This window comes from Pistacia vera, unplaced genomic scaffold (assembly GCF_008641045.1).
Source record: "Pistacia vera cultivar Batoury unplaced genomic scaffold, PisVer_v2 Contig929, whole genome shotgun sequence".
In the NCBI taxonomy this organism is placed as follows: Eukaryota; Viridiplantae; Streptophyta; class Magnoliopsida; order Sapindales; family Anacardiaceae; genus Pistacia; species Pistacia vera.
The window spans coordinates 321780-393868 of NW_022196811.1; the positions used below are offsets into that span (position 1 = coordinate 321780).

At 35.0% G+C, this 72089-nt stretch overlaps 2 protein-coding genes and 2 pseudogenes across 2 annotated transcripts; all 4 read right to left on the reverse strand.

The window, feature by feature from the left end:
• Positions 1-4327: 4327 nt before the first annotated feature.
• On the reverse strand, positions 4328-7558 carry LOC116120212. The gene is made up of 3 exons (XM_031406160.1): positions 6910-7558; positions 6567-6822; positions 4328-4532 (listed from the first exon to the last, which is right to left on the reverse strand). The coding sequence occupies exons 1-3, from the start codon at positions 7556-7558 to the stop codon at positions 4328-4330; spliced, it is 1110 nt and encodes a 369-aa protein (XP_031262020.1).
• Positions 7559-10266: 2708 nt separating this feature from the next.
• LOC116120213 (immune-associated nucleotide-binding protein 9-like) lies at positions 10267-12402 on the reverse strand. Its single transcript, XM_031406161.1, has 5 exons — positions 12150-12402; positions 11778-12055; positions 11415-11579; positions 11192-11323; positions 10267-10491 (listed from the first exon to the last, which is right to left on the reverse strand). Exons 1-5 carry the CDS (start codon positions 12400-12402, stop codon positions 10285-10287), a joined length of 1035 nt encoding a protein of 344 aa, XP_031262021.1. The 3' UTR covers positions 10267-10284.
• Positions 12403-47092: 34690 nt separating this feature from the next.
• On the reverse strand, positions 47093-51969 carry LOC116120214 (annotated as a pseudogene).
• A 17295-nt stretch (positions 51970-69264) lies between these two features.
• The window catches only part of LOC116120215, a 6553-nt pseudogene continuing 3728 nt past the window's right edge, over positions 69265-72089 (reverse strand).

The window sequence follows — 72089 nt, forward strand, 5'->3', positions numbered from 1 at the left end:
TTTTTGTGTCCCTTCACATGACAATGTTCACAAGTTATATTCCAATTCTTTTTAGGCTTAGCTGATTGTTGGTTTGATGATGAATAAAGTACTGTCGGTGCAGATGAGGATTCAACAATAGCAGCAGTGGTTAAATTTCTCTGGCTTTCTTTAGTAACGAGCATAGAATAGGCTAGGTGATGGTAATGGTTGCATCATGAGAATTTGGCTTCTAGCATGCAAGTAAGATTCATTTAATCCAATCAAGAATTGGAGTAACTTTTGATTCTGCATGTGATCTACATAAACCTTTGACATAGAACACTCACATGAAGGAAATTGGACAATAGACGAATATTCATCCCATAACATTTTCAATTTAGAGAAATAAGTGGAAATAGATGAAGTTCCTTGCACTAAGGTGACAATTTCTCTATACAACTGGAAAACTCTAGATCCATTCACTTTATCAAATCTTTCTTTTAAATCTTTCCATACCGAATGTGCACTTGAAGCATAAACGATGCCACTTAAAAGTTCTTTAGTAACTGAATTCATGATCCAGGAAAGAACTATAGCATTACACCTATCCCACTGATTGTGCAAGCTAACTGGAAAACTATCCTTTGTGCAAGTTCCATCAATAAATCCAATCTTATTTTTGGCTAATAGTGATATTCTCATAGATCTACTCCATAACGAGTAATTATCTACACCAATCAATTGAAAAGAAACAAGAACAACACCTGGAGTATCAAAAGGACGTAGGTAAAGTTGATGACTAAAATCGATTGATGAACTTGATTGATCATTTCCATTATTCATAGAAGACTGCATTTCTCCATCTGCACTAATAGCTGCCATTTTGGAAGAAGGAAGATGATAACTTCTTGATCAAAGAAAATGAGACCAGAAAACAATATTCTAGTGAACGAAATCCAGAAGAGAAAAAGCTGACGAAACAGAAAAACAATGTAGAAGAAACTGATGAACAGTTTGAAAATTATTTATGAACAGAGTGAAGTTTTCTACGAATTTTCAGAATCTTCAAGCCCTGCAATCGTTGCTCTGATACCATGTTAATTTGGGGGCAAGCAAAGTGAAAAGAAAGAATTCTCTTATTGATTGAAGAGTCTGTTACATTGTTGTACATACAAAAAATAAGTTTATAACTGTCAACTAACTACTTCAACTAATTACAGCTCAGCATAACAGATTCCTAACTAACTAAGCTACCTCCCGTATACCAACTTGAATCTTAACACATGGTAATCAAGTAATATAAGATGACATAACCTCGGTAATCTTAGATTACCTCTAACCAAATGCCCCTTTAGGGTTATCCAATTTTTCGGGAATTTCGCTTTTGAAATTTTTTATTTCTAGCTTTGGGGATTAGTACCGTGGCCCACATGGTACATGTCATAGACTTTGTACCTCTGACTTTATTGTATAACAATATATCGGGCGGATAAGATTAGTATAAGTTTCATGTAACAACTACTTTCTTTCTACTAGATTCATAAAATAGATTAATAAAAAGTATTTATCAAACAGTTGGGCCCAAAGATTTTTCTTTACTTAATAATTACAATCTTTACAAAACATAACATCATGTGTACAAAGACTTTCAAAAATGAAAACAGTGGACAGTGCAGCCAAGTCTCCCCGCTTGCCGACGTCCATCCGACCAGGTCCTCACCTATTTCCTGTACAACAAAGAAAACAACGGAGTGAGCACAAAGATGCCCAGTAAGTAAAAATCTCTTACTCTATCATCCCCGTGTATTACTCCTTAATTCTCTTGTACTCTTATCACTTTTCTAATTCAAATTCTCATTTTTCTTTCTTTTCTTTTCTTTCTATTCATTCTCAATCCGGTTTCTCATAGCGGAGACCGCTCTCTCTCATAGCGGTTCACATGCATTCCGCTCTCTCATGGCGGAGACCGCTCTTTCTCATAACGGTTTACATGTATTCCGCTCTCTCAGGCGGAGACCGCTCTCTCTCATAACGGTTTACATGAGGGTAACTCCATACTCACGTTCCCCACCACTCAATCTATTTTCTTTTCTTTTCTGTAGCACTTAATAATCATTTTATCCTCTAGTGCTAGTTCTTTCTTTCTCTTTACTCTAAGAGAGTTGGTTCTCTTCTTTATCTCTATTCATAGAGTATTTCTTTCTCATTTCTCATTTTTCTTTCTCATTCTCATATTTATTTCTCATGTGATTACTCAATTAAACATATGGGTATGGATGGCTTATGCCTAAAATCTTTCTTATATGCATTCATGACATGCAAATATGCTATGTTGCATAAAGTAAGGTTCTTTACTTCTACTCATGCTTCTTTTGAACATTTCATCAAACATAATGTGTGCATACATAAACTCTACTCCAACTTTAATTATACTTCTTTTCTAATCATCCAAATAGGAGTTCAACTCCTTTAAAACATCACACAACCTGCAAGAACATACTTCAAATATTCCTCTCAAATTCTTCTAATTCTATCTACACTTCTACCCAACTTTAACAACACAAGCCACCCTTCTCATGGTAGAAATCCTCTCATATAAAAACATTGAATTCATCAACTCATTTCAAACATAGAAATTCAAGCATCAAGCACATATCTAAATCTATACACATCATTCAATCAAGTAAATCACAACTTAGGTGAATTTACTTACCTTGGACACAAGTAGAATCCACTAAACCTCTCTACTTTTGATGGCTTGATGCTTTCTCTTTACCTTCAATACACAACTTAATAAGGATCCCACTCTTTCAAAAATAAAAATTACTTCTAGAGTAAGGATTCTCACCTTTTTGTGCTTAGGCTTAACTTGTAACAAACCTAGTCAAAGCTCTTCAAAGATCCTTGGAAATTTGAATGAAAATTTGAGAGAAATAAAGGATGAAAGAGGGGGTGGTGAAGAAGCAAAAAGAAAAGGTTTCTAAAGCTAACCCTTAATTCACATAATTTCTCCACTCTTTCCCAAAAATACCCTTACTCTTTCTTTGAAATTCCATCTAAGCATTTCATTCTTTGCAAACACAACCCCAAACAAACTATCTCTACGCAATTTCCTTCATTTCACTCCCCACTTTTCCTACTAAAAAGGGGTAGAAAGGTCATTGAGTCTCAAAAGGAAGAATTCTCAAAAACTCAAGGGGGACATTCAGTTGGGTCTTCGCCGCGGCGAAGCTATTTTGTTCGCCCCGGCGAAGTCTCACAGAAACTACCAGGTTTGTAGCACCTTCTTATCGTCGTGGCGACGATTCTTCTTCGCCCCGCGAAGACTGTAACCCTAAAATTTCGCCAAGTCTTACAAATTTTCAGGAAAATCACCCAAACAAACCAGAACACCTTTTCATCCAAGGCTAACCAAACAATAACACGACCTACAGACTCGAATGAGGGTAAATCAATAAACATTCACCATTCATCAAATCTTAACTACGTACCTCAAGTGGGGTGTTAACATTCTCCCCTCCTTAAAAGAATTTCGTCCCCGAAATTCAGACAAACAACTCCGGGTACGACTTTGCATGTCTTGCTCTGTCTCCCAAGTCGCTTCTTCAACCTTATGGTTTCTCCAAAGGACTTTCACTAAAGGAATACTCTATTCCGGAGCTCTTTAATCTTCCGGTCCAAAATCTGAACTGGACGCTCCTCTTACACGAGATTCTCTCCACAATTACGTCCTCTGTATGCAACACATGGGAGGGATCACTTATATATTTCCGTAACATCGAGATATGGAAAACATCATGCACTTTGTTCATGCTAGGTGGTAGTGCGAACCTGTAGGCTACCTTCCCACTCGTTGCAACACTTCAAATGGACCAACAAATCTCGGCGCTAGCTTTCCTCTATTTCCAACCGCATCACCCGCTTAAAGGGGGAAACTTTCAAGAAGACTTTATCACCCACTTTGAATTCAACTTTTTTCTCTTCAATCGGCATAACTTTTCTGTCTATCTTGGGCTTATTGCTTTCTACTTCTAATCAGCTTCACATCTTCAATCAGTTTTTGAGTCATCTCTGGCCCAATAGCTAAATTCAACTCATCTTTCTCACCTATCTCATCCCAATGTAGTGGAGACCTACATTGTCTACCATACAAGGCCTCATACGATGCCATCTTAATTGTTGACTAATAACTATTATTGTAAGCAAACTCCACTAAGGGCAGCATCTCATGCCAAGATACTCTATAATCCATACAGCAAACTCGCAACATATCCTCAACACTTGATTTGTTCTCTCTGTTTGTCCATCAGTTTGAGGATGGTAAGCTGTGCTAAAAGCCAATCTAGTACCCAAGTTCCTCTGTAACTCATCCAGAAGGCGGAGACAAATCTAGAATCTCTGTCTGGACTATTGTCTTGGGTACCCCATGAAGTTTCACTATCTCTCTGATGTAAATCTGGGCAAGCTGATCTGAAGTAGTGCTCTCTTTCACCGAAAGGAAATGGGCTGACTTTGTCAATCTATCCATAATCACCCAAATGGCATTAAAACCTCTCTGAACTCTAGGAGACCTACAATAAAATCCATCGAAATACTCTCCCATTTCCACTCAGGAATACTAAGTGGTTGAAGCAATCCTGATGGCCGTTGGTGTTCTGCTTTGACTTGTTGACAAACCAGGCATTTAGCCACAACTCCGCAATATCATTCTTCATACCTGGCCACCATAGCCTTTCTTTAGATCTTGATACACTTGGTTGCTCCTGGATGAGCAGTGTAGGGTGTGTCATGAGCCTCCATAAGAATTCTCTCTCTCAACTCCTTATCCTGAGGAATCACAACCGATTCCTGAAACGAAGAACACCCTCTACCAGATGGAACTCTGGTCTCTCATTCTGATGCACTCTTTGCAATAACTCCCGGCACCACTTATCTACCACTTGCTTTTCTCTAATTTCGTCCAGTAAGGTGGACTGAATTTCTAACCTGGCAATCCCTCCTTGAATCACTTCAATCTGTTCTTTACACAACTCATCTATTGCTCTCTCTAACTAGTGAGTCGGGATAAATGAGCTTTTCTACTCAACGCATCAACTACGACATTAGCTTTCCCACTGATATTTAATCTCACATTCATAGTCTTTAACTACTCTAACCACCTTCTCTGTCTCATATTCAGCTCCTTCTGAGTAAAGAAATATTTCAAGCTCTTATGGGTCGGTGTAGATATGACTCTTTGCACCATAAAGATAAGCCTCCAAATTTTCAAAGCAAAGACTACTACTCGCCAAATCTAAATCTCGTAGGGTATCTTGTCTCGTACTCTTTCAATTGACGAGAAGCATATGCTATCACCCTACCTAACTGCATCAATACAGCACCCAGTCCTTGTTGAGGCATCTGCAAAAATATCATAATCTACCCCCTCCTGAGGCAATACTAAAACGGAGCTGATGTCAACTTTTTCTTTAACTCGTGAAAACTCCTTTCACAGCAGTTGACCATATAAAAGGAATTCTCTGCTTGTAAGAGCTGTAAATGGCTTAGCTAACTGGCAAACCCTGCTACGAATCCGGTAGTAGCCTGCTAGTCCCAAGAAACTTCTCACTTCTTTTATCGATTTCAGCCTGTGCCAATCAAGGATTGCCTCTACCTTACTAGGGTCCACTAAAATCCCTTCACTAGAACAGTAATGGCCTAGAAACAATACTTGATTCAACCAGAATTCACACTTGGAAAACTTAGCATACAACTTCTTTTCTCTCAATCGTTGTAGTACAAGTCTTAAATGCTCCTCATGCTCTTCTCTCGACTTAGAGTAAACCAGGATATCATCAATGAAAACCACAATGAATTGATCCAAGCAATCATGAAAGACCCGGTTCATCAAGTCCATAAAAACTGATGGGGCATTCGTCAACCCAAAGGGCATAACTACAAACTCATAATGCCCATACCTTGTACGAAAAGCAGTCTTAGCTATATCTTGCTCCACCACTTTCACTTGATGGTACCCTGACCTCAAATCAATTTTTGAGAACACTGCCGCTCCCTTTAATTGATCAAATAAATCATCTATCCGAGGTAGTGGGTACTTATTCTTCACTGTCACCTTATTCAGCTCTCTGTAGTCTATACACATCCGTAATGATCCATCTTTCTTCTTCACAAAAAGAATTGGAGCTCCCCAGGGGGAATGACTTGGTCGGATAAAACCTTTATCTAAAAGCTCTTGGAGTTGCTTCTTCAATTCTTGAAGCTCGGCTGGGGCCATTCGATAAGGGGCTCTCGATATTGGTGCTGTCCCTGGTGCTAATTCAATACTAAACTCAACCTCTCTCTCTGGAAGTAAACCCGGTAACTCTTCGTGAAACACATCCAGAAATTCTCGAACTATAGGCACCCTCTGAATTTCTGACTGAGGAACATCACCACTCTGCACTACATGTGCAATATACCCTGAACAGCCCTTTCTCAGCATCTTTCTAGCTTTCAAGCTACTAATCAACATACTTAAATAATGGCCCTCACTGAAGCTAAACTTATCTCCACTATCAAGATTAAACCTTGCTTTCTTCTTCCGACAGTCGATTTCTACTCCATACTTCCCTAGGAAATCCATCCCCAAAATCACGTCGAAATCAGGCATATCAAACACTATTAGATCAACTAACAGCTCTCTTCCATGAATCATTACAGACTCTCCTAGAAGCATCTCACGGGTCAGAACACTAATTCCATCAGGTAACTCTATCCTAATGGGTTGATCTACTACAACAGGCTTCAGATCTAATCTTTCTATCATCCCATGAGACATAAAGGAATGCGTGGCTCCAGAATCTATTAAAGCATAAAGAGAAACTGCATGAAAGAATAACTGACCAGTTACAGCTGATGGACTGGCCTTTACCTCACCCTGTGCCACGGTAAACACTCTGGCATTCGTGCCTCTAGGGGCCTGTGCTGTTGGTGGAGGAGGAGCTTTACAATCTTTCATTAGGTGCCCTGGCTGGCGACACCTATAGCAGATATTCAGACCAAACTCTTTTAAACACTCCCCCAAATGATTCTTCCCACACTTAGGGCATGGAGTGACTCCAGCCATTCTAGGCCGTTTACTCTGCCAATCGCCCCTGTTCTTCTTTGGCTGGAACCTCTTCTTGTTCCTCATGTCTCTACTTCTTCCAATCTCAACTCTTTCTTTCTGCGGAGTAGGGGGCGATTCATTCTGTACTATCATGGATGGCCCTTCTGAACTCATCTTGTTCACATAAATTTCTGCTCTCAAAGCCCAATCTAATGCTTCCATATAGGTATGCGGGGGCTCTGCTCCTATCATAACGTCACGGGCTATTTCTGACCTCAACCCGAGAACAAATTTCTCTCTTCTCAACTCGGGAGTACTCACTATCCCTGGTGCAAACCTTGCAAGAGAGTTGAATCGAACCGAATACTCTTTCACTGTACTCATCCCTTGCTTCAGGTTAATAAACTCTTGTATTTTCTCATGAACCTGGTCAACCGTTCGATACTCGGTCTCAAACACTCTTCTAAAATCTCCCCAAGTCATGGTTGCCGTGTCATGAGTCTCTTCCATTAATTCCCACCAAATTCGGGCATCAGCCCGAAATAAGAAACTAGCATAGCTGATCCTCTCTCTATCATTCATGGGAAACAGGGCCACCGTCCGCTCAACAGACTTAAACCACTCTTCAGCTTCTAACGGGTCTCTGGTACCCCTAAACTTTGGTGGCTGATGCTGACTTGCAAGCCCCTGAATCGGATCAACTCGATTCTGTACTATCTGAGGTACCGGCCCTTCTTGCTCTTGCCTTACGGGCGGTACTCTAGTAGGGGTCTCATTTCTCTCTGGTACAACTCTCCCCTGACTCTCTGTTAACACCTGCTGTACAATAGTTCGAATCATTGTCGCATCAAGGGTAAGGGGAGTTTGTTCCGGCGAGTTAGAGGGTTCTCCCTCATTCATCACACCCTTACCCTTCTTTCTATTACTACGTCTCATCTACAAAATAACCATTCTCACATCAACTTCAATAACCCATTAAGAAGAAAAGAATTTAACTTACAATGGTCGGATAAGACACGTCGTAGCGGCGAGAATGACACACTGTCCCATCCCAAAATCATTGCTCTGATACCAAAATGTAACAACTACTTTCTTTCTACCAGATTCATAAAATAGATTAATAAAAAGTATTTATCAAACAGTTGGGCCCAAAAATTTTTCTTTACTTAATAATTACAATCTTTACAAAACACAACATCATGTGTACAAAGACTTTCAAAAACGAAAACAGCGGACAGTGCAGCCAGTCTCCCCGCTTGCCGACGTCCATCTGACCAGGTCCTCACCTATTTCCTGTACAACAAAGAAAACAACGGAGTGAGCACAAAGATGCCCAATAAGTAAAAATCTCTTACTCTATCATCCCCGTGTATTACTCATTAATTCTCTTGTACTCTTATCACTTTTCTAATTCAAATTCTCATTTTTCTTTCTATCCATTCTCAATCCGGTTTCTCATAGCGGAGACCGCTCTCTCTCATAGCGGTTCACATGCATTCCGCTCTCTCATGGTGGAGACCGCTCTTTCTCATAACGGTTTACATGTATTCCGTTCTCTCATGGCGGAGACCGCTCTCTCTCATAACGGTTTACATGAGGGTAACTCCATACTCACGAGTTCCCCACCACTCAATCTATTTTCTTTTCTTTTCTGTAGCACTTAATAATCATTTTATCCTCTAGTGCTAGTTCTTTCTTTCTCTTTACTCTAAGAGAGTTGGTTCTCTTCTTTATCTCTATTCATAGAGTATTTCTTTCTCATTTCTCATATTTCTTTCTCATGTGATTACTCAATTAAACATATGGGTATGGATGGCTCATGCCTAAAATCTTTCTTATATGCATTCATGACATGCAAATATGCTATGTTGCATAAAGTAAGGTTCTTTACTTCTACTCATGCTTCTTTTAGACATTTCATCAAACATAATGTGTGCATACATAAACTCTACTCTAACTTTAATTATACTTCTTTCTTAATCATCCAAAATAAGAGTTCAACTCCTTTAAAACATTACACAACCTGCAAGGAAAACATACTTCAAATATTCCTCTCAAATTCTTCTAATTCTATCTACACTTCTACCCAACTTTAACAACACAAGCCACCCTTCTCATGGTAGAAATCCTCTCATATAAAAACATTGAATTCATCAACTCATTTCAAACATAGAAATTCAAGCATCAAGCACATATCTAAAATCTATACACATTATTCAATCAAGTAAATCACAACTTAGGTGAATTTACTTACCTTGGACACAAGTAGAATCCACTAAACCTCTCTACTTTTGATGGCTTGATGCTTTCTCTTTACCTTCAATACACAACTTAATAAGGATCCAACTCTTTCAAAAATAAAAATTACTTCTAGAGTAAGGATTCTCACCTTTTTGTGCTTAAGCTTAACTTGTAACAAAACCTAGTCAAAAGCTCTTCAAAGATCCTTGGAAATTTGAATGAAAATTTGAGAGAAATAAAGGATGAAAGAGGGGGTGGTGAAGAAGGAAGAAGAAAAGGTTTCTAAAGCTAACCCTTAATATCACATAATTTCTCCACTCTTTCCCAAAAATACCCTTACTCTTTCTTTGAAATTCCATCTAAGACCTTTCATTCTTTGCAAACACAACCCCAAACAAACTATTCTCTATGCAATTTCCTTACATTTCACTCCCCACTTTTCCTACTAAAAAGGGGTAGAAAGGTCATTGAGTCTCAAAAGGAAGAATTCTCAAAAACTCAAGGGGGACATTCAGTTGGGTCTTCGCCGCGGCGAAGCTATTTTGTTCGCCCCGGCGAAGTCTCACAGAAACTACACGGGTTGTAGCACCTTCTCATCGTCGTGGCGACGATTCTTCTTCGCCCCGGCGAAGACTGTAACCCTAAAATTTCGCCAAGTCTTGCAAATTTTCAGGAAAATCACCCAAACAAACCAAGACACCTCTTCATCCAAGGCTAACCAAATAATAACACGACCTACAGACTCGAATGAGGGTAAATCAATAAACATTCAAGCCATTCATCAAATCTTAACTACGTACCTCAAGTGGGGTGTTACATTTCAACTGCAATTCAACCCAACACCATGAACATTTACCTGATAGAGAATAAAAGATATAATAGATTTATATATGAATATCTTATATTTGCAGTATGAACATATTGACATCAGGGTAAGAAAAAACAATCTTAGGTGTTCTTCACGCCACTGCACATACTGTGATGATTGAGATTGTTCAAAGAATAGGACACTTTTCTAGTCTATCACGGAGACACTTATTCTCCCTATTTGCTCTCTGAAGATTCTCATTAAGCCTACGAATTTCCTCATTTGATTTCCTTTGAGCGTCTTGTGCGTTCAATTCTAACTTTAATCGGGTAACTTGCTCCTCCATCAATTGCTTTTCAAGCTTTCTAGTTGCCTCTATGAGCTTCAACTCAAGCTATTAAAAACATCAACGGGGACCATTAAGCCCTTAAATAACAATATAATACAAATACTGCTCGATATTATTGATTAATGAAAAGGATAAGACATTAGCTAAAACATTGACAAATTTATCAACTAGAGACCATTCCCAAGTAAAATGGCATCCCTAAATTTGATACAGTTGGAGGACCCCTGAAACCCTACAACCATTGTTAATCATATAAGAATATATGTTTGCATAGGATCTCATTGATTACCAAGATCATTCCAAGGCGTGCTATAATTTTAGACTAGCGGAAAGGGGAAATAATAGTAATAAAACAGGAAGTATAGTACAAAAATGCTTGACAATAAAGATAAAAAATTCAACATGACCAAAATACCGCTGGTACTCTTATTGCTTCTTAATTCATTGAAAGCCAGAATGCAAAAGAATATCTACAAAACCTTTATGAAAAATTCAACTAGTTATAGTCATTAAATTAGAATATGTGAAAATGTGGCTTTATAAAAGAGTTTTCTTCAATGAAATGGTAAGTTAAAGCCTCTTAAGAGGTGTATAAGAAATTTAATCTTTCTAGGGGTGGTATTCTCCATAAGTACAGGGAAATGCCACAATTGCACCTTTACCATCTTGTAAGTATACAACTTAGAATATCTGACTACAGATACACATGACAAATCAATAAATGAAGAGAGATCAACAAGATTACCATCTCACTAATTTTTTTGAGTTGATCTTCATATGATCTTTCTATTTCTGCCTTCAGCTCTGCAATTTCTTGTTTTGAATATCCCTCTAGGGAATCAACCTCCACTTGTTGTTCGTGATGTTTCATAGCCCCCTTTTGTATATCAAATAAAGACTTTTCACAACATATTTAATGTGAACTGTATGAGTAAAAAAATATATATATATATTGTGAACAAACTCACCTTCACTTCAGCAAATTTTTCATCTGTGTATGGTTGTCCACCATTCTGCGCTATGACCCTGTTAACAAGGGAGAGAAGCTCTCCAACTTGTTTAGCTCTTTTGGTTTCATCCTTAGTCTTGTTATCAAAAAGCACTGGCCGATTTTCACACAAAGAAAGAATATTCTGAAACAATGTTAATATAAATGTGAAAAATAGCTTATATTAAGCTTTTTTCAGGATTAATTAACATTTTAAGAATTGTAAAGCTTGAAGATGTTCAGCCTAGCATATATATGCTAACCAAATAAAATAGTTTGAAAACAATATTTTTCTTAAGTTAACAACACGGCTAATAAATCAAACTTAAGTTAAAAAGGAAACCTTTAAAGGATCTGGACATTCGCGACCCAAGTACTCTTCCAATGTTTCCTCATATTCTTCAAGTGCATCCCCACCGGTGAAGACTACAATCATGTAGTCTACAATTTTTCTTCCAAACAAAGACTGCAAGCTAAGTACTGCAGCTTGTTCTTCTTCTGAAAAACGGTTTGTCACTGAGAAAACTACAAGGATTGCATGGATACCATCCTTGGCCAATTTAATACATTTGACAATTTCTTTCCCAACAAATTCAGATTCAGCAGAAAAATCAAAGAGTCCTGCAACGACTCACCACATTAGTTTATTTGATGAATAAATTTCAAATACAAGATAAAAGTTGTAAACTGTGCAATCAAATCCAAGTTACTATACCAGGAGTATCAATAACATTAATGATCTGGCCATCTTTGAGTTCAGTTCTCTGCAATTCAGTTGTTTTAGTAACAGTACCAGATGAACCAGCCCTGGACTTAAAAGCTCTTCTTCCAAGAATGCTATTCCCGGTGGCACTTTTTCCATTGCCAGTACGCCCAACCAAAACCACAGTCCGCTCTCCACTGGCCACAGACCGTTCTCCACTGGATAGGGAAGGGAGCTTCCTCTCATCATTTATCACAACATCCATCGTACTTCCATCCATTATGTAAAGAGTAAATTACTTCACCTGCAATCCAAAAAACATTAAAAACACTTTCGATCAATCATTGCAACCCATGCTTTTTTTAATAATAATAAAAAAAATTGGTCTGTCTGTGAGATTACTTACTTGAGAGTCTGAGGCGAGGGAGAGAGACAGAGAGAAGATATAGAGTTTGCGTGAGAGAGTGAGAATTTATAAAGTCATAAGTAGATAAGAGAAGGTGGAATTTTCTTACATGAAGTTGCTTGGATACCCAAACCAAAACTAAACTTTAAAAAGCAACAATACCAAAAACAATGTTAAGAACTAAATATAAAGCATATGATATGCCTAACTATAAACTCAAGCATGCTTCCATATAAGATTCGATTCTTTATTATTTTACAAGTTCTTAACTTGAATTTCATTATATATTTTTGAGTTGAGGTGGAAAATGTATTTAATAATAATATTTAAAAGTTATATTCATAATGAATTGATAGGAAAAACAAAAAGAACGATATTTGACACTCAAATTTTAATTGATAATTTTGACAATATATCCTTTATTTAAATAAACAAATGATTGCATAAGATGAATGATATTGGTATTATAAGCCTAAAAGTGAGTTTACTTTTGTTTTGTTATTTTATTTCATTAAATTACTATTGACCTTCAAACTTTTTCTGATGTTAATGTTTTTCAATTGGTATAAAAGCTTATCAATTATCATTCCGTATTTTTATTCTTTTTCTTTTCATCTTTACTCTATCGCAATGCAAAAATTGATTACTTGTAGAACCCCACCATGTGAAAATAAAGAAAAATAAAAAATTAAAGTATAAAGATAAATTCTGTTATTTCTTTTTGGCCTCCTTAGTTTTTAACTTAACAGTTTGGTCCCCATACATATAATTCCTAATGCTTTGGCCCTTTCGTTCACATAGCATTACATTTCAATCTCCTAGAATACATTTTCTGGCTCCACCTTGTGTTAATTAGAAGCCACCCATAGTATTTTTGGTTTTAGTTCATTGGTGTAACTTGAATCTATCCTATTCTTTTGTTCTTTCTCAACTATATATTATCCTAATTTAGATTTCACACGCTCACCTCAAAATTCTTTTTCCTTTGTATCTCAAAACACTCTTAATTCACCCCAAAGCAAAAGATGGCTCAAGTTAAGGTTGCCACCCTTTTCATGATACTTCTCCTTGTAGTCATCTTGAAGAAGTCCTAGAATCGAAAGCATGAAAGTTGCAAAACTTTCCAAGAAGCCAAACAGAAAAACAAAAAAGTAGAATCTGAAAATTTTTATTCTAATCTTGGAAAAAATTTCAGTGCTTTACACGTGAAGGCAGAGTGCCTTTTTATACTAATTCTAGACATGACTAAGGCAAGTGGAAGCAAGTGGCACTCCTAAAACACTACACGTGAGTGCTATTACAAATATACAAGGGGTTAGTTTGCAAGTTGTAAATCTCAGCCACTCATCTTGATCTTGAAAAAACAATCAATTTTTATTGATGAAGATTGTAGTTCTACAGTTCTACTTCTGATCGTAACATCCTCCCTCAAGTTGAGCAATAGGTTGCAAAAGCTTGTATGATCTGAAGTAAAACAATCAACTACAATGCAACACTTCCAACACCTTTGATACCATAACATCCTCCTTCAAACTGAGCAGCAGTAGGCTGCAAATGTTTGCAAAGACTAAGGTGATTGGTTTTGTTAAACATGCTTGTTATTGATAAATCAGCTTTGACTTGAAGATGCACTGGTTGATGAAGATGTAGGTTGATCAAGTTGACTAGAAGAAGAGTGAGAGGACAGAATGTCCTCCCTGAAACTCATAGGAGAGGTAGCAGTGGACTGTATGTCTTCCCTGAAACTGACAAGAGAGATCAGATGAAGTTTATCACGCAGAATTTGAAATTGTGTGATAGGTAAAGGTTTGGTAAGTATGTCTGCAATCTGAAATTTAGAGGCAATATACTGAACAATTAGCTCTTTTGAAAGAACCAAGTCTCGAACATAATGCACATCAATTTCGATGTCTTTAGGGCGAGCATGAAATACAGGGCTTGCAGCAAGTGCGTTTGCATTTTTGTTATTACACCATAAGACTGATTGAGTGGGAACAGCAACTTGTAATTCTTACAACAATAGTTGAACCCAAACAAGTTCAGTGGAAGCTTGAGTAAGGGATCTATATTCAGCCTCTGTAGAACTTAATGCTACAACCTTTTGTTTGTAGGATACCTAGCTGATTAAGTTTCCAAAGAGACAAACACAAAAGCCACTAACAGACTTTCTATCATTAAGATCATTGGCCCAATCTGCATTTGGAAAACCTTCTCGCACTAAGTTTTGAGAAGGCTAAAACTTGAGACCAACATCAAGAGTACCTTTAATATAATGTATGACTCTTTTGCAGGCAACCCAATGAGACACAGATGGACTTTGAAGGAATTGATTTAGTCTATTCACAAAAAAGGACAAGTTTGGTCGAGTCATGGTTAAATACTATAGGCTACCAATAACACTTCTGTATAAGGCTAGATTTTCAAATAGAGTACCATCATCTTTAACTAACTTGGTGTTTGCAGCTTTAGGAGTTGAGCTAGCATTGGCATCAAACATTCTGACCTTTTTGAGTAAATCAGCAGCATACTTAGCTTGATTTAAGTGAATACCGGCAGTAGTTCTTACCACTTTGAAGCCAAGAAAATAATTCAATTCCCCTAAGTCTTTTAAGGCAAAAATTTTGTGTAATTCATTAACTAACTGTTGAATGTAAATGAAGTCGTTACCTATAATTAGATGTCATCCACCGATACCAGTAGATAAACAACTTTTGTAGAAGAATAATGAATAAATAGGTTGCTATCTGAAGAAGAGTTTTGGAAATTTTTGTCTAACAAAGCTCCTTTCAGTTTTTCAAACTAGGCACGAGGAACCTGCTTAACGCTATACAAAGCCTTGTTCAACTTATATAGATGAGCATGCTTGTTTGGATCAACAAATCCAGTTGGTTGTTGATGATCCGAGAATTATATTGTTTTAATTAGGCTTTTTGGCCGGATTTCAGATACTTCTTAGTTCATTTATGACTGAATTGCTACTTAATTCTATACATTCTATGTTTTAGGCCAAAATGGACATTTTGAGCAAATGATGAGCGAATTGGAGTTTTTGGACCCAGAAGTAAGCGGATCTTAGAATTTGGGAGAGTTTTGAAGCAGAGTGGAGCACTATGAAGCTTGTTCTCATGGGAGAGCATCGAAGATCGAAGATTCAAGCAAAGAAGTAAGCAGAGGGCAATTCTATAATTTTAGAATTCTTCATGAAGGTTCGCCATCGCGAAGAAAGAAGTTATGCACAAAAGTCCATTTTACCTCGTCACTGCAGCAAAATTCCTCCTTTTCCGCAGCAAAGTCTACGAATTTCAGTTTTTTTCCAAAACGCACAGTTTTATTTTAGGCAAGTCTTAGGTTTTTGGGTGAACCATAGAAGAAAAACGTTTTCATTTTGAGAGGGGTTTGTCATCCAAGTTAGTCTAGAGTAGCCTGTTTTAGTTTTCCTTAGTATAGAGTTGACGATTTTTGGTTAAGAAGTGAAAAAATTTGGGATTGAATCTTGTGGATTCTTCAACTAGGGGAGATCTCTTTTCTTTTCTCTCATTTCAATATGTTGATTGTTGGGTTATCCGTTTTTCTTGCTTGTTGTGTTGATTTAGCTATGAACTAACCCATTTTGGGTTAGGGTTTTGATGTAATTCGAATTTCCATGGATTAATCAATTGATTGTTGTTATTTTCATATGCTATTGCACAGATTGTTTGGTTATTCTGATTTTTATTACTTTTAGTTGTTGAACATGATGAGATTGAGAAATGAATCATGTTAAGCTTCTTAAGTAATCAGCATTGTAGTATTGAATGCTAGAGATAGATTTGAGAATCAATGAAATCAATCTAGGATTCCATGTGCTTAATGAACTTGGACTTATTAATCTTCAATTTTTTGGGTGTGGAAGTTTAATAGGAAAAAGTAGGAAAACATAGCCTGAGAAGGTATGTTTTACAACTTAGAGAATTCGATTTACAATCAGTGCATATGAATGTGGAAATAGCATAATCCGTAGGCTTAATCCATAGAGTCCGAATGAAATCAAAACCCTACCCGTTTGTTTGAATTGGTATTACCCTTTCTTTTAAATCTTGCTTTCATAATTTAGTTTTTAATACTTAGCAGATTTTGTTTTAGTTTTAGTTTAATTCTCTCCTATTAATCCAAACAAATTCGGTTGCTCCAACTTGAAAACAATATAAAAATCGATGCTTAACAACCAATCCTCGTGGGAACGATACTCACTCATCACTTTATTACTTTGTACGACTAGTGCACTTGCTATATTGCATGTTGTAGTAACAACGCACCAGTTGTGTCATGTAAACTACTTCTGTCAGATCTCCATTCAAGAAGGCATTATTAATGTCTATTTTCATAATTTTCCTGTAGAGTTGGATAGCCAATGCAAGGATAATTTTGATAGTACAAGGCTTAACCATTTCAGCAAAAGTTTCAAAGTAGTTGATTCTAGGAGTTTGTTGAAACCCCTTAGCAGCTAACTGAGCCTTATACTTCTGATGTTAGAGTAGGTGCACTACAGCCAGCATTGTAGCCCTTGTAAACTCATATTTATATGAATAATAGGAAAACGCTTCTTTAAAAGCAATATACTATAGTATATATTTACTGGGCGTAAAGAAAATAGTATATGTTCTTAGAAAGGTTAAAACCAGTGACGATGATATTAAATGTCATAAATCTCAATTGTGAGAATCCTATGAGCAAAAATGGTGGCCCTTCTTAAACTGTCCATAGTCATAGTATAAATTTAATCTATGACACAGATTATATGGAGAAACAATCATCACGTTGAACAACCCTATCAAAAGATAGTGACAGGTCTCACATTTCGAGGTTGTGAGCATCAACCTAGTGCAACACATGGGTGCTTGCTTGTGCAAATCCACTGGACTGACCCATCAGAGGATTCTGTACAAGATGGTAACTCAGTGTCTATGGAACATATCCTCTTACGGATGGTGGTGCATGTGGTCCTTCGACTTGAGACCGGAGCACCGTGTGTAAGGATCGATGTGATTTGACACCAATCGAACATCGTCTCTCTTTGGGATTACTATAATGGTGATGATTGGTTACATTGGGAAGCATACTATGGCTATTGTGGATCAACAAAGGATTCATCAAGATTCATGACTCCTAGTTATAGAAGCCCTTATCTCGGCGAGATATTTGGTTATAAAACTATGACTACAAAGTCGTGGCCACGGTGGACTCAAGTTAGTGCTCGAATCTAATCTTATATGGTCGTTAGATTTAAGAACTTAATATACAACATGTCAAGGAAATAGTTTTGAGGTAGACACTACTTCTATACCTCAAACCCTGATGAGATATAAGATGATGAAATGGATCGAATTGCATGATAACCATACCATCGACAAGGAAAACTAGATCGCTGAATCTTTGCTTACCGGGGAATCATGATGCCTTGCTAGAGGCCAATCTTGATTAGTGTACGAAAACACTAATTGGCTGATGCTTAATTAGTTATCGGGACACTACCGACAAAGTAGAGAGTCTTCCGGTCACACACATAGAAGGTAGTTAAGTGAAGAATGGAAATGGAAGGACAATCTTGTCCGTGGGCCAAAAAGGGTATTTTGATAATTTGGGAGTTCGAAGGCATTTTCGTCATTATTGGCGAAGAGAGCACTTTGGTAATTTTGCTAGGGTTGACGCCATTATCCAATATTTATATTGGAGGAATTTTGGCAAAATTAGATTCATATTAATTTTAATTAATATGAAGGAATGTATTTAATTTGAATTAAATATATTAAAATCCAAAATTAAATATGATATATATATGGGTTAAATAAACATAAATATTTATTTAATTAGAATATATATATATATATATATATATATATATATAGGAATTAAATAAATGATATTTATTTAATTAAAATTCATATGTAGGAGAATATCTTAAAAGATATTCTTATCCCTAATATAAAGGAATGCAATCCAATTCAAATTAGAATTAAGGAGATTGCAATCCAAACCAAATTGGAAGTCAAGGATTCATAATCCTTGTAGAATTCTAGTTTGGGGTTGCCTATATAAAAGGACAATGGATTTTAATTAATGAGAAATTTTAGAGAGATTTTGAGAAAAATTAAATTATTTTTTCTCCCTCTCCCAAATAGCTCACGCCCAAACCCTAGCCACCAAGAGAATTTTATTCTCTTGATTTTTGCCTCCCTTCCTTAAGCTCTAAGACTGGTTTAGCAATTAATCTTAGGGTGATCTTGAGCCTACCTTCGTGTGGATACCGACGGACTCAATCCTACGTTGGGTTGATAGTGAGTTATAAGAGATATCCAAAGAAGGAGCTGCCAACGAAGATATTATATTAAACCTTGTATGGTTTTGATTTAATTTTATGTTGATTATCAAGTTGAAATCATGATCTTGGGTAAAAAGGATTATCAATTTTTTTTTTTTTTTTAATTCTGTGCTTGCCACGACACAGTTCCTTTATCTGAATGATATCATCCATGTTGTATTTGATACGAAACACCCATTGTTATCAACCAAAGTCATCTGACTCTCATAGGGAACTAATGTCTAGGTGTTGTTGACTTGCAAAGCATCATACTCATGCTTCATTGTTGAGAACCAATCTGGAGAACTCAAAGCTTCATGAATATTCGAAGGTTCACTCGAAGATGTTATTGTAGGAGATGTTACTACAGCTAGAGCATTTGTCTTGCTCTTGTTGGTAGTCTTGGATCTAGTTAGCATAGGATGATCATTAGTAACTGTGGGCTGTGGAACTGATAAATTTTGAGTCAAAGGAAGTTGAACTTCTAAGTGAATAGTAGGAATTGATGTTGATGCATTATTGTGCACAATTTGATACATCCTTGGAGATTAATTTTCTACTGATGTTTCAGCATTATTGGAGACTTCATCTTCAAGATTCTTGCTCTGAGATTGGTTTGAAGATGATGTTGCTAGATTATCATCCGAGAACTTAGTTATTGAATCTAAATTACTAAGAGCAACAGTTGAAAAATCAATAAAAGGAAATGCAAAATTAGAAGAAGGATCAATAGGTAAGGCACATGGAAATTGCTAGTTGGAAGAGTACATAAGTGGCTCTATAGGTTGCTACTGAGGAGTTGAAAAGGTAAGTTGTACATCTTTGGATGGAAAATTTGTTTCATCAAAGTCAACATGCCTAGAAATGTAAACTCTTTAGCAAATTATAGTCAAGAGCCTTGTGAAATAATTCTCAAAAGGAGATAAGTACTGATGCGTGTTTACTACAACATGCAAAAATAGCAAGTATACTAGTCGCAAAAAGTAATAAAGTGATGAGTAAGTATCGTTCCCACGAGGATAGTGTTACTAATTACCGATTCGTTCCCACGAGGATAGTGTTACTAATTACCGATTTTTCTAGTTTAAGTCCTAATTGAAGCAACAATAAATTGGATTGATGGAAGATTAACAAACTAAATATAAATGCAAAACCCAACAACTTAACTAATTAAACAATTCTAAAACAAATGCTAGGGTGTTGAATTCACCTAAATACGCTAACCCAAATCATAGAATCTATTACCTAAGTTCTAATTCCTTGATTGAAAATCGAATTCCCTAAGTTGTAAAACATACATTCTCATGCTACATTTCCCTACTTATCCCTATTAAGCTTCCGCACCCAACAAAATGAAGATTAATAGTTCAAAGGATTTTAAGCTTTGTGGAATTCTATCTAGATTTCATAGATTGCTAAACCTATCTCTAGCGTTTGCTAATCTATGGTATTTATCCCAAGAGGCACAATCACAAATCACTTCTCAGTCTCATTGTGAACAACACACATTTGAATGGTGATCAAGCATCCAAAAGACATTAAGCAAAGAGATAAACACTCAATCATGAAATTAAAACTCAAAGTAATTCAATCCATATAAATTTGAATCATTGTATCAAGATTACATCAAACCCTAGCTAAACAACTCAGTTCATACTCAAAAACGAAATAAAACAACAAAAACAAACTGAATCAAGATTCATCATTGACAAGCAAGCAAAAGATGGAGAAATCTTCTCTAATTTGAAGCCCAAATCTTCAATAATCTTCTCCTTCCATGAGCTGCCTCCCAAATCACGAACCAAGCCCCCTTTCTCTTCCTTTTCGCTCTAATTTATACCTCTCTCACTTAAGGACAAAGCCCTAGCAAGCCAAAACACGTCGTTTTATTTTTGCATCTGATGCAGGTTTCGCCGCAGCAAAGCTTTTTCCTCGCCGCGGCGAATAATTACAGGCCAAATTTGAGCATTATAGAGTTTGAATCTGGAAAAGTGTTAAACATATAAATTTTATCCCTTTAAATTATCTTTCTGGTCGTTCAAGAATAACCACAATCCGAGGTCTACAGCTCAAGTTATGGCAGAAATACTGAAGCACGTCCAAAGACATTTTTCTTCAGTTCCCAACGTCCTTTTCACGACTTCAAGCCAAGTTTTCACCTTTGTCCAGTCAGAATTAGGAAAAACCCAAAACATGAATGTTGTAGCTCTTCTTCTTAGCTTTTCAAAGCTTCTAAATTCAGGTCATTCCGAGTTTTCAATCTCAAGTTACACAATTTACGCTCAAAACTGTCATTTATGCTAAAAATCATCGTTTAGGCCTACAAAGACAAATTAATAGAATTAGGTAGCAATTATGACCCAAATTGTATGAAAAGTATCCTAAATCCTATCAAAATTCAATGCAAAATCGTAGTGTAAAATATGCTTATCAAGTACTGAAGAACTGGAGTTGGCAGTTTGTTTATCAAGTAAACAGCGGTGTGAAATGCATGCAACCAAAATTGAAAGGGCATTAAAGACTAAGCTAGCAAGGTTAAGCCAATTTATGTGATGTGTCGATGCTTCCTCTCAACTTTTCCATTTTGTTGATGGACATGAGAACATGGATGTCTGAATTTAATATCATGGGAGTTTAAGTAAGGTAAAAAGCATCGAAATTCACCTCCCCAATCTGCTTGAATGCACTTTAGTTAAGTTTCAAATTGTCTTTCTACAGACACATGGAATTGTTTAAAGATATCAAAGGTTGCTAACTTTTGTTTTAATGGATATATCCAAGATTACTGACTGAAATCATCCAAAAAAAAACTATGTAATACCTGTATCCTTCCTTTGAAACAACTGGTGAAGGACCCCATAAACCAACAAAGATTATTTCCAATGGCTTTGTACCGATTGTTGAAGATTAAGAGAAGGGTTGCTGATGCAATTTTCCAAACTTACAAGCTGAACATTTTTGCAATATTGATTCTAAAGCAGTAAGCCTTTTATCTAGTGTATTATGTACAACAGCCTAAAAGATCCTGTAATAAGGGTGGCCAAGCCTCATATGCCATACAACTGTATCAGATTACTAATGGCAGTAGCTATATTTGTTAAATTCAAGTTTTAAAGACTTGAATTATTGAATGGAAAAACAACATATATATATGCAGAGGAATTTATTCTTGGAACATAATTGACAAAATCAAATGCTGATGGTCTTGCAGAGTTGCTTCGAGAAACAAAGGAATGCAGGGCCAACTGATAAAATCCATTGCTATGTTTGCCTTCAAGCAGAACTGTTTGTGTCACCTTGTCCTTTATAACACACAAGTTAGCAAAGAACTCGACACTAATTGCATTGTCTTGAGTGAGTTTTGATATGCTGATCAATTTTTTTTTGTAATTTGAGGTAAAACTAACACTTTGTCTACTAGTAATTTATGTGAAGATGATAAGGTAGGAAGGTAAAGATCACCAATGTGAGTGATAGAGAGACACTAACCATTTCTAACTTGTAACTTTTCCGGTCCACTATAAGCTTTGCCATTATCAAGAGGTTGAATAGTTGAATTGATGTGGTTGGTGGCTCCAAAATCAAGATACCATTGAGAATCTGCCACTGAAATTGGTTGAGCAAAGTAGGGCATTGGAGCTACAGTCTGAGAGATTTGTTGTTGTTGTGGTTGTGATGAATTAGACTGAGGCATAAATGTTGTTCTGATTTCTTTTGAATGATTTGCAAAACCGGGATCTTTTTGCAAATAATAGACTTGATTTGCTTGTTCTAAGAATTTAGTTTGGTTTGATGGCAAGGACTATTGTTGAATAGCTTGCTGATGTTGAGGTTGTTGAGATTGGTTGTGGGGACCATTGTAGGACAAATCAAGCCTATGATAACACTGCATAACTATGTGACCAGGCTTTCCACACTCTTGACAAAAAATTCTAGGCTTAAAGAAGTTTATGCCTTTTCCTCGTCAAGAGTTTGGATTGATCCTTCTTACATCTTGCACCATTAAGGCATTGTGAGGATAAAAAGAAGAAGCTGATATATGATCTGATGAGTTTTGAGTGTAGTTATGAGTTGGAAAAGTGTTGGTTGAGCTATTAAAATTAGTTGCTAATGGAGTGTAGTGTACTGTTAGTACATGGTGAACAGAGGTTTGTTTTTGTGCTATCAGGGCAGAGTTATCATGATACAGACTATGTGAAATATTGTACCTTTCTAGTCTAATTTCATGTTTATGGAGGTAAAAATTGTGCTTCTTGAAGAGCAAGATCATCTCCTCTAGCTGATGAAAACACTGATATAGCATCATATTCAAGACCTAAGCCATCTAGAATGTAAGCTATTAATTCTTCAGTACTCAAAATCACTCCACTGGTTGAAAGAGAATCAGCATGGCCTTTCATCTTAAGCATAAATTCGTTAATACCTAAGGATTCTTTCTTTGTGTTTTGTAGTAAGTTTCTAAGATGCATTATTCTAGCCTTTGATTCAGTGATGAAATGATTTTCTAAGGTTTTCCAGATTTCAAAACAGCTTGAAAATTTCGCAACATAACCAAACATTGATTCAGAAATTGAAGAATATAACCAACTCATAAGGAATTGATAAATTCTTTTCCATAAGAAATAGTCAGAGTTAGGTTTTCTCACCAAATCTCTAGTTTCAACATCTTTACTCAACACAAAAGGTTTAGGACAAAGTCATTCACCAATGACAAAGCCTTCGAGGTAAAACGACGTGAGAGCTGGTAGTACTTGAGACCTTCAGTAATTGTGATTCTTTTCTCCTAACTTCACAGCAACAGTAGGTAAGAAGCTTGGAAAGCTGAAGTTCTTTAGCTGATCATTACTATGAACAGATTGTTCCAGTTCTGTCATCTTGATCTTGCTCTTAGAGTTGAATAAGATTTCAAGATCACCCATGTCAATAATAGTTGAAGAGCTCTAATGCCATGAAGAAGTCCTAGAATCAAACGCAAGAAAGTTACAAAACTTTCCAGGAAGCAAAATAGAAAAAATAACAGAAAAACAGAAAAGTAGAATCTACAAATTTTTATTATAATCTTGGAAAAATTTTCAGTTCTTTACACATAAAGGCAAAGTGCCTTTTTATACTAATTCTAAACATGACAAAGGTAAGTGGCACTCCTAAAACAATACATGTGAGTGCTATTACAAATATACAAGGGATTAGTTTGCAAGTTGTAAATCTCAGCCACTCATCTTGATCTTGAAAATAAAATCAATTTTGATTGCTGAAGATTGTAGTTCTGCAGTTCTACTTCTGATCGTAACACATCTCAACTCTAACAAATGCTACCCCTCTAGAACTGACCTTTCCCAACAATGCTCCAACAAAAGCACAATTGGTTGGTCAACTTTTAATGTTTATTGTATACTAAGTATTTATCATGTTTATTTATTTATAGTTTTGGGATTTTGATAGGACACTAATGCAGAGCATATCGATTGCGAAGGAGCTTCAGAGGAAATGTGCTTGATGATGAGAAGAACCCTTACTGCTCATACTGACTATATCTATACCCAGGATGAGAATCTACACACAGACCATAACTATACCCAGGATGAGAATCCATGAGATTATATTATTTAATTCATTGTAGTGACTATGTAGTAATCAAATCTGTTGATTAGGTTAATTTAATCCAAATTAATTAAGTAAAAATCAAGTTAATTTGAACTTATGACACGTTTCATTATAATCTCATTGTTGTCAACCAAATTACCTAAGCAATTTGGTGTAACAAATGAAATGGTTACACTCTTGGAAAATACGTTAACACTGAAGCATATACTGCATAAGATGAAACTAGATTGCATCATTCTACCTGAACTTCCATGCAACACAGATCATCAAAAATGGTATTGGATTAATGAAATGCATGAGAAACGCATACAAGAAGACATATCACGCAATTACAATATAATCAGAGATAACACCACTTTGGAAGTACTATAGAACCTCTTTATAGTGATACTTTATATAGGAATAACCTACATGTAGTCATAAAAAAATTATGGTCTCAACTTGGGCTAGTTAAAAATAAGAATAAACTCCACATTGTAATAAGTTATAATTTTTCTAGGTCTCGTTTTAAGGAACTTGCCTTCCTATAGTAATAATTATATGTATCTTGCAAAAAATATATACTAAGTTACATTAAATTTTAAGATAAAATACAATATTTATCTAAAGTTGCTTGAGACAATGGTTTATGTTTTAGAGCTGTTACCACATCTTTTAACTTATGGGTAAGTAATAACTTGCCAGCATTGAAAGATTAATAGCTGAATTGAAAAGAGAACTAAAGCAGTGAACGAATTAAGAGAGAAAAGAAAAAAAAAATCTGTTTCAAGTGTTCTATTATTGAAAAATTGGTAAAGCAGATCAGTTACAGACGACTTTATATAGTCTGTTACAATTTTTGTTTCTTTACAAAAACAACCCTACTCAACTTCTAATCTTTGTAGAAACAACCCTGCTTCTTATACTTATTCCAATATCTTCCCGTAAACCGAAGCCCCTAAACTGATTCAGTTATTCTTTCTTAATCAATATCATTCATCACAAAAAATTTGCAAAATTCCACTACATTCCATTTGTATCACAAAACAGATTTCATTTCACTGCATCACAAAATCTTTGTAGAAACAACCCTGCTTCTTATACTTATTCCAATATCTTCCCGTAAACCGAAGCCCCTAAACTGATTCAGTTAATCTCTCTTGATCAATATCTTCCCGTAAGCCAGAGCCCCTAAACTGACTTTATTACTCTTTCTTAATCAATATCATTCATCACAAAAAATTTGCAAAATTCCACTACATTCCATTTGTATCACAAAACAGATTTCATTTCACTGCATCACAAAATCTTTGTAGAAACAACCCTGCTTCTTATACTTATTCCAATATCTTCCCGTAAACCGAAGCCCCTAAACTGATTTTATTAATCTATCTTAATCAATATCATACAAAACAAAAAATTTGCAAAATTCCACTACATTCCATTTGTATCACAAAACAGATTTCATTTCATTGCATCACAAAATAGCAGATTTCATTCCACTGCATCACAAAACAGATTTCCTGTTGTAGAGACTCCAAACCATATCTCCTTACTGCAAAATCTTACAGCTTCACAAACAACAAACCAAGTTTCTACAAACTGAAAAATTCCACTGCATCACAAACAACAAACAAATTGCAACATTCCATTGCAAAATCCCACAGCATCACAAACAACAAACAAACTGCAAAATTCCACTGCAAAATCCCATAGCATCACTGCCTCACAAACAACAATAAATTTCTACAAAATTCCACTGCAAAATTCCATTGAATAAATTTCTACAACCTGCAAAATCCTATAGCATCACAAACAACAATCAAACTGCAAAATTCCACTGCAAAATCCCATAGCATCACTGCCTCACAAACAACAATAAATTTCTGCACAATTCCACTACATTTCCTGCTGCAGAGACTTCAAACCATATTTACTGCTGCAAATTCTTACTGCATCACAAACAAATATTTCTGCACAAAATCCTACTACATTACAAACTATATCTCTTAACTACTGTGAATACTGGTTACAAGCTCAGATGTGACAGTTAGCTTCTCCCTTAGCATAGCAAACCATGAACAAGGGAGGGCTTTAGTTAGGATATCAGCTATCTGATATTCAGATGAAACATGCTGCACATTTAACAACCTTTTTGTAACTAATTCCCTAACAAAATGTACATCAATTTCGATATGCTTTGTTCGGGCATGAAACACCGGATTTGAGGATAATGCCCCAACGCTCATGTTATCACACCATATGATGGGAGTGTTGTTTATATGAATGCTAAGTTCCTTGAATAAGTTCTGAATCCAAACAAGTTCAATGGATGTTTGACTAAGAGATCGGTATTCAGCTTCTGTAGAAGATAAGGACACTATCTTCTGTTTTCTAGATGACCATTGGACCAAGTTACCTCCAAGAAATACATTGTACCCACTGGTGGATCTCCTATAAGGTTCGTCTCCAGCCCAATCAGCATCTGAAAATGCTTCTAAAGTAAAGGGCTGTTTCTTAGTAAAAAGAATACCATGTTGCAATGTTCCCTTGACATATCTGAGGATTCGTTTACATGCTGTCCAGTGAGCTTCAGTGGGCTACTGCAAAAATTGACTAAGCTTATTGACAGTAAAAGCTAAGTCTGGCCGAGATAGTGTCAGATATTGAAGTCCACCAATGACACTTCTATACAGTGTAGGTTGTTCAAACACCTTACTATCCTCCTTGCCAAGTCAAAGACCAGTAGCCATGGGAGTGGAACAAGGCTTCGAATCTGCCATTCCTGCCTTAAGGAGAAGATCATGTGCATATTTGGTCTGGGACAGCAGTAAACTAGAATCATTTCTCTTTACCTCAAACCCCAGGAAATATTGCACTATACCAAGAGTTTTTAGAGCAAATTTGCTATTCAAGTCAGCAACTAAGCTTGATATGAGCTCAGAATCATTCCCTGTTACAAGGATATCATCTACATACACTAACAAATACATTAATTTGAAATCCTTTTTGTAAAAAAACAAACTCACATCTGAAACATAATTTTCAAAACCCCAACTGATCAAGGCATATTTGAGTTTATCAAACCAAGCTCTAGGAGCTTGTTTTAGACCATACAAGGCTTTACGAAGTTTGCAAACCTGCTCAGGATGACCCTTGGCTGCTGCAATACCAGAATATCCTTCAGGAAGAAGCATAAAGACAATTTCAGTTAGTTCCCCATTCAGCAACGCATTATTAACATCCAACGACTGGATTTCCCAATTTTGGTGCACTGCATAGGATAACATGACTCTGATTGTGGCTGCCTTAACAACCAGAGAAAATGTGTCGAAATAATCTAGACCAGGTGTTTGTTGAAAGCCTTTAGCCACCAACCTGGCCTTATACTTTTGAAGTGTCCCATCATAGTTTAATTTTGTTCTAAACACCCATTTGCATCCTACAACATTCATTCCCTCTTCATAAGGAACAATCTCCCATGTGTTATTGCTCATCAAAGCTTGATATTCAGAGTCCATGGCATGTTTCCATTCAGGACTTAATAATGCTTCAGTAACTGTTTTAGGTTCTGGAAGAATAGGAATATGAGTAACTTTAGCTTGATAGGCAGTGGAACCAGGATAAGTGGTTGACTTTGATCTGGTTATCATGGGATGTGTGTTTAGAGATGAGATAGAGGGCAATGGAAGAACTACTTCTAAGTTGATGCCAGGATGTGTTAAGTCTGATTCAAGGAAGGGGGAATCTGCATTTATAACTGATGTATCAGACTTATCCAGTTGAACTGATGATATGGGAGAAAGATTGGATGTAGCAGCAGGTTGAATAGGTTTTGAATTAGGTTGTAATGGTGATATTGAAGCAGGATTGGATGTAGCAGCAGGTTGAATAGGTTCTGAATTAGGTTGTAATGGTGATATTGGAGCAGGATTGGATGAGGTAGCAGGTTGAAGAGATTCTGGATCAGGAACACATTGAGGTAGGATCCATGAGCTACTAAAGGTGTTCAAACTAAGATCAACTGGAGAGGTACACCTATGCATTGTGAGGGAACCAAAATCACCTTTGAAGGGAAAATCTGTCTCATTAAACTTGACTTGCTTAGCAATACACAATCTGCCAGTGGAGGCCAAACACAAATATCCTTTATGGGCAAGGCTGTATCCAAGAAAAGCACACTTCTCAGTGTGATAAGAGAGTTTGTGTCTGTGATATGGTCTCAAGTAAGGATAACAACTACAGCCAAAAACTTTCAATTCAGGGTAGTTGGGCTGCTACTTAAACAAAACAGAATATGGTGAGGTAGATTCAAGAACTAAGGTGGGTAATCTGTTTATCAGGTATGTGGCTATGCTAAAGGCTTCCCACCAATACTTTAGTGGCATACCAGCATGAGCTAGAAGGGATAACCCAAATTCTGTAATAGTTCTGTGTTTCCTCTCCACTCTCCCATTTTGTTGGTGTAAATGTGGACATGGATGCCTAAATAAAATACCATTCTGCTGTAAATTACCACTGAATGATCTATATTCACCTCCCCAATCAGTTTGTAGGCTCTTTAGTTTATAACCTAACTGTTTTTCCACAAAGCAATGAAATTGTACAAATGCTCCATAAGCTTCCGATTTGAGTTTCAAAGGATAAATCCAAGTAAAACGGCTAAAATCATCAACAAATATGATATAATACTTGAATCCTTCCCTAGAGTTGATTGGAGCTGGTCCCCAAAGATCAGAATAAACTAACTCTAAAGGATCCTTGGCTCTAGAGTGAGAAATAGGAAATTGGCATTGTTGTAACTTACCAAACTGACATGCCTCACAAAAGAAACTTTTATTTCTGCTTAAAGAATGCTTTACATTCAGTTTGTCCAAAATGACATGAAGGGTTCTAACATTGGGATGTCCTAACCTTGCATGCCATAACATACACAAATCTGAATTTGCAAACTTATTCAAAATAGTAACAGATTGAACATCATCAGTGGAACATTTATTAACCATAGCTGTGATAGGAGCATGAGAGGATTCTGAGAACTGACAAGTAGCAAGGAGATATGGAACTGAGCTGAATGACTGATGAACCAGTGGGCTAACAAACTGTGACAACTCAAGTTGATACAATCCATCCTTGACTGTACCTTGAAGAAGCACAGCTCTACTACACTTATCCTTTACCAAACAATGGTTAGAATGAAACTCCACAATGACATTGTTATCTTTAGTGATTTGAGAAATACTTAGTAAGTTCTTGGCAATATTGGGAACACATAGTATATTCTTAAGATGAATTAATCTAGTTGTATCATAAGAGGGTACTAACATCATACCTGAATGAGTAATAGGGATAGATTCCCCATTCCTAACTTGTACCTTTTAGCCTCCTGAGTGAGCAGTTTTGAATGCCAAGTTGGAACCATCTGCAGTCATGTGATTTGAGGCTCCAGAGTCCATATACCAAGACTGGTCTTGCAGAATTTGTGGAGAGGTAACTGCTTGATAAAAGGTTGCTGAAGATTGAGATACTTCATTGGTGACTGTTTTTGGTGTAAAGCTGACAGAATGACCAGTATTGGTTGAAGTGCCAAGATAGTATTGTTGATATGGTACTGAAGAGAAATGAGCAGGAGGTGGTGCATTTGATTTAGACATAGGAGGAGTTGAGTAATCATGAAAATCGGCAAAATTATTATGGAAGGTATTGGTATAGTGTTGTGTGTAGTTTGGGGGTTGTGTGTAGTTTGAATGTTGTGTGTAGTTTGCTGCAATTAAGGCTTGTGCAGGTTTAGTAGAATGCTCAGTAACGATAGTTGGAGAGGGACCTGTTGAATTGTACAGAGTAGGTTATATCTGGGAGCTGTAAGAATTGGCAGTAAAGCCTTGATACTCCTGATCAAATCGGTGGTAACACTGGATGGCAGAATGGCCTGTTTTGCCACATACTTGGCATACTAATCTTGGCTTAAAGTAACTTTGGCCTCTGCCCCTGCCACTCATCATGTTGTTTTGAAACTAAAAGTGTCCAGCAGAGTGATATGTGTTGGGTGAGTAACCAGTTCTTCCATAATTTGTTCCTTGATAACTGTTCTGTCCAAAATCAAAATTACTTGCTGTAGAATATGCTGAACCAGGGGTTGGACCAGAGGTTGGAATGTTAACATTGGGACTGTGTGAATACTCATGACCAACAGCCTGAGGACGAAATGGTACAACCATTCTTTGACCAGATGAATTAGTCAGAGGACTAGAGCGGTTGGTGGTGTTTTCTTGCTTGGAAGCAAACATAGCAGAATTTAAATGCTCATGAAAGTTTGACAGAGCCGAGTGTTGTCTCTCCAGTCTCATTTCATGTTTGTGAAGCATGAATTGAGCTTGTTGAATGGTTGCATTACTACTGTGATATGTTAAATTCACCATAACCGCATCGTACTCTGGTCCTAGACCATCTAGTATATATAAAAGCAACTCTTCTTCTCCAATTTTAACACCACTTGCTACTAGCTCATCCCGTAATTCCTTCATTTTCAGGACATACTCATTAATACTTAAAGAGTCCTCCTTTGTGGTCTGTAACATATTCCTTAAGTGAAGTGTTCTAGCCTTCGAAATTGATTGAAAATGCAATTCTAGCGTGTTCCATATTTCAAACGCACTAACACATTTAGCTACATGTCTGAACATAGATTCAGAAATTGAAGAAAACAGCCAACTAACTAAAAATTGATCTGTTCTTTTCCAATTAAGATACTTAGGGTTTTGGTTCTTCACTAATTCATTAGAATCAACAAGTTTTTCAAAAAGAAACATAGAAGGGCAGCTGCTCTCACCAGTGATAAAGCTTTCAAGAACATGATAAGCTAAGGCTGGAAAAACTTGTGATCGCCAGTGACTATAATTCTTCTCCACAAGTTTTACTGATATGGTTGGAAGCGTTGTGTGAGCAGCTGAGTTATTTGCATTTTCATTTTCAGCTGATTCAACTTCAGATTTTGACGGAACATTGAAGAACTCAGGATTCGAAGCCATTGACACTTGTCTACAGCTCTGATACCATGAAAGATTGATAGCTGAATTGAAAAGAGAACTAAAGCAGTGAACGAATTAAGAGAGAAAAGAAAAAAAAAATCTGTTTCAAGTGTTCTGTTGTTGAAAAATTGGTAAAGCAGATCAGTTACAGACGACTTTATATAGTCTGTTACAACTTTTTTTTCTTTACAAAAACAACCCTACTCAACTTCTAATCTTTGCAGAAACAACCCTGCATCTTATACTTATTCCAATAAGCATAAACACTCTCTTATTGAAGCTAAATATTTCTAGCTTTTCAAGCATGTTTAGAGCTTTTTGGCACGAAACATTTTGTATTTCTGTACTATCATCCTCAAGATTATCTCCTTCATCTTCTTGTCTAATTATCACAATGATTTCTTCTTCAGTTAAATCATATACGACTTATTACTCATTTGGATGATTGAGAAAGACATTAACATCTATTTGGTTATTGTATTGAAGTTGTCAAATATGACTACTCAATTATGTAATGACTATAATTCTCTTCATCCTCTTCATTTGCAACTTGTAATTCATCAACATCGAGGGTCCTAATTAATTTGCAACACTTAAAACAATTGGCAATTGTCTGTGGCTTCACATCAATTGACCATGCAACAACTGCATTTACAATTTCATCAAGGACACTTGATACGTTTACAAGTCCTAAAACACTTGTAAACATGAGTGGACAAGGAATTACAAGTCCTAAAACACTTGTTAATTCGGTTGAATCAAAGAATTTCATTCCAAGTCCTAAAACACTTGGATTGTGGAGTGTGGAAAGCATTGGAGGAGATTCGGCCCAAGCAAGTCCCAAGGGGAGAGAGAGCCCAAGCACTTCGGCCCAAACCATTCCAAGTCCAAGCCCAACAAAGGAAGCTCAAGTCCACCAAGAGAGAAGCCCAAGTGTTGAAGTGAGCCCATTCGGCCCAATTCTCATTCCAAAGGGGAAAGTCCACTTGAACCCTTATTGGATCCAATTGTAAGATCTTCAAGACCCAATCTCTTGCACGCTTATTGGTAGACTTGATTAGGATCATTGATCAAGTTTTGGGCTAATAAAGTGAGTTTTTTCAACTAAGGGTGGTTAAAGACATGAACCCTAGAATTAGGGAATCATGTCCCTTTTTTGCATTAAATGGGTATGGCCTTAATTTTGATGGAAGGCTTGTAATTTTTGTGTAATATTATTATTTTTCATTTTCTTGTAATGTATTTGTTGTTTACTTTTTTAACCTTGTAATTGCCTATATAAGGCAACTATTCTCCTTGTAAAGTTAGTTCATGAAAATTATCAAAAACTTGGTTTAACCATTGAGAGAACTTTGTGTTCTTATTGAGATTCTTTATCCAAGTCTTGGCAGGAGATTTGGTGGTGAATCGATTCAGTTGGTGGAGAATTCCTTTATGCTTGAAGTGTTCATTCTTGTCTTAACCTAAAATTTCAAGTAAGTGCAACATTGCTTCCATTGTGTTTGGCCGATTTGAGCTTGAGTTTAGGGCATATTTTGTGTTGTTTGTTGTTGAAAATTGGTTGGATTTGGATCATTTGGTATCAGAGCTTAGGTGTGAATTGGGGTAGGATTGATTTAGGATTGATTGAAAGAAGGTGGCCGGATTTTGGAGTATACATTGCCGGATTTGGAGTTCTTGCCTAGTGTTTTCAAACTTCTCTTTGTTCCAAGTGAATGAACTATTTTTCTCTCTCACAAACACTATTCCCCAACCAAATCCCTTACACCTTGTTCCCTTGTAACCAAACCCATTGGCACCTCACCCAAACCCTAACCAATTCCCTCCAAAGTCATCTAAACCCATTCCTTTACAACCAACCTAACCCTTAACCCAACCCTAAACCCTAAACACAATTAAATTAACCTAATCTCATCTCCATAAACACCATTCCTTAGCCAATCATAAAAACACTATCTCACAAACACTATTCACAGAACACTATTTACAGAACACTATTCACATAATACTTACACTTACCAAATCACCAAAACTCATACACTTGACCTTTCCCTCCCATTTTCCATTTTTCTTTAACTTTCAAAAAGTTACTGTTCATCCGAGTTACTGTTCACAGTAGCTAAACTTCAAAATTCTCATGGCAAAACGAGTCCCCTTCCTCCCCAATTCCACCCCAACACCATGGGAAAGTGCCAACAAAAGAATTCAAGAAGAACTTGATGAAGTAAAGAGAATATGTCAAGCATGATGGAGTTGATGGTTAACAGTCTAAGGACATTGCCAACCTTTCACAACCCAAACCTACTTTTGAGGAAACCCCACAACCACCCCCCAGGGATGGTCGCCCACACTACCACCAACGAAGATCCTTAGGACACCATTGTATATGGAAAACCTAGGAGATAGTAATGATTCATCTATGAATCCGAAGTGCCTAGAGGAAAGTTTGATGATGATAGGGGTCTTAATAGACTTACCCGAATTCAATGGAAGTCTTAACCCAAATGACTTCATTGATTGGTTGCATGAGATTAGCGGGTATTTGAATTTAAGGGCTACAATGATGAAAGAAGTGTAAAGTAGCCATATTAAAGTTCGAGGAGTATGCCTCCTTGTAGTGGGAAATACAAGGAAGAAGAGAGAAAGAGAAGGGAAGGCTAGAATTAGATCATGGGAGAAATTGAGAGAGTGTTGAAGAAAAGATTCTTGCCCGATAATCACAAACAAGACCTTTATCTTAACTCCATAATTTGAAGCAAGGAGATAAAAAGTTGAGGAGTAATTTTCGAGTTTGAAGGTTGATGTTGAGAAGTGATATTCCCGAAGAGAAAAGCTACATTGCAAGTTTCATAGGCGGTTTGAGTAAGGACATTGCTACAAGCTGAGTTGCAAGCTTACCTTTCCTTTGGGGATGTTTGCAAGCTGTCTACAAGGATTGAAAAGCAATTGACACATGAAGTCCTTGGCCCCCAAGAAACTCTTTAAGGAAAGTAACCCAAAGGGGTTCACCTTCCTACACCACACCTATGTGGCACCTACGGCTTATGATAAGAACAAAGCCAATGAAACACCCCAAAGGAGAAAACAGGTTTTGTGAGGAATGATGCTCCACGGCCTGATTGAGGAACAAGAAATGTTTCAAGTGTCAGGTTGTGGCACTTCCAAGCAAATTGTCCAAACCAAAGAGTTAACCTTAGAGAAATAATGAGATTGATGATGCTTGTCAAAGGGATTCTAGTGAAGAAGAGAAGTAGATGAAGTGAGAATGAGTTTATTGAGGAGCTGATAGTGGAGAGATGCTTATGCTCAAGAAGTTGCTTGCATAATCAAGTAACCCCCCCAAGAGAACCAAAGGGAGAACTTGTTCATACAAGGTGCACTATCAAGGGAAAGTTTGTTCAATGATCATTCATGTGGGAGTTGTACCAATGTTGCTTCCACCAAACTTGTGGAGAAATTGGGGCTGCTGGTTGTGGATCTTCTCACCCGTACAAGCTACATGGTTGAGCAATGGAGACCCATACAAGTAGTCAAGCAATAGTGGTACCATTCTCCATTGGGAGAGCTATTCGGATGAGGTACTTTGTGATATCATTCCCATGGATGCTGCAATCTTTTACTTGGAGGCCATGGCAATATGATAGAAGTGATCCATGATGGCCGCAAGAATCCATACTCATTCAAGCTCAACAAGAATCTATTACCCTTGCCACCCTTAGCCCCCACCCAAGCCATTATCCAAGCTCCCACACAAACAACTTCCCAAACACTTTCCCAAACACCATCCAAGGCACCAACCCAAAAAACCCTCTTCCTAAATAGCACCCAATTAGAAGAGCTTTCCTAACACAAACTCTCTCATTGCCCTCCTATAGCCGAGACAAACCAAGAGAGAGAGCACCTGAATTTCACCCAAAGTTCACCTCTCTTGGATGAATTTGCGGATGTTTTTCCTATGAGTTACCAAGGGGTGCACCTCTTCCCAATAACCAGCATATAGGTGCAATCCCAAAGAGCAAGAGAGCTTCAAAGACAAGTTGAGGAATTGATTTCCATGGGATTTGTGAAGAAAGCATAAGCCCTTGTTCAGTTCCAGCCTTGCTTGTACCCAGAAGGATGGCACTTCTCGATGTGTATTGATAGTCGGACCTCAATCGGATAACTATCAAGTATAGGTATCCCATTCCACGTTAGATGACATTTGGATGAGCTTCATGGTGCAACCCTTCTCAAAAATTGATCTAAGAAGTGGTTACCATCAGATTAGAATGAGAGAGGGAGTGAATGGAAAACGGCATTCAAGACCAAGGAGGATTGTAGGAATGGATGGTGATGCCTTTCGGCCTTTCACTGCACCAAGCACCTTCATGAGGTTAATGAATGAGGTACTCAAACCTTTCATTGGAAAATTGTGTTTGTATATTTTGATGATATATTGATATATAGTACTTGTGAGGATAGTCATGTAGAACACCTTAGCTTAGTGCTTGAATTATTGAGGCAAAAGAAGTTGTATGCTAAGCTTGAAAAATGTGAGCTATTTTGAAACAATTGGTGTTCTTGGTTATGTAGTTTCGGGAGAAGGCTTAAGGTAATCAATCCAAGGTATAATCCATTCAAAATTGGCCTAAACCTGGTTCAATTACGAAGTTAGGAGTTTTCATGGTTTAGCCTCTTTCTACCGTAGTTTGTCCCTAATTTTAGTTCCATTATGGCTCCCATACCTGAATGTTTGAAGAAGGGATCTTTTGAGTGGACTAAGGCAGCAAATGAAGCTTTTAATTTGATTAAAAGAAGTTGTGTGAAGCTCCCATCCTTACCTTACCGATTTCAACCAAGGTTTTGAAGTAGAATGTGATGCAAGTGGTGTTGGCATTGGGGCAGTTTTGAATCAATCCAAGGCCAATAGCATATTTTAGTGAGAAGCTGTGTTCAAGGAGGAAGTATAGCACTTATGATAGGAGTTTTATGCTATAGTGAGAGCACTTGACCATTGGAGTCATTACCTTCGGCCGAAACAATTTGTCCTCCATTTGGACCACCAAGCTTTGAGGTTCATCAATGGGCAGCGTAACTCAACACAAGACATGCTGAATGGTTAGTTCATCCAATCCTTTTCTTTTGTGCTGAATACAAACAGGATCCCACAATGTTGTAGCCGATGCACTCTCTAGAAGGTATGCCTTACTTTCTTTGCTTGATTCTAGAGTTCTAGGTTTTGAATTAATGAAATTGTGCTATGAGGAAGATTTGGAGATGAAACATGCATAACTGAATGTGGGAAACCTGGTTTTGAGAATTATATTATGCATGATGGGTACTTGTTCAAGGGTAGAAGTTATGTGTCCCTAAGGGTAGTTTTAGAGAACTAATTATGAGGGAACATAGTGGTGGGTTGGCAGGCCATTTTGGGGTTACTAAGACTTTAGAAACCATCAAGGAATATTTTTATTGGCCTAAAATGTTAAGGATGTTCAAGCTCTTATTAGAAGGTGTGGATCATGTCAAAGAGCTAAGAGTCAATTCAAGGCCGCCATACCTACCCTTACCCATAGCCGAGCACCCTTGGGAGGACCTTGCATGGATTTTGTGGTTGCATTGCCTAGACACAAAGAGGAAAGATTCCATCATGGTAGTGGTTGATAGGTTTCAAAAATGGCCCATTTCATATCATGCCATACCACGCATGATGCCTCCAAAATTGCCGAATTGTTCTTAGAGAAGTGTGAGACTTCATGGCATTCCGAGGACCATTGTCTCGGATAGGGATACAAAATTCTTGAGTCATTTTTGGAGAAGTTTATGGGGTAGACTAGGGACAAAATTAATGTTTAGCACCTCACACCACCCGAAACCGATGGTCAAACCGAAGTGGTGAATAAAGTGTTGGGTAATGTCCTAGGAGTTTAGTGAGTAAGCATTTAAAGGATTGGGATTTGCAATTGGCACATGCTGAATTTACCTACAATAGAGTCCTAGTTCTACTACGGGTCCCACTCCTTTTGAGGTGTTGTATGGAGTAAACCCACTTATCCCTTTTGATCTCACTTCCCTACCCCTTGATTTTGAGCCAAGTGTGAATGCTAATGAGAAGTTGAAACAAATGAGAAACCCATGAAACCGTGAGAGCTCAAATAGAGAATTCAAATGAGAAGATCAAGAATAAGGCAAACAAGCATAGAAAACCTAAGCTTTTCCAACCGGGGGGATTTAGTTTGGATTCACTTGGAAAGGAGAGGTTTCCAAGTAAAAGGAAGAGTAAATTAGCTCCTAGGGCGGATGGACCATTTGAGATGTTGAGAGGGTAAATGATAATGCTTATAAGGTGAGTTGCCTAGTGAGTATGGGGAGTCTCGGCCACCTTCAATGTGGGGGATCTAACCCATACTTGGAGGATGATTTGGATTTGAGGGCAAATCCTTCTCAACCCGAGGAGATGATACGTTTACAAGTCCTAACACCTTGTAAACATGAGTGGACAAGGAATTACAGTCCAAAACACTTGTAAATTCGGTTGAATCAAAGAATTTCATTCCAAGTCCTAAAACACTTGGATGTGGAGTGTGGAAAGCATTGGAGGAGATTCGGCCCAAGCAGTCCCAAGGGGAGAGAGAGCCCAAGCACTTCGGCCCAAACCATTCCAAGTCCAAGCCCAACAAAGGAAGCTCAAGTCCACCAAGAGAGAAGCCCAAGTGTTGAAGTAAGCCCTTCGGCCCATTCTCATTCCAAGGGGAAAGTCCACTTGAACCTTATTGGATCCAATTGCAAGATCTCAAGGCCCAATCTCTTGCACCCTTATTGTAGACTTGATTAGGATCATTGATCAAGTTTTGGGCTAATAAAGTGAGTTTTTTCAACCAATAGGGTGGTTAAAGACATGAACCCTAGAATTAGGGAATCAGTCCCTTTTTGCATTAAATGGTATGGCCTTAATTTTGAATGGAAGGCTTGTAATTTTTGTGTAATATTTATTATTTTTCATTTTCTTGTAATGTATTTGTTGTTTACTTATTTTTAACCTTGTAATTGCCTATATAAAGGCAACTATTCTCCTTGTAAAGTTAGTTCATGAAAATTATCAAAAACTTGGTTTAACCATTGAGAGAACTTTGTGTTCTTATTGAGATTTCTTTATCCAAGTCTTGGCAAGGAGATTTGGTGGTGAATCGATTCAAGTTGGTGGAGAATTCCTTTATGCTTGAAGTGTTCATTCTTGTCTTAACCTAAAATTTGCAAGTAAGTGCAACATTGCTTCCATTTGTGTTTGGCCGAATTTGAGCTTGAGTTTAGGGCATATTTTGTGTTGTTTGTTGTTGAAAATTGGTTGGATTTGGATCAACACTTATCTTTTCTGTTTTCAAGTAATATTCCTACATCAGGAAACGTAAATAAGCAATTCTAATACTACTAAAACAATAAATTGAAATCCTAATGGTATTACTAAAACATGACTTGAAATTCTAATTGTACTAATAAAACATGAATTATATATAAAATAAAAATCAAAACAATAATTTTTGTAGCTACACTTCTGTTAAGTTATAATATTTTTATAATAATAAAATTAGTTAGTTCCACCATTATGACTATGGAGAGGTTTTACTGTATGAATGAATCTGCCATGTATTACATTAACAATAACAAGTTTAGCATGTTTTATAACAATTCGAATGAATTAATTTGATGTCAAGCTCAATACGATTAACGGATAAACAAAAATAAGATGACCACTTTTTTTTTTTTTTTTTTTCATAGTAGGGGATTTTATAGACTTCTATTAATTATTACAAACCATGAAATGGGTCACTTTCCCATGGGAAATACAAGTAGTAAATACCAAGTGCATGCAAACATGAGTAAGTGTCATTACATCCTTGTACTCTATGTTTTAACCTTAACGCCCGTTTATTATAATTAATCAAAATAGCCTAAATCCAAACCTTTACACCACTTTTATTATATATATATTAGTTTATTTTTTCTGAATTAGCAACTATATGTTTCGTGTATTATATTTTTTATCTTATCAAATTTTCATGGATGATAATATTTGAAATTTTTTTCTTTAACTTGCCCCCACTGAAACCAAATCCAAGCTTGTAAAAACTACCTGAAAAAAAAGCAATTCTAAAGATTTGGTTACAGTTTCAAACGGATTCAATTCCTATAAAAAAAAGTATAATCTGTCTGCATTTATCAGAATTGGATTATACAAATACTTAAAATACACAAAACTCTAAAAACAATGCTCATGCAATTTTGTCTAACTATTCTTTGTCATTTAATTCATGAATTAAAACGTACCATGAAGAGATATCAAGAAAAATAAGAGGAAAATAGGTAAGGCAGTTGTAACAGAACTTCAACTGAACTGATTTTCATTAATTCCAAAACAAACAGAAGCGAGCTAATTTATACTTAGCCAGTAAGCAAAACGCAGAGTTTTGCTTACACAATACAAAACGCAGAGTTTTAGTTTTAGTACAGTATCAACAACATTAACTTTTTAAACAGAAAACAAACTTAACTAAAATTCACTAACTGAACAGCTCTACGCAACATCCTCCCTTAAACCAAACACCTACTAGTACTTCAAATCTGCTACTTCTCTTCTTCAGTTCTACACAACTAACACCGAAAAATTTATATTTAAACTTATTAAAAAAAAAAAAAAGGCGAGAGGGAGAGAAGTATATCCAAGTCCCTTTGACAAGAGTATACATTATCATAGACTATCCTTAAGGTTTTCAAATTTATTTTTCGAATGATAACTTTCGCACTTTTTATCATAGAATACCCTCAAAGTTTAAAATTGTCCATGAATACCTTTTTGGATCATCAAGTGGACTCTCAAAGTTTAAATTTTTTTATCATAGATACTCCTTTATGCTATGACTGTGACTTTGTTGTTAAGTTTGCAACACACGCAATTGTATATCTCTTTCTCTTACAGCCTTCTTCGGAGCATATTTACTAACTGAGACCTGCATTCAATAGTAAAAAAAAAATGTACATTGACCAACGGACAAATCATAATAATGCCTGCAGAAAACGGTTAAAACATACAGCAAGCCCAATTCCCTTGTTAGGGGAAGGATCCTCTAGATCTTCTGTCGTCTCCATTTCAAGAGTTCGGGATTCTTTGACAATGTCCTGAAGAAACTTTGCCGATTCTAATGTTGCATTTAGCCTTCTTTTTAGCGCCTCCTCCAAGTTAAGAATATAACAGAAACAACACTCTCCTAGATAGCATTTCAGTGGAAAACTGAAAGGATATCTATATATATATATGTATATAATATTTCAATGAAGTACTCCTGCTTGAATGTGATTGAATTGAGGCAACGCCAGTCAAGTAACAAGACATTTTAACTTGTAGATGATGGCTAAAGAACGACCTGAAACTTGACTCGTTAAACGGCTAATCCTACTTGTCTCGTTAAACGGCTAATCCTACACAAGAGCAGTGCTGGTGTGCTAAAAACTGGTACGATGCAGGTTTACGTCGTTGCAGGGAGTTAACAATGGAACCGGTTGCGCCAATTAATGATACGACATAATTTCCCATCGTGTTCTAATTTCGAACATTGACGCAGCTTTGGGTGCCGCTATACATGTACAACGACTAATGTAATACAACATATTAATGGGGCAATGTGTGAAAGGAAATAATGCACTAACAAAATGTTTCTTATTTGAATGAATTTGTAAGGAACAAAACCTTAAGTAAATATGCCTGAAACAATAAACAATCCACAAGAGACACAAGAAATTTTACGTGGAAAAACTTCTTCAATACAAAGAGATTAAAAAAAATCATATAATCAAATATTTCTTAAATCTACTATAATAAAAAGTGATTACATCAGCCATAAATCACCAATATTATTCCACACAAAATTTAGCGATTTATCATAACTCTAACAAAGTGAAATACATAAAAGAGTTAAAAAAAGATGGAGAAAAACCACCAGCAAAGCACCCGATAGTTAGGCCGAAAAACAATCATCCAGATTAAAGACCAAACGTCCTCTACATTCTGATAAAAAATCAGGTTGATCAGAATAGAGATGAGCTTCTGATAGTCAGGTTGAAGAAGGACCGACGAACTGAAAAATTCTACAACTTAACTCTTTGATTTGACTGTCTTTCAAGAGGCAAAACTCCTCAAAAAAGATGGCCATCACAAAACAGACCGTTGGATGTGAAGATCTTGCCATCAACAGCAATGCTCATAAATTCGACCAAAAAGGGAGCAAGATTCACCGTTGGATCGTCGCTGGAATAACTTGGTGTGGTTTCTTCTTTTCTCACTTCTACAGATTTTTGTTGCTGTGAACAGTACCCATGTTTTCACTGTTCACCCTTCCAAAAATCAAATAAAAAAAATTGCAGCTTTTTTTCTTCATTTTTTATGGGCTTTAGGATTTTGGGCCATCCTCCACATGAGGGAAACACAAGCCCAACAAATCTCCCCCTTTCCCGACTATGTGGGGAAATGGACCATACCGGTAATAGCTCGACAAACTTCAAACTTCTCCCTTGCCGAAGACTTTGTCAACATATTTGAGCCATTGTCATCTGTATGAATTTTCTCAAGTTGAAGTAGGCCATCGTGATGAGTATCCCTTATCCAATAATACCTTACATCAATATGTTTAGATCTTGAATGGAATATAGATTTCTTCACAAGATGAATAGCACTTTGGTTGTCACAAAACAAAACATACCGTTGTTGTTTAAAACCAAGCTCTCTCATGGACTTCTTCATCCATAGCAACTCCTTGCAAGCTTCTGTTTTAGCAATAAATTTTGCTTCTATCGTAGAAAGTGCAACACACTTTTGTAATCTCAACTGCCAAGAAACAAATCCACCAGCAAAAGTAATTAGATAACTAGAAGTAGACTTACGAGAATCCATGTCTCTGACCATGTCAGCATCTGTGGAGCCAACCAAAACTGGTTTATCACTTCCAAAACAAAGTTTTAACTTGAAAGTGCCTTGTAGATACCTCATAATCCACTTCACTGCATCTTAATGCTCTTTCCCTGGATTTGACAGAAATCTACTAACAACCCCAACTACATAAGCTAAATCTGATCTCGTACACACCATTGTATACATCACGCTTCCTACAACTGAAGCGTAAGGGACACTTTCCATTTCTTCCTTCTGAATATCTATAAATGGAATTTGTTTTGCACTTAGCTTGAAATGAGTAGCTAGAGGAGAACTCACCGCTTTGGCCTTAACAAGCACTTTTTCAATATACTGCTCTTATGACATGTAAAATTTCTTCACTTTTATGTCTCAACAAATTCAAATGCCAGGAATTTGTTTTGCTGGCCCTAAATCCTTCATAGCAAACGACTTACTCAGCTGCTTCTTCAAATCATCAATCCTAGAAGAATTCTTGCCAACTATCAACATGTCATCAACATAGAGCAATAAAATAATAAAATCATCATTAGAGAAATTCTGCACAAATACACAATGATCAAAAGTAGTCTTCTTGTAACCATGCTCCCCTATAACTAACTCGAACTTCTTGTACCATTGTCTAGGTGCTTGCTTTAAATAGTAGAGGCTATTCTTTAAACGACAGACATATTCTTCTTTTCCTTTAACTTGTCTTCTTTTCCTTTAACTTGGAAACACTCTTGTTGTTCCATGTAAATCTCTTCCTCCAAATCACCATGAAGAAAGCAGTTTTCACATCCATCTGCTCAACCTCTAAGTCTAGGCTAGCTGCTAATCCTAAAATCACAAGTATAGAAGATAATTTCACAACAGTAGAGAAAATCTCATCAAAGTCAACGCTTTTTCTCTTACTGAATCCCTTGACAATGAATATGTCTTTGTACCATGGTTGTGAAGTATATTCTTCTTGCTTCACCCTGTAGACCCACAAGGCAACTTTACTAACTCAAAGGTGTGATTGTCATGCAATGACTGCATCTCATCTTCTATAGCATCAACCCAATTTGCCTTGTTTTCGTCTTCCATTGCTTCTGCATAACATTGAGGCACTCCCCCGCCAGTTAATGATACAAACTCATTTGTAGAATACCATGTGGAAGGATGTTGACCTCTAATAGACCTCCTGAGTGGAATCTTTGGTTCTGGAAGCTTATCAGTAGTCTAATAATATGTTTCAACCTGCATAAAAGCATCTGCATCATCTAAATCCTGAATATCATATTCAACATTTGTTGGCAAATTTGTGAGAGGTATTGGATCCAAGTCAATCAAACCATCACTATACTGAGGCACTACTTTCTCTGTTTTTTCAACATCTTGTATAGTTTAATATTCCATAAACACAACATCACAACTTCTTACTAGTTTCTTTTACATTGGATCATACAACCTATAGTCAAATTCATCCAGACCATAACCTATAAAGATGCATTGTCAAGTCTTCGTATCAAGCTTAGACTTCTCATCTCTAGGAATATGCATAAATTCCTTACATCCAAAAACACGTAAATGATCATAAAAAACATCTTTGCCACTCCAAACTCTCTCTGGTACATCAGACTGAAGAGGGACACAAGGTGTGAGAATAAGAACATGTACAGCTAGCTGTATTCAAAGCTTCACCCCAAAAGGATCCTGGCAACTACGCTTGTGAAAGCAAGCATCTCACCCTCTCAAATAACGTTCTGTTCATCCTTTCAACTAACTCATTCAACTATAGAGTCTTGGGTGGTGTCTTTTGATGTCAAATGCCTTGTTGTCTACAATATTCATCAAATGGACCCAAATACTCTCCCCCATTATTTGTTTTGATGCACTTCAATTTCTTCCCAGTTTGTCTCTCAATCAACGAATGAAACTATTTAAACACATCCGACACTTGATCTTTTGTTTTCAATGTATAAACCCATAACTTTCTTGAATGATCATCTATGGAGGTCACAAAGTAAGAAGCACTACCAAGTGTTTTCGTCTTCATAGGTCCATAAACATTGGAATGCACCAAATCAAGAATACCTTGTTTTCTTAAAGGAGGGGAACTCTTAAAGGACACTCTGTTTTGTTTTCCTACCAAGCAATGAATACATCTTTTCATTCTAGAGAGAAGATTCTTCTTAGCCAATATTGCCAAGCCTTTTTCACTCATGTGGGCAAGTCTCTTACGCCACAAGCCTACTGTAAAGTCATCCTCCATTGCATTAATAATGCCTTTGGAAAGTCTTGCTTGTAATATGTATAAAGTAGAAAGCTTCTTGCCTTGAGCCACAATTATGGCACCCCTAGTGAGCTTCCACTTACCATCACTAAAAGTGTTGCAATAACCCTCATCATCAAGTCTGCTTGTGGAGATTAAATTCAAATGGATGTCAAGAATGTGCTTCACATCTCTAAGTAGTAGACTACTACCATTATCCATTTCCAAACACACATCTCCAATACCAATGACCTTTGCCAGACCATCATTGCCCATCTTCACTGTCCAAAAGTCACCTACAGCATAGGAAGTGAAAAGATCTTTTCTAGATGTAGCGTGAATAGAAGCACCACTATCAATTACCCATCTAGTCTCTTGGCTTGCAATGTTTACTACATCATCATCATAGAGAATGAAGAAATCTTTAGAGGTAATAATAGCAACTTGATCATTATGCTTGCCATCATCATTTTTCTCCTACTTGCTATTTTCAGGTTTGTTCTCTCTTTTCCATTTGTAGCAATATTTCTTGATATGCCTAGTTTTACCATAGTAGTGACATTCAAGATTCTTGTACTTGACCTTGACTTACTCCTACTTTTACTTCTACCATTTTGCCCTTGACCTTTACTCTTGCTTCTCCCCTTGTTTTTAGTAACTGTCCCTCAGAATGTGATAAAGAAGAACCTTGAGTTTTCCTTCTGACCTCCTCATTTAAAACACCACTCTTGACATATTCCATGGTCATAATACCATTAGGAGTAGAACTTGTCAAGGATACACATAAATTTTCGCAAGAGTCAAGCAAAGTATTAAGCAACCAAAGTCCCTGAATCTCCTCATCAAACTTTACACCTATACTAGACAATTGATCAAAGCAGCCTTGGAATTCATTCATGATCCAAAATAGTACTCCCTTCCTTGTACCTCAAATTCATAGCTTGTTTAAGCAAGAACAATTTGTTATTTCCTGTTTTTGAAGCATACAAGATCTCAAGTTTATATCACAAAGTCCTAGCATGAGTCTCATTAGCAATATGATTCACAACATTGTCTTCCACCCATTGCCTAATATAGCTACACACTTGTTCATGCTCAAACTTCCATTCTTCGTCATTTAGAATCAGGTTTTTTCGAAGCAAACATCGGCAAGTGTAGCATTTTTCACAAATAGAAGATCTTTCATTTTCCCTCCCCACTTATAATAATTTGTTCCATTCAAAAAACAATTTTACTCAAATTTGCCTTCATCATTCAAACAATCTACAGCTGGGCTGTAATACAAATTTGAAAGGAAATAATGCACTAACAAAATATTCCCTACTTGAATGGCTTTGTAAAGAGCAAAACCTTGAGTAAATATGCTTAAAACAACAATCAATCCATAAGAGACAACCAATTTTACATGGAAAAACCTCTTCGATGTGAAGAGATTAAAAAACCACCGAATCAAATGATCCACTTAAATCCATGATAATAAAAAGTTTTTACAACAGCCTCAAATCACCAATAATATTCCACACAAAATTTAGAGATTTATCAAAACTCTAACAAAGTGAAATATACAAAAGAGTTACAAAAAGATGGAGAAAAATCCTAGCAAAACACCCAAAATGCAGGCTGTATAACTCCAAACTCAGCCGTTAAAATCGAAAAATAGCCATCTAGATTGAAGAGCCAAATGTCCGCTGCATTCTGAGCAAAAAAGTTTGATCAGAATAGAGATGACCTTCTGATCATCAGGTTAAAGAAAGATCGACGGACTAAAAAATTATGCAACTCAACTCTTTGATTTGGCTGTCTTTCAAGAGGCAAAACTCCACAAAAACAATGGCTATCACAAAACTAACCATTGGATGTGAAGCTCTTGCCGTCACTAACAACGCTCTGAAATTTGAACAAAAATGGAGCAAGATTCACCGTTGGATCGTCATTGGAATAACCTGGTGTGGTTGCTACTTTTCCCACTTCTACAAATTTTTGTTGCTCACTGTTCACCCTCTCAAAAATCAAATAAAAAAACTGCACCTTTTTTTTTCTTCTTTTATTTTTGGGCTTTAGGATTTTGGGCCATCCTCCACATGAAGGAAACCCAAGCCCAATAGTGTGTGGCATCGTTTTACATTGGAAGCGGTGCCTAGGAGTTATATTACAGCGAAAATTTGGCGATAGGGAAGCCAAAATTCCTGTTGTGAATGTAAAAAAAATAAAAAAAAAATGTTTAGGAGCCAAAGTTTAGGATTGATAGTCTAAAGACTTGAAGATACAGCCGAAGAGGAGATGTTGGGCGAATTGTGAAACATCTTCTCTAAATAACTTGAGGATCGAAAACCTTTAGGAGCTTCTTCCACTGACATTGTTGATATTTTTTACAAACTTATTTTATGGTAGACAATTAATTGTTGAGCAAATATGTGCACACATCGTTCTTCTGTGCAAGCATCTACTGTCTGACACATTTTGCCAAGTGGAGTTTTTCTCTTTGTTGTCTTGCCCATCAAGCTTATTTTGATTCATGATATTCTTATGAGAGCTAATTTTACAGGTGTCACAATTTCCTTATATAGTCTTAAATGTTTGGAAGATTTTGTGTGTGGTCCCGCAACAAAGAGAAAAGATATGTCTGTGTCCAACAAAAAGTTGAAATTCTTTTTGTCCTTCATGTGTTCAGCTATGTCAAGCTCATGTCTTTTACTTTTTCATTTCATGTGTGTGCACAGTGGATGTGTGCTTGCAGATATGTCAGACATTTGCTTGTTTCATTTTATTTCGCGATTTACGTCAAGTGTACACACACTTTTCTACTATGCTAACTTCGCATGTCTAACATTTGATTTCATTTGAGCTGCTTGTCCTTCTCTTCTGCCTTTAAACGGGTAGCTTGCTCCGCCGCCAATTGCTATTCAAGCTTACTAGTAGTCTCTTTAAGCTTCAGCTCAACCTATCAAGAACATCAACATCGACCATTAAACCCTAGAATAACAATATAATACAAACACTTGAATGAAAAAGACAGAACATTAACTAAATGGACAGATAGACCAAAAAAGCCAATAGCATTCCGTAATCTATCAACTGGAGGCCATTCCCAAGTAAAATAGCATCCCTAAATTTGATACAATTGGAGTACCCCTGCAATCCTACAACCACTGTTAATCATATAAGAAGATCCGAGGCCGTGCAAAGCAACTCATAACATTTCTGGGATTACAAATCAATCATTTACAATCATACTTTACACAGGGACTATAGAAAATAAAAACATGGGAGCTCAAACAAATAAATCTACAATATTCAACATATATTTTAACGACATATATCCACAATTTTCCCACCAAAAAAGATATTATATCCACAATGCTCGCATCAGGCTGATGTCTTGCAAACAAATTATAGTTTCAACAATTTCTAATGTTTTGCCCAAATCAAACTTGCCTTCATGAATTAATTGTATCAGAATCACTACAACCTTAAAACATATATTCAAGAATCCAATAAGAAGATTCTCAAGGAACTAAACTTGCTATAGTATCCTTGGACAAAAAATCATTTCACAAAATGTTACATGAGTGTAGAATACGTTTACAAAGGATCTCATTGATCACCAAGATCATTCCAAGGCCGTGCTATAATTTTAGACTAGTGGAAGGGGGAAATAATAGTAATAAAATAGGAAATACAGTACAACAAAGCTAGACAATAAAGATCAGGAATAGGGTGCATTTCAATATGAGCAAACTACTGCAGGCACTCTTATTGTTTCTTAATTCATTGAAAGTCAAAATGCAAAAAAATGTCTACAAAACCTTTCTGTAAAATTCAACTAGTTATAGTCATCAAATCAGAATATGTGAAAATATGGCTTTATAAAAGAGTTTTCTTCAATGAAATGGTAAGTTAAAGCCTCTTAAGAGGTGCATAAGAAATTTAATCTTTCTAGGGACGGTGTTCTCCCTAAGTACAGGAAAAGGCCAAAATTGCACCTTTACCTTCTTGTAATTATACAACTTAGAATATCTTAATGCAAATGCACATGATAAATTAATAAATGGTTAGAGTTCAACAAGATTACCATCTCAGTAATTCGTTTGAGTTGATCTTCATATGATCTTTCAAATTGCTCCTTCAGAGCTGAAATTTCTCCTTTTGAATATCCCTTTAGGGAATCAACCTCCACTTGTTGATCATGAAGTTTCATAGCCCCCTTCTGTATATCAAATAAAGACATTTCACCCAACATATTTAACGTGAACTGCATGAGTCAAAAAAATTTGTGAACAAACTTACCTTCAATTCAGTAAATATATCATCTGTGTATGGTTGTCCACCATTTTGTGCTATGACCCTATTAAGACCATATCCAACCCTTTGCACCAAATTGGTGCAAGTTTTGGTGTGAAACACTATTGCATCTCCAACTCATTGCACCCAATATTACACCAAAAAGAATATATTCTCTTTCTTTTTCTTTTATTGTAATAACTAACAATTAATCTATTTCATTCATTATTTTTATATATATTAATTAAATATCTGATAGTTTTATTAAATAATAATTACTTTGAAAATTATACTAATTTAATAAAATTAAACATTTATTTAATCAAATAAACATTACATTTAATATAGAAAAACATTACATCTAAGATAAAATGATACCAAGAAAAAAAAAAAAAAAACACCACCACAAAAGTAAAATTTCATATGTATAGTAATTTAATTTTCTGAATTAGTATATTCTTTCTACAAATGATCAATTAATGCATTTCGGAGAGCATAGTGAGCTTTTGTATCCTTGATTTAGCTATGTCGAGCAAGAAAATTTTAAAATCAGACATTTTCATCAATGAAAATTTCAACTTTAGGAGTTGGCGTTTCCATCTGATTCTCATTCGATGCATCAACATTACGATCATCCTCGATTATCATGTTATACATAATAATACACACAGTCACTATTTTTTGAATTATATCATTATTATGAATTTATTATTATAAATATTAATATAAATAATAATCAAATTAACTTAAATACAAATAACAAAAAAAAAATTTTGCTGTATGAACAGTGCCACGCCAATTTGGTGTGAATAAACAGTGCTGCACCAAATTTAGCGTGGCACTTGAAAGGAGGTTAGGGTTCACGAATAGAGGATGAAATTTAGAGAGAATTTCAGTTCTTCATTCAGCTAATTTTCGTTAAGTTTTAGTAAGTACAGAAGACTCACTTTATCTACCCATTGTCTTTACAAAACGACGTCACACCATCCTACTGTCACTTTGATGAAAACGACACCGCTTAGCAAAACAGGGATAGCCTATACTTTTATATCTAACAGCACTGTTCATCCACACCAAATTGGCATGGCACTGTTCATACATCAAAATTTTTTTTTCTTTTTTTTTTTTTTTTTGGTTAACGTTGCATTGAAGCAGTTGTTTCACGCTATTTTGGTGTAAATAGCGTGGGTTGGAGATGCCCTAACAAGGGAGAGAAGTTGGCCAACTTGTTTAGCTCTTTTGGTTTCATCCTTAGTCTTGTTATCAAAAAGCACTCGCCGATTTTCACACAAAGCAATAACATCCTGAAACAATGTTAATATAAATTTGAAAAGTAGCTTATATAAGGCTTTTTACAGAATTAATGTGAACATTTTAAGGATCGTAAAGCTTGAAGATGTTCAGCCTAGAAAATATATGCTAACAAAATAAAATAAAAACAATATCAAATGTGCTTATAATTTTTTACAAGGTAAAGCATAAAGTTTCAAGAAAATAATTCCGTAGTGCTTGTAATTTGACTTGATTTATAATAAATGCCTACTTCCTGTATTTCAAGACCTCAACCAGAACCAAATCACTAGAGAAAATGACAAGCCCATTCATTACAACATGCTGAAAAAGTTTCCTTCTCAAACTCAGTGGCTCTAAATTGGTAACTTTAAATCATAAGGTTAGATTCCTTACATTATATAACAAAGCATGAAATAATGTGATAATTTTACAAAAAGCTCAAGCAAAAGCCTCAATTTGTAGACACAGGATGACATTTTCTTGAGCATCAACAAGCTTGACAATATATTGCAGTATTTATACAAGCCAATTTTGATTCCTATAAATGATAAAAAGTAAAATGAGCAAAGGATAAATCCATTTTGTTGACTGCAAGATAAGGGCTAGAAGAAAATTTTACCCATCTGCTCAAATTATTTATGCAACTAAAGAGTGAGCTTGGTTAAAACATTTCTCAAGTTAAAAAAGTAAGAAATAGAAATCATCAAGTAAATGTTGGGGCAAATGTGTTAGCATTGTTGCCACCAAAAAAATCTCTCGCTAAAATTAGAGACAACTGAAAGGGAAGAAAGAATAAAAAACAATCATGAGGACAGATCTATACGGGCTTTAAAGAAAGTTTAATCATGTAACACTAATTGCAATTATGTAGCAAATACTGGTCCCTCACCAGCAAACCAGTCAATGTATGGAAAATATAGATCCAGTGACAAGATTGGATTGCTAAATCCTATATAAAGTTAAAGATCCCTGATAGTAGAGGGAGTTCCAACCTTAGAGGACCCTAGAACTTCACAAATAAATTCACTCAAAATAAAGACCTTTAAGAAAATAAACAACACGGCTAATAAATCAAACTTAAGTTCAAAAAGAAACCTTTAAAGGATCTGGACAGTCGCGACCCAAATAGTCTTCTAATGTTTCCTCATATCTTCAAGTTCATCCCCACCGGTGAAGACTACAATCATGTAGTCTATAATTTTGCTTCCAAACAAAGTCTGCAAGCTGTGTAGCGCAGCTTGTTCTTCTTGTGAAAAAGGGGTTCTCACTGAGAAAACTACTAGGACTACATGGATACCATCCTTGGCCAATTTAATACATTTGAAAATTTCTTTCCCAATAAATTCAGATTCAGCAGAAAAATCAAAGAATCTTGAAATTACTCATCACATTAGTTTATTTGATGAACAAATTCAGATACAAGAACAAAGTTGTAAACTGTACAATCAAATCCAAGTTACCTACCAGGAGTATCAATAACATTAATGATCTGGCCATCTTTGAGTTCAGTTCTCTGCAATTCACAAGTATTAGTAACACCAGATGAACTAGCCCTGGACTTAAAAGCCCTTCTTCCGAGAATGCTATTCCCGGTGGCACTTTTTCCATTGCCAGTACGCCCAACTAAAACCACAGTCCGTTCTCCACTGGCCACAGACTGTTCTCCACTAGATAGGGAAGGGAGCTCCCAACCATCATCTATCAAACTATCTATCGCACTTCCACCCATTATGTAAAAGATTAAATTACTTCACCCGCAATCCAAAAAATATTAAAAGCACTTTCAATCAATCATTGCAACCCGTGATTTTCTTCTAGCCGCAATCCAAGTTAACACCAAAATTCACTATTCCAACTACCTTCCTATCCGTATGTAACGAAATACTGCACTAACAAACTAAACATACAATCCGAGGTAGCACTGCACAACACAATTCATCCTCAACAATTACATTGACCTTCTTACTCTAATCCATTCCGTTCATTGCATGCTTCATCAATGATCAGTTTGTTTACAAAAAATTGTAAAATTAAGGTATAAAAACAACATTTAAATTCAGTCCTAGTTCACCATCCCCACAAACCCTAACCTAGAGTACAGACACAGTAACAATAATGAGAATTTTTCCCGGTACTGTAAAACGACTATAAATAGATTTGAACAGAAAAAATAACAAAATTCGAATGACGACTACTCCAATTATTTAATATATGTGAATAAAAGAAATTATTATTAAAGTGAGAGCACGTTTGTTCATAATAAATAATTGATATAAACGAGTCAACTAAATTGGGGAAACATTACAGTCTGATCAAAATCGAAATCAACCAATTCGACATAAAATAGCAAAGCAAGTAATTAAAGATTATATTTTTAAATAAAAATAAATTAATTAATTAAAAATTGGTCTGTGAGATTACTTACTTGAGACGAGAGAGAGAGACAGAGACAAGATAAAGAGTTTGCTTCAGAGACTAAGAATTTAAAGTCATAAATATAAAAGAGAAGGTGGATTTTTTTTTTTTTATTATATGACAAACTATTTAAAGAAGCCTTTTTTTTTTTTTTTTTCCCAAATTACAATCTAAGGGTCCGTTTGGTTCATTATTCTAATAGTTTTTAAAATAATATCTTGAAAAAAGTTAAATTGGGTAGGTATTACGATGTAGAATTTGAAAATTAATAAAAATACCTCTTATGCTTGTTTATCTACTAAACACCCTATAATAAAATATTAAAAGTTAACAAAAACACCCTCAACCCACCCATTAAATACGGACAGCCGGTCACCACCGTCGGAGGGTAGCTGGAGTCGCCGTATTGGCGTATGCCTGCTAGATCTTGCCGGTCATGCACCGAAAAGGTCAAATTTACAACTAGATCTGGCCGCATTTGATCGTCAACGACCGCCGTAGATCTAGCCGGAAAAGGCTAATTCGGTACACTACCAGCTAGATTCAGCCGATAGTATGCCATTATACTAGATTCCAACAATGGTGGCTAAAATATGGTAAATGTGGGTTGTTAGGGTGTTTTTGTCAATTTAAAAAAAATTGAATTGTTTAATTAAATTAACAAATTTAAGGGGTTTAAAAAAAATTAAATAATATAGGATAATATATTGAGAATAAGTGAACCAAAAGACAAATTATTTGTTTAACTTTATTGAAAAACTAGAAAGTTTTCCCAAATTATGTACCAAGCGGAGCCTAACTTTTTGTAACTGATTTAGTAGATAAAAAATTTCATCTATTTTTTTTTTTTTTTTTTCTATTTTTACCCTTCACAATTTTTATACCTTCACTCTAACCCTTTTTTTTAACTAATTATCTCATAAAAGAATTTTACATCCAATATTATATTTATAATATGACCACTTTTAAAATATGACTTAAATTTTATATATACTCATAAGTTTTGAAAATATTATAAAATCCCTCTAATAGATAATTTTAATTATCAAAATCTCTGATCAAATATAGAAAGTTTGTTAAGGGATTTATTATACCTTCTGAAAATCATGGGTGTCAATAACATTAATCAATTTTAGGGTTTGTGAAATTTTTATTTCTTTTAATATTTTCACTCGTCCCTGTTTACTAAAATGTTCTTGAATTTATATTTATTAGCTAATAATTAAATAAAAACATTAGGTCTTGTGCTATATGTAAAAGAAAGTGATCGTTATGATGGAAGTCCAAAAAATTCTATACACTTATATAGTTTTATTGATATTGAGCAAAATAAAAAGGATAATTTCATCTGTCCCTTTAAATATTGTCAAATCTTAAACACCTAATGATTTTCAATACCTACTAAATATTTTTTTTTTCGAAATTACTAAAAAAGCCACCAAAATAACCAAAAAAAAAAAAAAAGTTAAATCTATTACAAATATTAAAAAGCTTAATTGTAAAAAATCTCATAATAAGAGGTACTTAATAGCTTTAAAAAATTATTAAGGCGTTTGAGGTTTAACAAGTTCTCACAGGTGGGTAAAATTAACCCACATAAAAATATAATTCTATTGTAATTTATCTTTTTTAATTACAATATTATCATTTATTGAGTGTATTTAAAAAAATAAATAAATTATTATGCATATGTTGCATCTGTAACCAAGCAATAAGGCATGTGTCATAGATCACTCCTTATTTTATTAAGAATACTTATATATTTTTAAAGATATCATCTGTCATTTCAAACATAACTTAATTTGTATAAATGCATAAATTTGTGGAAAATATTATAAAAACTCTTTCTCACATTAAACATCAATAACAGTAACATAACACCAACTCAAGCTCACAATAAAAACTCCCAAACAGATTCCTTTATATAGGAACCAAACCTTATTTCTGTTTGAACCACAAACCTTAATACTAAATTTTATCATAAACTATAACAAGTTCTATTTTGACAAGTCTAAATAAACTAGACTTTTAATAAACTTAAATAAGCTTAGTTTAATCTCTGACAATTTCAAAGCTAAGGAAAAATCAATGAAGATTTGAATTTTTAGTAAGGAATGTTGATTAAAAGAAAATAGCAACTAAACAACATTATTAAAATTAAATATAAATAATTTAATGTATTAAAATTAAAGAATTTGAACTAAATAATTTAGTAAAATTGGAGAGAGAATAGGTTTAATAAACTAGAAAACTAGATTTCTACAATGAATCATAATATATGTAAACTATAACTTGGTCTTAATAGTCGAAGACTTAAGGCACATTAGTATTTTTTTTTTTTTTTTTTTTACTTACTACTCTTATTAATAGTTGGAGAGACTTGAAGACACGTTAGTATCTTGGTTTTGGCATGTTTTTGTCTTTCCTTCGCAATTCTCTTCCATCTGGCCGTGTACACTGCCTGAAAATTCAACAAAGACAAATAATTAAAAGCTATAAAAGATTAATAAAATTCAACATATAATCTAAATGTAAATACTTACCCAATGAGATTCATAGGCTCCCTTTGCCACGTGAAGAAGTGCAATGGTCATTTCATCACATATTCTAAAATTAATGAAGCATTAAATTATGACGTACATATTATCTACATGTACCGTGATAATGTTGTGATACTATAAGAAAACTACATTATTTGATACATGTCTCTAGCTATAATTTCAAATTATTTTTCTCCTAAATTGGTTATTTAAACTCTCTAACTATATAAACACTTATCAAACCAAGACACTTTTATTGTTTTATCATTCATTTATATTAATTGAAAAAAAAAATATTTTTTTATAAATTTATTCATTTATTNTTCCCGGTACTGTAAAACGATCATAAATAGATTTGAACAGCAAAAATAACAAAATTCGAATGACGACTACTCCAATTATTTAATTTATGTGAATAAAAGAAATTATTATTAAAGTGAGAGCACGTTTGTTCATAATAAATAATTGATATAAACGAGTCAACTAAATTGGGGAAACATTACAGTCTGATCAAAATCGAAATCAACAATTCGACATGAAATGGCAAAGCAAGTAATTAAAGATTTTATTTTTAAATAAAAATAAATAAAAAAATTAAAAATTGGTCTGTGAGATTACTTACTTGAGACGAGAGAGAGACAGAGAGAAGATAAAGAGTCTGCGTCAGAGACTGAGAATTTAAAGTCATGAATAGAAAAGAGAAGGTGGATTTTTATATATTTTATTTTATTATATGAAAAACTATTTAAAAATATACCTTCACTCTAACCGTTTATTATAAACCAATTATTTTTTCTAATTATTTTCCAAATTAGCGTTAAAAATTAAAAATTAAATTATTTTTAAACTAACAAATAAATTAACTAGTCATATTTTTAAGAAATAAGAGATAAAATATAATGTTTTTAAAAAGAATAATAAATTTATATATGATTTTTTTTTTAAACTTTATAAAGATAAGAAATGAAATAAAACTTATAAACTTTGACTCATAAAAAGAGGTCATATTTCAATTTGACTCTTAAAAAATGGTTTTTTTTTTTTTTTTTAACTAATTATCTCATAAAAGAATTTGTATATCCAATATTATATTTTTAATATGACTTAAATTTTATATATACTCGTAAGTTTTGAAAATATTATAAATCCCTCTAATAGATAATTTTAATTAACAAAATCTCCGATCAAAAATAGAAAGCTTGTTAAGGGATTTATGATACTTTCTGAAAATCATGGGTGTCAATAACAATAATCAATTTTAGGGTCTGTGAAATTTTTATTTCTTTTAATATTTTCACTCGTCCCTGTTTACCATGTTCTTGAATTTATATTTATTAGGTAAAAATTAAATAAAAATATTAGGTCTTGTGCTATATGTAAAAGAAAGTGATTGTTATGATGAAGTCCAAAAAATTATATACATTCATATAGTTTTATTGATGTTGAGCAAAATAGAAAGGATAATTTTATCTGTCCCTTTAAATATTGTCAAATCTTAAACACCTAATGATTTTCGATACCTACTAAATTTTTTTTTTTTTCCGAAATTACTAAAAAAGCCACCAAAATAACAAAATTAAAAAAAAAAAAAAATCTATTACAAATATTAAAAAGCTCAACTGTAAAAAATCTCATAATACGGGGTACTTAATAGCTTTAAAAAATTATTAGGGCGTTTGAGGTTTAACAAGTTCTTAGAGGTGGGTAAAATTAACCCAAATAAAAATATAATTCTATTGTAATTTATCTTTTTTAATTACAATATTAATATATTATCATTTATTGAGTCTATTTAAAAAATAAATAAATTATTATGCATATGTTGCATCTGCAACCAAGCAATAAGGCATATGACATAGATCACTCCTTTTTTTCTTAAGAATACTTGTATATTTTTAAAGATATCATCTGTCATTTCTAAATCTCTTACTTCTAAGGTCTTATAATAAAATATTATAATCACTCCTCAAACATAACTTCATTTGTATAAATGCATAAATTTGTGGAAAATATTATAAAAACTCTTTCTCACTTTAAACATCAATAACAATAACATGATACCATCACAAGCTCACGTAAAAACTCCCAAACAGATTCCTTTATATAGGAACCAAACCTTAATTCTGTTTGAACTACAAACCTTAATACTAAATTTTATCATAAACTATAACAAGTTCTATTTTGACAAGTCTAAATAAACTAGACTTTTAATAAACTCAAATAAGCTTAGTTTAATTTCGGACAATTTCAAAGCTAAGGAAAAATAAATGAAGATTCGAATTTTTAGTAAGGAATGTTGATTAAAAGAAAATAGCAACTAAATAACATCATTAAAATTAAATCTAAATAATTTAATGTATTAAAATTAAAGAATTTGAACTAAATAATTTAGTAAAATTGGAGAGAGAATAGGTTTAGTAAACTAGAAAACTAGATCTGGCCTTCAACGGCTAGATCAGCCGTAGATCTGACATTTTCCTACTAGATCTACGCCTTTTCCAGCCAGATCCACCGTCGATCTGACCGAAAAATGCCATATCAGCCATGACTGACAAGATCTAGCCGGTCATGCTCCGATACGGTGACTTCGGCCACCTTACGGTGGTGGTGGCCGGCTGTCCGTATTTAATGGGTGGGTTGGTAGACCTGGCAAAACGGATGGATGGGTCGGGTACGAGTCAGGTCTTCACAGGTACGGGCCCAATACGGGTCGAAGTATACTGGTCCAAAATATTGGACTTGTACCCTGCCCTATACGGGTACAGGTGGACCGGCAGGCACCCGTTTTTTCTCTCTCCAAGCTTTAGTTTTTTTTTCACCCCTAACAGTTTTTAATTATGACAGTTACACCCCCAAAATTCCTACAGTTTTAATTGTTTACATTTACACCCCCTAAAGTTAAATAGTAAAATTGACTTATTCTCAAAATATTATTCAATTTCTTTTAAACCCCTTTAAATTTGTTAATTTAATTAAACACCTCCAAATATTTTTTTAGAAATTGCAAAAACGCCCCAACAACCCACATTTACCAGATTTTGGCCCCCATTGACGGAAGCTGATCGGAATCTGGTATAACGGCGTACTACCAGTTGAATTTGACAGGTAGTTCGTCGATCTAGCCTTTTACGATCAGATCCACGGTGAATTTGGCCGGAAAAGGCTTGATCTATGGCCAAAGATCTGACCGTAGCTAATCATCAATGACAACCAAGATATGGTCGTCGTTGACCATCAACGACGGCCGTATCTTTGGCCGTCATTGACGACCAAATACGGCCAAATCTGGCCTTCAATGGCTAGATCAATCGTAGATCTGGCCTTTTTCGGCCAGATCCACTCCTTTTCCGGCTAGATCCACTATCAATCTGGCTGAAAAAGGCCATATCGACCACGACCGACAAGATCTAGCCAATCATGCTCCGATATGGCGACTTCGGCCACCCAGACCCTATGGCGGTGGTGGCTGGCTGCCTGTATTTAATGGGTGGGTTGGTAGACCTGACAAAACGGGTGGATGGGCCGAGTACGAGTCGGGTCTTCACGGGTACGAGCCCAACACGGGTCGAAGTATACGGGTCCAAAATATTGGACCCGTACCTTGCCCTATACGGGTACGGGTGGACTGGCGGGCACCCGTTTTCTCTCCTTCAGGTTTTAGTTTTTATAGTTTCACCCCTAATAGTTTTCAATTATGACAGTTACACCCCCAAAATTCCTACAGTTTTAATTTTTTACATTTACACCCCCTAAATCAACTACTCTAAATTCAATTCAATTTAGAATATAAACAAATAGGAACCAAAATAAACAAATAACACATAAACAAACAATAACATATAATATAAAACTACAAATACCAACCAAAATAAACAAATACATAATCACTAATACACAATTACACATAAACAAACAAAATAAGTCAATAAACTATAAATACCAACTAAAATAAACAAATACGTAATCTAACATTCAACAAAAAACATTCTTAGGGCAGCAAATGTTCATCCCATAGTGGGAGTGATAAAGTCTCTTGATTCCATAATCCCGAGATTAGTTAATGGCACATCAAGATCATCATCCGAATCATCATTCACCTCATCATCTATAAAACAATGATCAACTACAAATATTAATAAATGTAAATAATAAAATATATGAAATATTATATTAACATGTTACTTGTAAACTCATATCCATATAGCCAAGTTCGAGTGCATATCAAAGATTTTACATTTTTTGGTTGAAGTGAGCTTCGATATTTGTTGAGCACTTTACTGCCAATACTAAAAGCGGACTCTGAGGCAACGGATGTTATTGGTATTGCCATGATATCACAAGCCATCATGGTAAGTACCGGATAACGATTACGATTGTTATTCCAATGATCGAAGATATCCAAATTCTGATATTTGAAGCGATCAAACCTCATCTCTTTCAAATAAAGATCTAATTCAGATTTCTTAGTGGAAATGAAAACACTCTCATAGTTGTCAAAATCCTGCATCATTTAAACAGTTAAGTGTCAAAAGTTAAAATTAAACAATAAACAATACTTTATTTATCATAAGAATATAAAAACTAAAAAGTATAGTGACTTACAGAAGAATGATCTACACGCCTACTAGAAGTAGAACCACTCGCAGGAGAAACAATTGAAGGCGAGGCAGGAACTTCTTTAGAACATTTAGCCTCATAAGCTTGAAAAAACTTTCGCAAGTTATTCTTAACAACCTCCAACTTTCGTGTGGTAGTAGTTGAATCATAAACTTTGTTGAAAGCATACTCCACAAACTGAAACTTGAGACGTGGGTCAAGAATAGTTGCAATCGTCAACACAAAACTATAAAAATCCCGATATTTTGTAAATTTTGGGATCATTTGTTCTTCCATGCTCCTAACAACTTCATCCTCACTCATCCTCTCTTCAATTAAACGCAATTGAATTTTCGACACACATTTCAGGTACAAGTTTGCTGTAGGATATTTAAAACCTGAGAATAAAGTTGTAATATCATAAAATGGTTCCAAGAACTTGCATATCCTCGCCCCTTTATCCCATTCTTCATTTGATGGATAAAATTTATAACTGAGATCTATTGTTGATAAAGCCACAAACACAGGACGAAATATTAATGCCGTTTCAAGCATTGAAAATGTCGAATTCCATCTAGTGGAAACATTCAATCTCAATCCCATTGAGCTTTTCACTCCCATTTGTACAGCAAGTTCTCCAAACTTGATTCTCCTAGCCTCAGTTGCTTTAATATATTTCACACTATCTCGAATCTTATTCAAAGCGACACTTGTAGCTTTTAACCCTTCTTGAACAATAAGATTCAAGATATGTGCAGAACATTGCACAAGGAAAAATTCACCTCTACATAACAAAGCATTCTGCACACAAAGCTGGTTCCTCAAGATATCCTCTATCCTATCATTACTACTTGCATTATCCAAAGTAATTGAGAAAACTTTTTTTTTTAAAATTCTCCACTCTTGCAAGAAATTCATAATATTATCTACCAAAACAACCCCTAAGTGTGGAGGAGGAATATGGCAAAAGTTCAGTATTTTACTTTGTAACTCCCAATCCTCATCTATATAATAAGTTATCAAAGAAATATATCCCTCAGTTGTACCAGAAGTCCAAACATCAGAAGTTAAGCATATTCTACTTGTAAGCCTCCCTAATTCAAGCTTAGTTTTTTTTCTTCATCCTTTCATATATTTTTAAGCAATCTGCCTTAGCGGTGTTCCTAGAATAATGCATAAGCTCCTTACACACATATGAAAAGACTCTCCTAGTTCCTTGATTATCCACATATGAATATGGATAGTTATGTTGAATAATTGATAAGGCCATATATTCATGATAAGTCACTTGACTAATCTTTCTACTTTGCAATCTATGATCATGATCAATCAATAATTGCCCTACATCATGGTTGGCACGTTTTGGACAATTCTGTATATGACGCTTCATATTTTTAGTCCCATGTGTGACACTACCATATGCATAAGATTTACTGCATGCCTTACACCTAGTCCTTTCAGTGTTATTCTCAACATATATCTCAAAATAATTCCAAACTTCTGATGTTTTACGTTTATTTCTAGAACTAGGTGTAGGAATACTAGAACTAGAAGGAGGTGGCATTACCCTAGAAGCATCGTCACTTGCTTCACGTTAACCATATCCGTATCTATAGTTTCTGAATCCGCCATGTCAATGCTTGAGACTATATATATATATATATATATATAGGTCTCTCACACACACTCAAAGGATAATACAATAAAATAAAGAAACAAACATCAAGGACATCATAACCAGAATAAAATTAATCTAAACTAACATTTATATCGGCATGCATTATCAATAGTTAACACTTGTTTCAACAACCAATTCAATTATCAAGTATTTATATTAATCTAAATCTATGCAAAAATGATTGGGAAAAGAAAGAGAGAATATATGTTTCTCTATGCAAAAATCTATTCAAGTTAGTAACTAATACATGCGTGTCTATATATACGTTTCTATTTATTGAACTTTGATAATGGAGCATGATTTTGAGGAAATGCCAAAGAGCTTTTTAATTGATGATTAACTATATATTAATTGATAATGGATTAACTATATTGATTGATAATGACAAAGAGTTCAATATCAATGTCATTATTTATTAATTGATAATGGATTAACTATATATTAATTGATAATGGATTAACTATATATTAATTGATGATTAACTATATATTTCTTCTTTGTATAAAATTGTTCTATTTCTTTTCCACTAGGCATGATTTCTTCTTTACAAAACTAGCTGAGGTAAGAGCTGAATAAAAGGTGGACCATAATCTAATCCTATCAAGAAGAAAGCAAAGGGGAATTGATGTACATGTTTCTGGATTGCTGCCAAGATTTGGCAATTGCATTATTAAATTTTTTTTCATTAATTAATGGAGTTTATGATTGAATTTTTTAAATTTAACATACTCATTAAAGCTAAGACATGTTATACTTTAACCAACATAAGGACTCCAATTATCATAATCTTTTCCACTTTCCAATTTCAGTCATTCATTCCCTTAAATGGATTGCTAAATTCAGATACTCATTTTAGTGAGATTTAACAGGTAGTCATGTTGGCCCAATCACCATGTGAACAAAGGGAAGTAAACCCCACTTGCAAAACCCATCAACCAGGTATATAGAACAACCTTCAAACTTTTCAACTCTTCAAACCCAGCTAATATACATGATGCAATCTATTGAAGACTCTTTTATCTTCAAAGAAGATTTATATAAATGATGGAGTATAAAGCAATTCATTAAATAGCCAAAACATTAGATTTAAAGATTTATAATCACTATCAGATAATCGTTCCAAGAAAATCTAACTGTCCAGATTAGATAATCATTCCAAGAGAATATTTAAGGTAATATTAAAAAAAACAAATCAAGGGAACCTAACTCACTGATCTACGACTGCAATGGTGTGGAGGAGAGCCACGAGTCTTGCGACAGAGAGAGACAAGAGATGATGAGCCGACGCCCTACGATGACAGAGAGAGGAGATGATGAGCCGACGAGGATGAGTGACAGTGATCAGCGACAGTGGGTTTGGGAATGGGATCACGATTCACGAATGAGAACACTGAAGTGATGACTGATGACAGTGATGAGCGATGAGCTATGAGAGTCTACTGAACAGAGTGATGAGATGAGAGATTGAGAGAATGAATCAGTGATGAGAGATTTAGAGGCGAGAGAGAAGAGAATGTTAGTTTGTTTTAGAGTTGGGGACTTAGCTTAGGGTTACTAACTTACTGGGTTAGGGTTTAGATTTGAAAAAAAAGGGGTACCCACGGGTTTACCCTTATAACCTGTCAATAATATGAGTCGGGTCGGGTCGGGTATGGGTTGGAAACAAATGAGTCTAACATATTAAACCCATGCCCTATATTTTTTACTTGGGTACGGGCCGACCCGCGGGTCTGGACCTGTTTTGCCAGGTCTATGGGTTGGGGGTGTTTTTGTTAACTTTTAATATTTTATTATAGGGGTGTTTAGTAAATAAACAAACATAGGGAGTATTTTTGTTAATTTCCAAATCCTACATCATAATACCCACCCAATTTAACTTTTTTTCAAAATATTATTCTAAAAGGTATCAGAATAATGAACCAAATGCACCCTAGAATGAATCATACATATATAATATAATATATATTATATATATATATATATATATATATAGTTATATATATATATATATATAATATATATATATATATATATGTATATATATATATATATATAATATATATGTATATCTAATGTATATATATATACATATATAATGTATAATATATGTATATATAATATATATATACATATAATTGTTAGATATATACATATATATATGTATATATATGTATACATATATATGTTAATATATATATACATATATATATGTTATATATTATACATATATATATTATATGTATATATTATTACATATATATAATAATATAATATATATATATATATATACATATATATATATATTACAATAGTATATATACATATATATATATACATAATATATGTATATACATATATATATTATATTACATATAATATATGTATATTACTATCTATATATATGTAAATATACATATATCGAGGGAGGGGGATCAAGGAGAGTCAGTTACCCTCCTTGACTTTTAAAATTTTTTGCTATGTTTTACAAATTACCCCTATATAAAATTAAAATACCAAAGAGCTGCATATATATTTATCCCCAAAAATTACACCTTTTTGTTGTGGGGGCTGTGAAACTAAAAGTAAACCCTTCATTCTCTGCTAAATAAACCCTCATCTCCTTCCCTCAGATGTCTTCTCTCCTCTTCAATAACCTATAAAGCAATTCTTTTCCTTTAAGGCTTTATCCACACAAGTGTATTTTCTCCTCCTATCAACCAACAAGTCCCTTTTTCTCTTCAAATTTTCAGGTAATACATTTTATGTTTGTATTATTTTATTTTAAAAGTTTAAGATTAATTATGATTAGGATTTAGGAAGATATAATCATTGGGACCACAAATTGCATCCATTTTTTTATTTATTTGTAATGATATATGTGAAGTTAGAGGAAGTACATGATAGTTTTTAAACTTATTTTGGAGTTGGCCTTAGGACCACATTGTTTTACCCATTCTATATTGCCCTTTTTTGTTTTTTTATATGGAAAGAGTTCTTGGGACCACATTGTTTTATTAATTTTTACCTTTGTATAAAAGTGTTTGATTCAAATGAATTTGGAGTTGGCTTTGGGACCACATTGTTTTACCATTATAGCCGAATTTGTGTTTTTTTTTATATGGAGAAGATGAGTTCTTGGGACCATATTGTTTAACCATTTTATCTTTGTTATATAAAAGTGTTTGATTCAAATAGATTTTGGAGTTGGCAAACGGCAATTTGTGTTGTTTTTCTTTATGGAGAAGATGGGTTCTTCATTCTTGGGACCACATTATTTTACCCATTTTTATATTTGTTATAAAAAAGCGTTTGATTCAAATGTGAGTTAATTTTAATTGTTTTACAAGTGTTATGAAAAAGTAGATTTAATTATACAAGTGTTTGGTATTTGAATAGATTTTTTACACATATCAATTGAATTTTAGCCAATGTATATAATGTAAGATATATTAAAAAAAAATATTGCATTAAGATCTATTTCAATTCAATTTCTATTACTTTAATTTAATTTTTGTTAAAGTACTTACAAATTAGAAAAAGAAAGAGATATACTTGTGAGTTTTGATGTGTATGTATTGTTAGAATACTTTAACTTATTAGCTTTATAAATTTTTGTAGTTGTTGTAATTTCACTTATCTTAATAATTATTATAGTATACATAGATTATTGTTATTGTTTGGTTTTACTGAGTACATAGCTTATTTTGTTGCATTTTTCTCTATCAAGTAATAATATATTATTGTTTTAAAATAGTAGGAGAGATATTTCAAAAGAAAGTCAACAATGATCTCATCATTTGAACAAGAGGAAAATATTGGTGATTCAAGTAAAAATGTGGATGTTGATTTGCGAGATCTTCCTACAGATCCAGGCTTAAGACCTTGAATTTCAGATTATGATCCTAGTGTTCAAGATCAAATTCGAAGAATATATTTGGAAAGGGGTCCTTTTCAACCTAAGGGCCATGAGTTCCCTTCTAGGTATTTTGGTGGATTTTTAAGACGTTTTGTTGTTTCTTGGTTTAGTGAATTTGAACAATGGTTGGAATATAGTATAGCCAAAGATGCTGCGTTTTGTCTTTATTGCTATCTTTTTAAGCCAGATGGTGATAAAGGAAGTGGTGATTGCTTTGTTGACCAAGGGTTTTCAAATTGGAAAAAGAAAGAAAAATTGAATATTCATGTTGGAGGTTCTAATAGTGCTCATAACCAAGCTCGAAGAATGTGTGAAACATTATTGAATCAAGACCAACATATTTAGACATTTTTTGATCGACATTCTTCTCAAGCACGAACAGAGTATCGAACTCGTTTAAATGCTACAGTTGATTGTATTTGTTTTTTTTCTAAGGCAAGGACTTGCATTTCGTGGTCATGATGAATCCTATGATTCAAGCAACCAAGGGAATTTTCTCGAGCTTCTACAATTTCTTGCTAATCATAATTAAGATTACTTTTTTGTTGCTTTCAAGAATGCTCCTAATATTCTCAAATTGACATCCCTTAAGATTCAAAAAGACATTGTAAGTGCTGCTTCAAATGAAACCGTAAGTGCTATCATTAGAGATTTAGGAGATTCATTATTCGCTATAATGATTGATGAATCTCGTGAAATCTCTAGGAAGGAACAAATGGCTATTGTCTTACATTATGTTAACAAGAATAGAGTTGTTGTGGAGCGTTTTCTAGGTGTTGAACATGTTCCTAGTACCACAACTCTCTCACTCAAGGCAACACTAGATAATTTCTTTTCAAGGCATGGGTTGAGTTTTTCTAGATTGCGAGGACAAGGTTATGATGGAGCTAGTAATATGGAAGGAGAATTTAATGGTTTGAAGACATTGGTTTTGAAACAGAATAGATGTGCTTATTATATTCATTGTTTTGCCCATCAACTCCGGTTGGCTCTTGTGGCTTTGGCAAAGAACCATGATGATATTAATGACCTTTTTAATATCGTGGCGATTGTGGTTAATATTGTCGGTGCTTCATCAAAGCGTTGCGATCTTCTTAGAGATAAGCAAGCTTGTAAAGTTATTGAAGCTCTTTCTAATGGTGAACTTTCAAGTGGAAAAGGTCTTAATCAAGAGACTAATGTACAACGTGCCAGTGATACACATTGGGGCTCGAATATGGTACATTAATGAGCATAATCTTGATGTTTTCATCCATTATCGATGTTCTTAAAATTGTGGCAAAAGACGGGTCAAACTATGAGCAAAGATTTCATGTAAAAAACATATTTAAATTGATGCAACATTAGACTTTGTGTTTAGTCTATTTTTGATGAAAGATATACTTGACTTTACAAATGAACTTTCTCAAGCACTACAAAGAAAAGATCAAAATATTGTAAATGCTATGAATTTGGTTGAAACATGTAAGCAAGCTTTACAATTGATGAGGGATTATGGATGGGAGACTTTATTAAGCAAAGTTATATTTTTTTGTGCCAATCATGACATTGATGTTCCTAATATGGATGACAAGTTTTTTATTTAAGGGCGATCATAACGTAAGGCTCAAGGTATCACAAACGTGCATCATTACCGCATTGAATTATTTTATAATGTCCTAGATATGCAGCTTCAAGAGTTGAATAATCGTTTCAATGAGGTAAACACTGAATTGCTTATTTGTTTGGCATGTTTATGTCCAAATGAATCGTTTGTTGCTTTTGATAAATGGAAATTGATAAGCCTTGCTGAACTTTATCTTGATGATTTTTTTGACTTAGAACTCATGACACTTGATTCTTAACTTGATGTTTACATTTTGGATACGCACTCTAACGTCAAATTTATGGGATTGAAAGGGATTGGATATCTGGCAAAAACGATGGTTGAAACTAAGAAGGATAGAGTATTTCCATTAGTTTATTTGTTGATGAAATTAGCATTGATTCTATCCATTGCCACTGCTAGTGTAGAGAGAGTATTTTCAACAATGAATTTTGTGAAGAATCGTTTGCGAAATAGAATGAGTGATCAATGGTTGAATGATAGCTTAGTTGTGTATATAGAGAAAGATGTATTTGATAGTATTGATGATGAAGTCATTATACAATACTTTCAAAAGATGAAATCCTGTCGAGGACAATTATAAATGCACTAGTTAATGAGAATTTTATAAATACAAAATTTATGCTTACCCAATGAGATTCATAGGCTCCCCTTGCCATGTGAAGATGTGCAATGGTCATTTCATCACATATTCTAAGATTCACGAAGCATTAAATTATGACATACATATTATCTACATACACTGGAACAAGTAATAAGGCATGTGACATCGATCACTCTTTATATATTATTTTTATTAAAAATATTTAGGTATTTTTAAATATCATATTTATTTCTTATATGGGCCAAAATTTATACTGGACCTTATCAGGTCCAATAACAAAATGACCATTTCAGTGTCCAACATGCAACCCAATGCCACAACCTAACTCTAGTTGGGCCCACATCAAAACCCATCATGTGGAAGGACTATTCAATGAGATAGCTCATTATGTAAGAAGAACCATTCTATGGGCCAGCCCACTCTATGAGTTGGTCCACACTAGGAGTTAGCTCGCTCCACGAGTTGGGCTATTTTGCGAGTTGGATCACTCTACGATTATAGCTAGCTTACAAATTGGGCCAACCTACATTCTGGGCCGCTCCATGAGTTGGACCACTTTACGGGTTAGGTTAACCTAGACTCTAGCCCACCAGACTATACTCATTCAACAATAGGATTTAAGTCCCATATGAATCATAGTTCATCAAAGACTCATAGTCTTACATGAACTAGTACTCCTAGTCTTACTTAGACTAGTACTATGAGTTTCCTGTTAACTCAAACTCCTGATACTATGTGAACTCCGAATTCTACAAGGACTCAAACTATCTTAGCGCATTATATAAACAGAGGTTTGCTCTCTCACTTTGAATTCCATCACAACCACTCTCTAGCTTACTAAGTTCTTGCGTGGGCAAAACAGAGAACTAGTTTTTTGATTAGTGAAGGTGTGTTCTCAATGCAACTCTCAACTTATTGCCAACTGGAAGAAATTGTATGACTCTTTAGATAAATAAAAAATGAAAGAGAAATTAGGGGAGTTTGGGAAAAGAAGAAAAAGACTCGGGAAATGAAAAGTTTGACTGTTTGAGAGGTTTCTTCCTTGTGTCTCAACACTTCACTATGAATAATAAAATGGAAAATGGACATCCAAGAGTCAAGAGGCAATAAAATGGAAAGGGTAGATAGGCACAGGGACACTATAATTCATTTTGTTTAGAAAACAGGGACACTGTTTTTGACCCTTAGGAACAATATTTGTTTCTTTGTTATATGTATAATTTTGTCCTTAATTAGTTACCTAGAAAAGACCGGGTATGTTGTTAGGCTCTCCAGTTTTAGTTTATGTCTGTCAAACTCTGAATATTAAATGCGTGTTGAATAGCTAACTTTGTGATTCAAATGTCTCTATGTTTGGACCTAGTATTGCATTTATGATTTTTTTTTTTTTTTTGGGTAATCCATGCCTATCTAAAGTGTGTAAATTCCTCCTTCCATACTCAAACTATACCACAGTTAAATAATAAAATTTATAATTAAAATCCTGAAGATGGATTGCATAATATGAAATAAATAATAATCTATCAACTAAAACAGGTATTAAATTCAAAATGGTTAGAAAACTTATTAAAAAAAAAAAAAAAAAGATCATATGTGAGGGACTTACATAGCACGGCCCCAATAACATTAGGTTGTGCTACATCACAAAATTTATTGGTAACAAAATATATCAATCTTCATAATTATTTCTAGATTTTGAAAGAGCTTTGTTAATCACTTGCTCAAAATTCTTGTAAGATGATCCATTAGGAGCCGTAGTTGCCTTTTCTGCCAATAGTTTCCATTCCATCGCTTTCTATTGATCAAGATGATATTATGCTGGAAACTCAGGAAGTTGGTTACTTTTTTGCAATACTGGAGCTGCATATTCTGGCGGCAAAAATCTGGTGTTCTGTTGCTGTTAGTTTCTACTGTAATGCACCAGCATTTCTTTGTTTTTATAATGTTTATCTTAGGTGAATTCAGCTAGAAATCTGCTGTTGATTAGGTGCAGATGTAATGTGATGTGTTTGTAGTTGTTAGTAAAGTATGGCTGTTTAAATTTTGATTTTAAGTCTGCTGCAGAGTAGGTGTAACTGCAGTGCAAACCATGTTTATATTCAGCATTTCTGTTCAATGAAAGTTAATTCCCGTGTGAAACATTCTTGAGTGTGTGTGTGACCTAACATAACAGCTACATTTCCTTAGAATTCTCCAGCTTCAAAACCTTCACTTTCTTCTTCATCTGTTTGCCCTTTTCTCCATCCATCAATTCTCTCAAAATTCTTTCAATTTCAAATCTGTCAGCATTAGATTCTAATTCCATGCCAACATCCAACTTAGTACTTGAAAACCAATAATTAGTCTGCTGTTTAGAAAAGAATGGCCAACATATCATAGGCATGCCACCACACAAACTTTCCATCGTAGAATTCCAACCACAGTGCGTTAGATAGCCTCCAATTGTTGGGTGAGTTATAACTTTTTCTTGGCAAAACCAACTTGCCAAGAAACCCTTTTCTTTGGTTTTTGTAATAAAATTCTGAAGAAGAACGGTTGATTCACCCTCTACCATATCAGACCTAATTACCATAAAAAGGTTTTCTTGCTATTTGCAAGACCCCAAGCAAATTCAACAAGTTGATGTTTTGTCATGGTAGTCACACTCCCAAAGTTAACATAGGCGACAGAGTTTGGTTCCTTTGAATCGAGCCACTCCATACATCTTGGTTCTGCGACCCAGTAGTTTAATCCTATGAAACTAAGAGCTTTATCATCTGGCACCTGATTCAGAAGATGCTGAAGTGGACCAATACTGTAGATACCCAGAAAAGTGGAAGAAAGTGCTTCCAAAATCTCACGCTCTAAATCATCACAGGTATTGAAAATGATTGCAGATGCGTTAGAAGCATTCTCCATTCCGTCCATGCAGATATTTACCGCTATTGTCATTCACGTCAGTAGATCTGAATAAAGTTGGTAGGTCCTGTAATCTAATGCCTTCCATACCGGGTATCCAATCAATTGCAGTATCGAAAAACCCATTTGTCAAATAACTGGGATCTGCAAATAAAAAAGAAAAGGTAAAATCAGTACAAATTTTTTTCAAACTACAAACAATGAAAGAAATATTATAGGTTATCACCTTTGAGAGGGAACAAACCTTTTTCTTTATGTTATATGCGAAGCCTTATACCCTATCGTATTGGCTTAAATTCACTCTGCATCTTGACCGTTGGTTTTTAAGTAATCTAATGGATGAAAACTGAAGACTGGTCAAACATATAAAGTTGTAGTCTCTCTCTTTCTCGATAGACAATCTCTCTCTCAATCGAAAGCTTCCCCAAATTTCTTCGTTAGGGTTCAAGAATAGGGCTTCTCTGTGTGTGTATAAATCTGTAGTTAATTTTCCATTAAAGTTGTGTTTCTTTGTGGTGTTGAGAATTAGGTTTGGAGTTCTCTGTTTGGGTTGTAGATTTACAGGTATTGGGTTGAAGTCTGAGTAGTTTTTGATAGTGAATGTTGTAAGGGGAGATCGACAGGTGTATTGTAATCGTTGGTGATACTAATATTAGTGCAGCGAACATCCATATTCTGGAGCTCAACGTGGATATAGCTTGTTCAATTTGAACAAGTGAACCATGGTAAATACTGTGTGTTGATCTGTTTCTTTTTGTGTTCTTTGATTGATTATGTTAGAAGTTGATTAGGATTAGTAAGATTGGAATTACAACAGTGGTATCAGAGCCGAGTTTGGGGTTCCTCAAAAACAAATTGAAATTCTAGAGTTTCTTGATTTAGGAATTTTATTCTAGGGTTTCAAAATTTTTGGGGCTTTTTTCGATTAATTAGTTCTAAGAGTCCTAGAGTTCCAAACACAGCTAGAATCCCCTAAAATCCTCAGTAAATCGAGTCCATAGAACACAATCTTGATTTCTTAGGGTTTGCCTCTAAACTCAAATTATGAGTATCATGCGCATGGAAATCTCCCAATATGGTGCGAAGATAGATTTCAACACCTAGAAAAAGAAGATAAGGGCCCTCTTATCCCACAACAAGGTGGGAATTGCACTGGAGAAAGATGTCACCAAATGGCCAGAAGAAAAGCTAAAGAAGAAGGCAGAGGTGGACGAAGAAGCGTATAACTTGATCATCATGAACCTGTTCGAGACCGTGCTTCGGAAGGTGGATGGCGTAGAATCTCCAATTCCCCTCTAAGGTAAACTCGAATCTTTATATGCTCTTAAGTCCGCCCCTAATTTAGCTTTTCTAAAAAGTGCTTTGTTTTCATATAAAATGGACATAGCAAAATCTTTAGATGAAAATTTGGATGAATTCCTAATAATGACCCTAACCTTAAAAGGTACTGACCAAGAACTAAGAGACTCCAGCCTAGCCATGATCCTGTTGAATTCCCTACCAGAGGAATACTTAGTGGTAAAGAATGCCCTTCAGTATAGTGGAACTGTACCTAGTGTGAAGCTGATAGTTTCTGGGTTAAAATCTAAGGAATTA

Coding starts and splice junctions, on each gene's coding strand:
- LOC116120212 (XM_031406160.1), bottom strand. CDS start 7,558: ATGGAAGAGACTCATGACACGGCAACCATGACTTGGGGAGATTTTAGA. Junction 6,823..6,909: donor AACAGCACAGGCCCCTAGAG/GCACGAATGCCA, acceptor TCTTTCATGCAG/TTTCTCTTTATGCTTTAATA. Junction 4,533..6,566: donor GGGATGGATTTCCTAGGGAA/GTATGGAGTAGA, acceptor ATTTTATTGTAG/GTCTCCTAGAGTTCAGAGAG.
- LOC116120213 (XM_031406161.1), bottom strand. CDS start 12,402: ATGGATGTTGTGATAAATGATGAGAGGAAGCTCCCTTCCCTATCCAGT. Junction 11,324..11,414: donor AAAAATTTGCTGAAGTGAAG/GTGAGTTTGTTC, acceptor GATATACAAAAG/GGGGCTATGAAACATCACGA. Junction 10,492..11,191: donor TCAAAAAAATTAGTGAGATG/GTAATCTTGTTG, acceptor TGTTTTTAATAG/CTTGAGTTGAAGCTCATAGA.